Genomic DNA, 72,089 nt, shown 5'->3' with positions numbered 1-72,089 from the left:
CAAATTTTCGCCTTAGACATCCTATTAACTCCCTATCACAATGAAACATGCATTTCTTACCTTTACAAGGTGTAAATCCCACAGTAATTCAAGTTGGCTATTTTCGAAGCCATTGCAAACGGCCACCATTTCATATTTTACCTTCTCAACACTGGAGAGTTCCGATATACTACTTCATGACAATTTGTACTGTGATTGAAAATACAGAACTTACTGGTTGACAATTACTTTATACAAAGCATTTAAGCATAAAAATTAAAAGTAATGAAAAGAAAACTGTGTAATATTTAATCGATCTATTTGAAGGCGTCCTAAACTATCGGAACTCTTCAGTGTTGAGAAGGTAAAATATGAAATGGTGGCCGTTTGCAATGGCTTCGAAAATAGCCAACTTGAATTACTGTGGGATTTACACCTTGTAAAGGTAAGAAATGCATGTTTCATTGTGATAGGGAGTTAATAGGATGTCTAAGGCGAAAAGTTGAAGCGGACAAGAAATTCAATTTAACCCATTTTAATCGCAACAAGCGGCCGAAGTTCAGGCAAGATTTCCCGAATCACTTTATGTGACACTGGTCTGAGATTCGGAAGAGGCGTCAGTCCAAATATTCAGCATCGACGAATCTCGCTGAGATTAGTGCAATACGTACACAATCAAAATAAGGACAATGCACATTGCATTGCAAACTGCACGGCGTCTCCTGCATTGTGTCGCTAAGTGCAGGGCATAATGACAACACATTTTTGGGATTCTCTATATCCTAGAAAACCTTTATAACAATGCTAAACCATAGTAAACGACGCGACAAATATTGTCCTAGTCGTGTGTCATGGCGTGACGAGATCGAGACTCGGAGACGGTAGACCCTTCTTTCGCTGCCCAGTGAAGAAAACCAACGCGGTTACTCGTACTCGTAGGGGAAATTGTAATAGCCTAAAACCTAACAATATATACTTTGCGAGAAATGTGCCTTGAAATCATTTTTGAAACCAAAATAAGAAAAATTTACTTACACGTGACAACATCTTCGCAGACGCTGGATCCTTTCCGGGTGTCTCCGAAGGTTCCCGAAGTTCATTTCCGTAACATGACAGCAAAACAGAACGCAACAAAAAATCACGGTGTTGGAAAATTAAAAAATTTTAAATACCATCTTTAAAAATATTAATCTAGATAATCTGACACCTAGTGGTTCAGAATAAGGAAAAAATCAAACGAAATTTAAATATATTTCCGCTTTCGTTTGTGATGCCCATTTGAAAAATGTCTACACAAGTCGTGAAACGTATATTGCCAAAATAATACACGCTAGTTTTTAACAACTCTAGAATTTACACTTTTATGAATAAAATGAAATCTTTTTGCCCGAAATGTAAAGTTTAGATTCTAAATTTAAGGAAAGAAAACACATTTAACTCAAAAGTTAAATACATAATTTCATTTTACAAGTAGAAAATTGGGCAGACTTAAAAACGTCTGCCTAATTTATACGTCTGCCTAACGGTGGTCGATAAATATTTTGCGTCGGCTGAAGTCTTATAATAGGTATGTATATATATATATATATATATATATATATCATATTATCTCCTTATAAACACACTGTACATCATTCTCTTTCCTTATAAACACACTCTGTACATCATTCTCTTTCCTTATAAACACACTGTACATCATTCTCTTTCCTTATAAGCACACACTGTACACCATTCTCTCTACCTTTAATCACACTCTGTACTTGATTATATCTTCATAAAATAAAGTCTGTACATCATTATCTAACCCAATAAACACACTCTGTATATCATTATCTCATAAAACAGTCTGTACATCATTCTCTTTCCCTATAGGCATACACTGTACACCATTCTCTCTACCTTTAATCACACTCTGTATATTATTATATCTTCATAAAATAAAGTTTGTACATCACGATATATCCCAATAAACACAATGTACATCATTCTTTTTCGTATTAACACACTATGTACACATGCACATCATTCTCTCTTTTTATAAACACACAGTAAATCATCTAGGAAAGCAATGCGGGTTCCTCTGTAAGTTCGAATTTTTATGTGTGCAAATATATAGGAAAAATCTTTTAAAATCTTCTTCTCAAGAACCACTGAGCCAAAAAAGCTGAGATTTATATGAAAGCTTTCCGATATTGTGGATACTAAGGTTTGTTAAAATAATGGTCCCCGGGGTCGGATGGGGCCACAATAGGGGATCAAAGTTTTACATACAAATATATAGGGAATATTTTTAAAAATCTTCTACTCAAGAACCACTGAGCCAGAAAACCTTATATTTACATGAAAGCTTCCTACATAGTGCAGAGTTAAGTTTCTTAAAATCATGCCCCCCCCCCCCCCTGGGGTAGAATGGGGCCACAATAGGGGATCAAAATTTTACATACAAATATATAGGGGAAATCTTTTCAAAATCCTCTTCTCAAGAACCACTGAGCCAGAAAAGCTGATATTTACATGAAAGCTTTCTAACATAGTGCAGATTGAAGTTTGTTCAAATCATGGTCCCTGGGGATAGGATGGGGCCACAAGGGGGATCAAATTTTTACATACAAATATATAGGAAAAATCTTTAAAAATATTCTTCTCAAGAACCATTGGGTCAAAGAAGTTCCCATTTACATGAAAGCTTTCTTACATAGTGTAGATTCAAGTTTGCAAAAACCATGGACTCCAGGGGTAGGTTGGGGCCATATTAGGGACTACGGTTTTACATGCAAATATATATGGAAAGTATTCTGATATGGACCAAGGTGACCCAGGTGAGCGATGTGGTCCATGGGCCTCTTGTTTTTTATAAGCCGTACTTATTTTTTTTTTCTTGTTATTTTTGGTACCACTTTTCTTTGTAATCATTACCAAATATGGGGCAACTGTAAGAAATTGTCGTTTACCTGCACAGCCCATTTCCCGGGCTACAGCACAAAGTCCCTTCCGTACGGAAAACATCTGGACCTTGACTATAACGACATGAACAGTATTCAGTCTGTAAACAATTCCTTACTGCACTTGTCGTTAAGAATATTTCTTATATAAGTATAACAAAGTATCCAGAAGACGTTTGGGCGAGTCTGAACACCTTGTTAAGAGAGGTTTTTGATTTCAGCATTTAAAACGTCCCGCATTCTTTGAAACAAAGAGTCGTCCAGGAAACTAACAACGATTCTTTTGTTCTGTAGTATTATTTTCCAAACTTGTCGTGGACTTCGATTGATTGTATATTGTTAAACGTCCCTCAAGAATATTTCACTCATATGGATACATCACCACTTCCGGTGAAGGGCTGCAAACTTTATCCCTATGCTCGGCGCCTACAGCCTTGGGGGGGGGGGGTGGGGGGGTGGGGGGTGCCACACCTGCTCTGACACGGGGTCTAGCTTTTTGCGATCTCATCTGAAGGACCGCCCCATTTAGTCGCCCCTTACGACAAGCAAGGAGTACTGACGACCTATTCTAACCCAGATCCCCACGGGATTTCGAGAAGAATTTCAATGCTGAATAGGGGCTGTAAGCTCGCAAACGAGATAACGCGAGATTTGAGTACTTCTGGTGACAAACCATTACGGTCTGCATGAAATCATACTAGTTGGAAATATCCTGCAGTTTTTATCGGATTTTTTGGTCGATGCAAAGAATTGGACGTTATGGGTAAAGTTGTGCAGGTTAGTATAAATGCATTCTAATACTGGTAGTAAATTTGATTTCCATTAAATAATAAATATCTTGGTTTTGTTTGTCACCACATCTGTAAGGCCTTCATACCGATCACCAGTCTTTAGTTACATATACGCTCAAGTAGATCTAAATAGATTTACATTTATTTATTCACAATTCAAGATGTACACAGTTATACATCACATGCAGTCACGCTTGAAATTGTATAAATCAAATGTTTATAGAGGGAGGAGTATGATTTTACGATCTATAGAGAACATTTTTACGAAAAATATTCCTAGACACGGCAGCTGTAGTACTACTAAACAGTACCCTTTCCATATACAACAAAACTACATCACTGATTTCTTATCGGCGTCGCGCATGCATGACCTTCTTTAGCTGCAATAATGTAACCTTCTCCTTTAAAAAAATGGGGGGGGGGGGGGGGGGGGGGAGAACGTCAGAGTAAAAAAAAAAACTCGGAGAGGGCTACATTATCGCAGCTAAACCTTGATAAATGTAATACTTACACAATTTTAAAAAAGAAGTGATAGTATTTAATATTATAAAACAATAGATGTTTCAAAAAGTGGATTCATTGAGATTCGGTTGACACTTGGTGGAGGGGGGGTATAATTTGATAACATGATACAACAGTATTGGTGGTTTACTGGGATTATTATTATTACACAAACCTTCTCCAACCGCATCGAATTTTTCTATCCTCTCTCCCTAAACCAGTTTCCGATTGTACAGTGTATAAATACAGTTTGTGTATAGAAAATTATTAGTTTATACAAAATTCAAGAATATAGCTTTTACAATAACTTCCTTGAGATAAAGAGAAATGTATTGCATGAAAATGATTTTTCTTCCAATTTTTCATTTAGGTTAGATGGATCGATGTCATTGAGACTAATCTCTTGATATATTCCCGGACACCTTAATATCCAGGCCATGACATACAGTTCCTGTAAGTGCTGACATACGGTCAAAGCAGTGACTTGTGTAACACAGAATGGTGCAATCACCTATTTTTCAACTTTGAATATAGGGATCAACATGTACTCCACAGAAAAGTTCCTGCAAAACCCACGACTGGAAAACAATTTAGGTGTTCACCATCTGTGATCAATTAAAACATTGTATGTCTTTGAACATTCAGGCTTTTTATCCTTGAGAGGACAGTTGGCTTATAAAAGAGTTGAACTGTGTTACATATTAGCCAGGGAAGTATTTACGTCGAGAGGGCTAAGGAAAGGATAAAATCCACATACCAACAGTCTACGAGCCAATATTAACCAAGATAAATATGTACATTGGGTGCATTAAACAGTATATTTAGGGGCCTCCGAGGCCGAGTGGTTAGAGCATCGCGCTTAATATCACACGACCTCTCACCTCTGTTGGCGCGGGTTCGAATCCCGCTCGCGCCGTTAAGTGAGAACGTTTCCCAGTTTACTTTCGGAAGGTCGGCGGTCTCTTCCCAGGTACATTGTATCTGAACTCTCTCTTCCACCAATAAAAACTAGGCCCCACCAGATAACTGAAAAATTGTTGAATTTGGCGAAAAACAACAACAACAAACAAAAATAGTATATTCAACTGTAATATTTTTTAAAGTTTTTCTGGAGTGAATGTTAAGTACAATGTTGTATATGTTCACAGTTATAAAATTTAGAAATTCATTTCAAAATTAAGGATTATCTCCCTCATGCATAGCTCTTATCCTTGGACGAATTTGGCTCCACTTGTTTGGCACGCTGTTTTTGGCTATATTTAGATCTAAAACTTCATAGTTATTTCGGATTTCAAACATTTCGGTTGAGCATCACTGAAGAGACATTATTTGTCGAAATGCGCATCTGGTGCATCAAAATTGGTACCGTATAAGTTTTACATCTTCATGAATTAAGCACTCGTTTTGGGTTGGGTTTTTTTATATATAGTTTTCTTCATTTATTATTATTTTTTGCAAATCCTGTATGAATAAAATAAAACTCGTGTGTCAAATAGTTTAGTATAAATAAAAATGCACTATTGATTGTTATTGTTTTACTAAGTATATTAAAAGAATAATTCTGTTAATGTTATGTGTCCATTCAGAGTCCTTTATGATCCGGGATAATTCTGCAGTCAGCTGTTGTCCAAATAATCAAGTTGCAGCAATAAAATTCTATCACTTTGCAATATTCTTTGTCCACTAAGAGTCCTTGATGATCCAGATAATTTTACATGCGGTCGGCTGTAGTCCAAACAATCGAGACGGAATAATTCATATTGCACAAAAGCTGGCCCTGTATCTGATGATAGCAAGGATGGCTGGACTTGAGGAAGTAAATACTCTTCCTGTATTCTAAATGTAAGAAAAAGTTTATATATAATGTACAGTGAAGCGTACATGAGAAATAATATTACAAAGAAAATATTGGTGACCTCAGAAATTAATTCAAGAATTTTCTGGTGCTTAACTTTTTTTTCTTTCTGTCTGTAAACAGGTGTTAATTATACTGTACTGAAGATACACATTTTACAAATTATCTACCACATTATTGGAAGCAACCACTGAAATTACTCTCTCCGGCGTTTGCCGCCTGATATCTTTAAACAAGAACTCCCCCCCCCCCCGCAATTTCTTGCTAAATATATACAAACTTAATCAAGCCATAGATAATAAAGTTATCTTAATAATACCAATTTCTCCAAATTGTTTAAATGATAATGAAAAAAAAACAACCCAGTGAAGTAATAGGCCATAATATAATCATACCCCCCCCCCCTCAATTTTAGTCACATCACAAAATTATCTACCCGAGTTACACTGCACATTTGCATGTCAATCATTAACAATAATAGGCCTAGTAAAAGAGAAGTAAGTTGAATTAAAAGTATAAATGAATTGTGTATTTATCGAATAATCATTCATGAAGTTGAAGACGAACGTATCCTCACAGTTACCTGGTTACTGTATACAACTTGTTCTCCATCGACACTTGAACCACTGCATTGACAATACACGCCAACTTGTTAAACAGGGACATAACAAATGGTGGTGGTAAACAGCGTTCTCTGATTTACTCTTAAGCGTTGGTTTTTCGGACGTGTAGTTTGCCCAATTCTATACTCGTAATACTGAATCGAATTTGTTTGTCACCGGAAACGCTTCAGCGGAAGTGACGATAAACGAGACTTACAGCCCCTATTCAAATTTTCATTTGATATAGTAAGTAGTTCGCCTTCCCAGCCCCGACCATTTTCCAAGGAATTAAAGACACTCTGCCCAGCCCGTCATGTTAATGGTGTTAGGGTAGGGTGGTCTAATTTCGACCACCTGGGTAATTTCGACCGATGGTGTTTTACTTCAGTTAAATATGTCATTGTATGTATTACGCCATTTTCCGGAAATAAAATACTTTCTCATACAATTTTTGAATTTTGTTTTCCGAGTTCTTACAAAACATTTGTTTGACTTTGATGGTTACCACGGAAATACTTGACAGACTAGACACCCCGGGAATTTACGAACGACAATTTTCGATCGTACAGAGAGTGACACAACACCATAAAAGGTATCTTAAAAATTCATCAAACTATCCATTGCTGTTATTGTTAAAAAAAAAGATGAAATCGAATTCAGAAAATAATGAAATATATATGTAAACTGTATGATTACATCCATTTAACAACAGAAATATTTCAGAGTAATCGGTCGAAGTTACCCATACACAATTTCATTGCATGTGGGTTATTTCGACCGATATGTAAATATAGTGTTAAGTTTACTATGGCAGTGCAAAAAATCGCACAACTTAAAGAGTGTGTGAAAAAATTTAAATACTTTGAAACGAATTATCTGACATCCTAGAATTAAAAAAAAAAGAAATAAAATATATGAGCATTCCTGAAAGCCACCGCCTCTTCAGATAAAAAAAATAAATCACACGATGTGTATTAAAAAAAAAAATTGCATCCCCTTACCGGACGCGAAATTTAGCTGAACAACCGAACTGAATAGCATAACAATACAACATTCGTATTCAATTATTTTCAGCATGTATCAAAACTTGACAAAGATGATTCACCAACGAGAGATTGGAGTACACGGAAGTGACGGTTCTATCTTACAAACTTTAGTTAGGAAGGAAGTAATTTATTTTCTTGAGAACGAAGTACTTTTTGACCACGAATGCTTGATGGATCTTGACTCCCTTTTAATAAAGTTGTCATCGAATTTCCGTATTGGCATATGTTTATACGAAATTCTGAGTCAAGAAAAACCAAAACTTGACGAGGGAGAAACGAGTATCATGTTTGTCGCCGGTTCTCTTTGTAAGACATATACCTTACTAGACGAGAATATCCGCACTGCCATAGAAGATTACAGAGAAGAAATTAAAATGTTTTCATTGTAAACGTTTTAAATAAAAAATAAAATAAAAACTCGCACGGTAATATTTTTTTTTATTAAAGCACAAAATAAATTTCCTATTTTAGATGTCGAGGAAAGGACAGAATATTTATGTCAAATACAAAGAATCAGATCTGGAAAATGCGGTGGATGCTGTAAAGTTGAAAGGGATGAGCTACGGAAAAGCATCCAAAATGTTCAAAGTCCCCAAAACAACAATAGTGGATCATGTGACCGGAAAAAATAAAAAAGGTGCAAAACCGGGACGGAAAACGGTATTTCCAATAGAAATAGAAAATCCTATAGTGGAGAGGGTTTTGGTTGCCGCAGAAAGGGGCTTTGGGGTCACCAAAAAGCAACTCGTAATTAAAGTTGCTCGCCTTGCCAAATTAAAAGGTTTCACATTTCAGAATGGGGTTCCCGGAGATGACTGGTGGAGAAGATTCAAGTCTAGGCATCCAGAAATTGTCATACGCAAACCAGAGCAGCTGTGCACTTCGCGTTCTCGAATGCTAAACAAGACGGTGGTTAACAAATATTTTGACGATCTTCATAAAATCATCAGAGAGAATAATTTAGCGGCGTGTGATGTATGGAATGCGGATGAAACTGGAAAACAATTCTGTCACAGTCCCTCTGCCGTTCTTGCTCGGCGAGGGGTTAAGTCTCTGCCTGGAAGAACCTCAACCTCTCGCCAGAATATTACAATACTGGCATGCGTCAATGCTGCTGGTAACAAGATGCCTCCGATGTGTGTTGTCAAAGGTAAAACTCCGAGATGTTTGGAGTCATTTGCAACTATAGATGCACCCCAAGATACAGTTTGGACTTATCAAGAAAAGGCTTGGATGTGCGACTTGCTTGGCGAGCTGTGGTTCAAAAATGTCTTCCTTCAACACTGTGGAACTCAAAGGCCACAACTTCTCATTTTAGATTCACACAGTTCTCATGAGGTGTTAGGTCTTTTGGAGGCAGCTATTTCTCATAACATCATGATAATGGCATTGCCTCCTCACACTTCCCATCATCTGCAGCCACTTGACAAGTCAGTGTTCGGGCCCTTCAGTAAGGCTTATGACAGAGCATGCTCAGAATTTATGGTTGATCACCCTGATCACCAAGTCAATAAGGCCACTTGGCCAATATTGTTTAAATCAGCATGGGAGAAATCAGTTACGGCTGACAACATTAAGAGTGGGTTTCGTGCCACTGGTATCTGGCCTATGGATGCCAACGCTTTGCCAGATTATGTTTATTTGCCATCGGAAGCTTTTGACATTCCCTTGAGCACCCAGCTCTCTACCTCCTCTGCACCCCGTGACTCCCAGCCATCTACCTCCTCTGCACCACGTGACTCCCAGCCATCTACCTCCTCTGTACCGCTTGACTTGTCTTTAACTCTCCTTGCCGAGACAGCCGTCTCATTAACTGAACATGTCAATGAATTAAGCAGCTCAACTGACCCAGGGTGGATACCAGACGACATGGCTACCCTGGATGCTCAGATACCCCCAGCAGACGTTGGGACGCTTTTGAATGCATTAGGAAACGGTGCTCTTGAACTGACTGCCGCCGGCGATGTGGACAGCAGTACATATAGTGCACATAACTGGAATACTGAAATTGATGACATCTTCTCCATTCCGCAGCCTACTCCAAAGATTCTTAAATCGTCATCTTCTGGCAGCATTACCAGTCATCGCCTTCTCACTAGCGACGAGGTTGTCAACGGAAAGCGGGAAAGACAAGCTGCAAAGGAAAATAAAGAAAAGAAAAAAACAACCAAGAAAGAAAATCAATAAATCTTGATGACTTTATAGCTGTATAACAGAATTTCCTTATATACAAGATTTATTATTTACCTACAATCACATTTCAAGTTTTAGCAACTTAAATATTGATAAAGTTTCTTTAATCACATTCTGTTTTCTTCAGTAATTTACTGAATTTACAAATCTTGTGGTCCCATGACACTATAGTACATATAGAATCTTATATCGTAAGATCCAGTCACACCCCCCACCTATATTTGCCTCTTGTTGAAAGATTCAACAAGCGCAAATTATGGGTCCAGGCAGCCTGATCATTTTCTTTTTATGTGGACACGTACTCAACACATTAAATTTAAAACATGTTTCATTACAAATGAATCCATTGGATAATAATTTATTTCAAATACAACTTATTGTTAAAATAACACATCTATACTTACTAGTTCATTGAGGCACACAGTGGTGGATCCCGGATTTTTAAATGGGGCATCGTTTGTTTTTAATTGAGAAGAGGGACAACGCCGGAGGAAAGTTGGTGGCATAATAGTAGCCTAAAACTTCTTGACAAACAAGGGGAAGACTCTCTTTCTTTGTCCAACTCTGTATAGCGCGACAAAATAAAATCTTATGTAACACGTGCTGTAGCAATGGACTCGTCCAAATCATCGATATATCGACGTTGTAGAATGAAAAGGTCGTATGTGTTAGATACGACCATTTAAACTTTTCTGTGAATTTGCAAAATAGACAATTATTTCTATCTAACCTATAAAAATCAACATTCTATCTTAAATATTGCCATGGTAACGAAAGAAAATTATTTGGTCGTATCTAAAGTGCTGGGATATGAAAGGTCGTAAGTATCACATGCGACATTTTAGTGCATTTGAATAATTCTAAACAAAAGCAAGTTTACATGGATGTTGCTGCTAGTGAAAAAAAAAATTGAAAAGTGATGAATGGTGAGTGAAATTTATACGGAGAAGTATAAATTGATGTAAAATATTGGTGTATCCGACAATTTGTTATTCTAAATCGGTTTATTTTATTCTTTTAGAAGAAATACGATTATTTATCATTTAATATGTAATCGGTAAAGTAATGAGATCAAGTTGTTCAATAAAAACATATAATAATTATATCATCGTAAATTAAATGTACACATTTCGGATAATGAAATGTTTATTCAGATCACACAAAATTTAAACTAAAATACAGCACATCATTTAATATAAAAATAGTTCTAAAATCAACAAAAACAAATCATATCCGATTAAAAAATCACTTACAACCTTTCATATTTCAAATACATGTATTTCAGATAATGCTTGTGAATTCTGCTCCCTCAGTAAAGAAAAGCTAATTAATATCGAGAAAGAGTTGCTGTTACTACAAGATAACTGTAACAGATCATACACAGCTTTGAATGAAAGAGATGTACACCCTTACATATACAATCTTTGGATTTATCACTTACTGAACGATATCAATCGCATAGATATTTTGAACAAAGACATCAAGGATCATCTCATTCAATATCACGGTGCAAAATGTCAAACTTAACACAAAATGAATCCGATGATGAGGAAATTCCACTCCGTCAATTGAAAGAAAAAATACAATCAAATAAACAAAATGATGATGATATTCCACTTAATATCCTAGCAAAGTCTATCAAAAATTCCATCAAGGTGAGACAACCAAACGACCTGGAGCAAACAGCAGAACCACAAGTGAAAGCGGACAATTACAGAAATGTACAACAGTCACTAAACACTCTTCATAAGGTTGATCACCTAGATTATTTTAGAACGGTAGGAGACAGCTGTGACGATGAAGGGCATGTCGAAAATGCGACAGAAGAAGTAACTTCTGTAGAATCTCTATAGTCTATTATCTCTGATGATAATGAAAACGATCTTTGGATGGAGTGTGATGGTTGCTTTGATCTGAATGAAACTTTTGTTGTCGATAGTCAGAATGATTTGTTAGATTTTGAAAATTTGAATGTTTTAATGCCATTGTTTAAAGATTTTGCCCCAACAGATGCAGAATCTGTACATGTCATTATCGAAAGCCAAACCAGTGAAAAAGAACCCACAGAATTTGATTCCATGCACTTAGAAAACGGAACAGAACATGAAACAGCATCGGAAGACAGTACCATCGATACAGAACCCAGTACCGAACGTGAAACTGACAATACATCAGAATCAGAAAGTGAGCCACACAAAATCAGTAGGTCTAGGCGTCCGTTCAAAAACCCTGAAATATGGAAACAAAATATCAGAAAGCGGAAGAGAAATACAGGAGAGGAATATACTTCCTGCCGGGGGCAAAAAGTCAAACGACGGAGTTTAAATCGAAAAAAAATGCAGATGCAATTTTAAATGTTTTCAAAATATCAAAGAAGATGATCAACAAAAAATATTTAGGCAATATTGGGCTTTAAGCTATGGCGGACAACGAGATTACATCAAACAAAACGTTAAAAAGGAGACAAAGGCTAAGCGAACAACAACATCATTATCAAGAAGAAAATATTCTTATCAGTACTATCTTGATAATGAACATGGGAAACAAAGAGTTTGTAAGACATTCTTCTTGGATATCCTCAATATAGGAGAAAAAACGGTATCTTACACCCTTACTAGAAATGATGGAGTACGGTGTCAGGACCAAAGAGGCAAACAACCTGGAAGTCGATCGCGAGTAATATCACAGGAAGACAGGAATACTGTGAGAGAGCATATTGAATCTTTCCCTACAGTTCATTCGCACTATTGTAGGAAAACGACAACCAGAAAATATCTTGAAAAACATCTATCAATAAGGAAGATGTATGAATTATATAGAGAAAAATGCAAATCAGATGATAGAGAGCCTGTAAAGTATTGGCTGTATGACCATGTTTTTTTGCACTGAATACAACATTGGATTTCATCGTCCTAAGAAAGACATTTGTACATTTTGCGATGCTTATGAGAAAATGACACAAGAGGAAAAAGTTAGGAAAAATGAACATCACAAGCATTTGGAGAGAAAGCAGCAAGCCCGGGACCAAAAGAGGAAAGACAAAGACAGGGCACTAAAAGAAGAAAATATCCTGGTTGTTAACTTTGACCTCCAGAAAGTCCTCATAACTCCTAAAATGTTAGTCAGTGATGCATATTATAGTAGAAAATTATCTACCTACAATTTCACCACATGTGATCTTTCATCGAGAAATGTCCAGTGCTTTGTTTGGAACGATACCGAAGCTAAACGTGGAAGTTGTGAGATTTCTACTTGCTGAAGATGAGATAATATATTATTCTGATAGCTGTACAGGGCAGCAAAGAAATCTGCATCATGTGCTTACTCAGTGTAAGTAATTTCCCAATAAAAGTTATTACACATAACTACTTTGAGAGAGGACACTCTCAAATGGAAGGTGATTCAGTACACGCCACAATTGAAAATTCAACGAAGAGATTGGAGATGTATAGTCCAAATGATTGGCTTTTAGCAATCAAAAATGCCAAACAGACGTCCCCAAAATATGCTGTACGTGAAATACATCACACCATGATTTTAGATTTTAAAGAGTGTGCATCGTCTGTGGTTGCGAACAGAAAAGACACCAACGGAGATATTGTTCATTGGAACAAAATTCATTCTTTTCAATATAGAAAAGATTCTCCAAATATCATTTTTTTTCAAGTACGACTTCAGCGAGGATTACAGGAGCTTGAACATCAACCATGGCAGGCGGAGAATGAAGTCCCTGGAAGATTATTGTCTAAAACCACTCTACAGACAACGGCTGCCGATTTCAGATGCAAAACGTGCTGATTTGATGGGGTTATGTGACAAGGGACTTATTCCGTCAAAATATCACAATTTCTACAACAGTCTACCCTATGACAGCAAAGAGGGTGACATTCTTCCAGAACCAAACAGTTCGGACGAATCGGAGGTTGACGAGTGAATTTCTAAACAAAATGTGTCACATTAACAGTATTTCTGAAGAAGAACAATAATTCCAAATTAATTGTTTCTGTTTATTGTAAACTGTTCAATGTTTGAAATTTTCCACGTTGATATTACTTGTTTTTCTTAATAAAGAACTAAAACCAATCAAGTTCTATTCATGTACAAATTCATATCACAAATACATTAGGCTTATTTAATTATGTTACATGAGTTCTACAATAATATTAATTAAATACATGTATTATTTTTTGTCATTCAAAACTGATTTGAATACAATAACAAATTATGGCTTACATTTACACAAATTTAAGATTTTTTTTTACATGTTGGGTGCACATGTATAAAAAAAATCAGTTTTACTCTTGCATAATCATTTAGCATTGTGTCATTTAAATACGGTGAATTTTCTACCATTGCCATATTTCCGACAAAATGATTTAATGATTAAATTTTCTTAAAAAATAAAAGGTTGTAAGTGATACTTACGACCATGATTGTCTTGTGTCTCGCCATTAAAAACGTCGTAAGTGTTACTTACAACTATTCATATCGCTGGAATAAAGTAATGAAACGTCGTATCTTATATATTTAACGTTTTATTTCATTGTTTAACAGCTATATAAGTAAAACAACAAAGTATTGACAATTATAAAAATATATAGATCACATAATTTCATCTCTATAGAATACTGTTAAAGATAATTTGCATAAAACAGTTTTTCTTCGCTACTGAAAAATATGAAAATTCTAGTTACGACCTTTTCATTCTACAACGTCAATATGGGGGGTAACAGGTTATCACCATGGTTAAATCCTTCCCTACCTGTTATGGATAGTTCAATTTCTTTGGACAAAATTGTATCATAGTTTGGTTGAATGATTATTTCTTAACAGTTATATTCTTTAATATTTGGTAAATTCTTGCTGTGCATGTCACAGCCCCCCCCCCCCCTTTCATTCCATACAAAATATGTTCACAATATTCATTCACCCGGTAGGTACCACAGATACCCAGCGTTTTAATCATATCTATTATTTGGAAACAAATTCAGATCATTCTCTTAGATTTTTAGTCTTTTTAATGTCATACAGTGATCATCAAACACGACTAGTGAACAATAAACGTATGTATCGAAACGCATCAAAGTTTTTTATTTAGAACCATAGATTAATTTCTGGATCCACAATGTTCATACAATAAGGACGAAACTGAAAAAAAAAGTCTGCTCCGCTTGTACCCCCCTTCACTGACACACCCAAGTCAATAAAACGGTATAACATAGATATGTGGTCGAATTTACCCCATACATGGTCGAAGTTACCCTGATGTTGACAATGCTACTAAAAACGTTGTATTTCCTTATTTTTTTCTCTAAAGATATTTAACACTGCAAAATGATGACAAGATGAGAGCAATCAGGATATCTAAAAACCAGTTTAACATTAACTCTGTCATGTATCGATATATTCGTTTCTAATTCACGTGGTAAACATAATCGGTCGAAATTAGACCACCCTACCCTAATTGGTTTGGAGTTCAAAACAAGTATTGCCACTAACAACTGTGCATATCCTTTCAGTAATTTCAAACAGAGCAAGCGTTTTTTCATAATTTTGATGCACCAGATGCGCATTTCGACAAATTATGTCTCTTCAGTGATGCTCAACCGAAATGTTTGAAATCCGAAATAACAATGAAGTTTTAAAGCTATTATAGGCAAAAAAAGTGTGCCAAAAAATGGAGTCAAATTCGTTTAAGGATGATCTAATTTCTCAACAAAGTTTTGGCTGTCCACTATGGAGAGTGGAAGTAGATCTCCTGCGATAAATAACATGAATGCATCTGTTGTCGACTTCTGTTTCTGATCATTAATGTTGTATTTGGCAACATTAGATGCTGGAAAATATTTAGTCACTAGATTTTCATTCAACTGTGGTTGAGTGTCTGAAATCAGTGCCTCTCTATGTTTTCTCGAAAATGAAAATTAAATATTTGATATTTTATGTTTGACTTGAATGATATACTTTTATAAAAAAAAAACAACTGATTATATTATCACTGTAAACAGAAATATGTGATGAAATGCAAATATATTAGCACCTGTAATTAGTCAACATTATCAATGAAGCTATATAAATTTAACATAAGGACATACTTACCTTGATACGGGTTTTAAAGTTCGAGGTGATTTTTAATGATGCCGAAATGAATGCTGGGCAGTGTTTACAGTTTGCCCTAAAGTTTCCATTTTTGTCTTCTGGTAAATCTTGTTTACAGAGTCCATTTCAGTCAAAAAAGTTTGTGAAATGATAATGAATACTTATAGTGCTTTTTTTATGATGAAAAGTGGTCAGAACTGAGTAAAGTGAACAGATAACACTAGCTTGGGGCTGCCGTCAGAATAAAAACAAATCATTATTGCAGTTAGGATTCATTGTATGTGTAGCTATATGGGTCATTGCTTGGCATATTTTTCTGAAGGAGTATTCAAAGTAGACTAGCAGAGATGGGTGCTTCTGTGGATACTGACACTGTATTGAGAGGCATGCTATCAAATTGCTCCTACAGGGAGATTGGGTGGTTAGAATAAGTTTACCTCTGTAACTGCTATTTATTATACCCCCCGCAACAAGTTGTGGGGGGTGGGGGTGTATACTGGAATCGGGTTGTCCGTCTGTCTGTCCGTCCGTCTGTAGACGCAATGGTTTCCGGGCTCTAAAGCATTATCCTTTTCACCTACCGTCACCATATCATATATATGGACTATCCATGGGATGAGGATGTTCCCTATCGATTTTGGGGTCAAAAGGTCAAGCGCACTGGATATCGAAGTAGCAATATGGTTTCCGCGCTCTAAAGCGTTATCCTTTCCACCTACCGTCACCATTTCATACATATGGACTACCCATGGGATGAAGATGTTCCCTATCGATTTTGGGGTCAAAAGGTCAAGCGCACTGGACATCGAAGTAGCAATATGGTTTCCGGGCTTTAAAGCGTTATCCTTTCCACCTACCGTCACCATATCATACATATGGACTACCCATGGGATGAAGATGTTCCCTATCGATTTTGGGGTCAAAAGGTCAAAGGTCACGCGCACTGGACATCAAAGTAGCAATACGGTTTCCATTTAAATTCTTTAACGGCTTTTTTCATCGCATGGAGATGCTGTGTTCCAAGATTCCTTTTGGATCATAATACTGAAGTTTTACCTATTACCAACACCCTTTGGGAGATTGTGGTAAGCGGGGGGTATTTTTAGTGAGCATTGCTCACAGTACCTTTTGTTTTAATTACAGGCCTAAAGATATTACTGGAATTGAAGACTGCCCTGGTGTGGAGTCTGTGTTTCCAACTGTGGAGGAAGAGGAGGAGAAAGCTGGTCCCTCTATATGTAGAGTCCTAACAGAAGAGAACTCTGTCCACCTGATAGAGAACAAGACTGTCCTTATGTACTTGATGCAATTGAAAATGTAACATTGGCCAACAAAAAGATGGACTATGTGTGTAAAGTCAAAGGATGTGGTGAAGACATAGAAATGTCCATAAAACATGTTGGGTCAGCAATATATCTGAAATGGGTATGAATATTGATAAATTCTATGGAAAAATATTTCAAGAAGCAATACATGAAAATAAAAGCAAACAATTAATAATTTTAGATTTGTCGAAACTCATGTATTGGACAGGTGGTGCAGTCAGCCTGTCTTGAATAAGGGCCTTCATGGTGGATACCACATGATTGCGTCATCAATTCTATTTTCGGGAAATAATTTCAATGAAATGGAATTATTGGCCAAGTTCTTGCAAATGGTATTTCCCAGCCAATCATCTTTTACTAGACTGCAGAGAACATAGCTCGTTCATATGATTGCTGATTAGACTTTATTAGATACATTCAATGAGAGTTATCTTATATTGATAATAGAACACCGTAGTTGATTTATATCAAGTTATCTAAAAGTTGAACAGTTCTGCCAGTTATTTTCATACATTTCCTACAGCAGTAAAATGGATAATGATTCATTGAGAGTTTAGCATTCTGAGATTAGTGCTTTCCGTACATGGCCATGTGTACATTATCTCCCTTTATTGTGTAGGATTTCAAAACCTTTAAGTCAGATTTATGATTACTAAGAGTAATATTAGTAGAGGTCTCTACGTGTGAGAAGTGCATTGAGATTGCACAATAGTAATTATAGATATGTGTGCCGTCCCGGCAAGAGTTATCTTTTGACTTCTCTTATATTGAGTTATCTCTCTTTGGATATTGTTTAGTTATGAACCGCCATATTTTCTGGTTACACGTTTTTCTGACGTCGTGTTCAATATCGCAAATTGTGGCCCATCACAGTGTAAGTAGTTGAATATTCTGTTTTATCTAGTCATAGTATTAACTGGAAAGTTTGTATTGTACATTTTGTATGTAGTAGCTTATCTAGGTGGACTATTAAGTGACCGTGCTGAATGTACGATGTACCACGTGTTTCACACATTGAACATTTGCTATCATTTTGTAAAATGAGTAGTTATGTGATGCAAGAATTATTTTCTATGTGTTTGGTATTGTGTTCTGCACTGTAATCAAAGACAATAGTATAAATTTAGGAATTGTTAGTAAATTAGAACGTGGCCTTGTTCAAAATTTAAAACTATGGAAAACAGTTTGTGCCATAACTCATTCTTTAATTATGTTGTGTCTATTTATGGAACGCATGTTTGGACATCAATTGTAATTGAACTTTTTGTATCTTTTACAGCTTTTTACCATCAACATCATTGTGTTATCATAATAAATTCAACTGAAACATTTTGATCTGGTTAACTTACTGACGTTGGGGCAATACAGTAAAAAGACTACGTCAGGCCTTTTGTGAAAGTCGTCACTACAGACACGGACATCCTCGGTCACCGTCTAATGTGATCTGAACATCGAAATGAGTAAAGAGAAACCTACCGACATGCTTCACGACACTGTGGACGAAGAAGAGACATCACTACGCAAAGTCGTTCTTACTGAAAAAGGTCTCGAACAGTTTGAACAAGCTGTTGAAAAATATACACAGCGGATAGAGAAAGTATGGACTGTTGTTGATATTAACCTCAAAGGTGTAGATAAGACACCTAATGATTTGAATGCACTTCTATCCCTGAAGCAGGACATTTCAAAATATGTGGAACAGTTGGAGAACGAGTGCCATTCTTATATGGAATTCCTAAACCGTCACACTTCCAATGTTTGTGAAGAAAAGAGAAATCACTTCAATGTGACTTTACGAGATTACAGATTTTTTTAGGGCCACCCACATCTTTTGAAAAGATGCTGTTTATCAGAATGATTGAGAAACGTACACAAATTAACACCAGCTGCACTTTATTTCCCCCCAAACACAATTATGTTTTAATGACAATATATACGTGTTAATCATACCTAGAAGGAAAATCATGAATAAATTGTAATGAGTCCAATTTCCTCCCGCTAAGCCACAACCAATCTTATAAGGGAAGGCTAAATTTCCCAATTCACGTAAACATTGTTGAAACCATATTTCTCGCTGTTCGGGTGTATCTCGATAGCGGGGAATACGCTGAGTTCCTTTTCCATAATCCCACTGGGCTAAGAAACAAATCACATCAGGATCGGTAGCATTTGATAAGATGCGTAACATGCCAGGAATTCCTGGATCGGGTTCTATGGCTAGATTTCTATGGCCTAAGGGTTGTCGAGTAGCACAGAGATTCGCCCATGGAAATTTGTCCGCAATACTTTGACTTAACCCAATAGGTTTTACCGTTAAACAATTACATTGCTGTACAAGCGCATCCACTGTTATACCCAGTAAATCGCACTACACATAAATCACACTCATGTTTATGAACTGTTGCTTGAATAAGACACTATACATATCATTTTGGAATGACAATTAACACTTGTTTGTCGTATCTCCGAGCAAAGTCTTGAATGAATTGTCTGTAATGAGTGGAATTTCTCACTAAACCACAGGCAATCTTAGAAGGAAGGGCTAAAGTCTTGTACGATAATCTGCCCAAATTTCGCAAGTACTGTTGAAACCATAGTTCTCGTTGTTCACGGGGGTCTCGATACCGCGGAATACACCCTTTCCCGTAATCCCATTGTCCTAAGAAACAAATGACATCGGGCTGTGTAGAACGATGTAAATGTATAAACTTCCAGGAACTCCCCGATCGAGGGTTGATCTAGGAATTGCCAGTCTTTGCGTCAGGGCCAAATTATTCCGGCGAGCAATATTTCCATTTGCCAATAAATTATATTGTTGCACAGTAGCATTCACCAACATAGAATATAAAAGATTATATCTTCTTCCACATAAGTCACGCTCATGATGTGTTTTTGTTGAGTGTCGATGCTACAGCTTTCGTTTTCATAAGTCACACTCACGAGGTGTGTTTGTTGAGTGTCAATCACGAAGGTTTCTTTGATAAGGGTTCGGGGGCCTATCACAAGTGAATTAAAATATGATAAAATCGGTTTTTCTCTATCGATCTAACTATCATAGGGGTTTCTACTACCTCACAGACGTGAGAAATTAAAGGGGTCGAGAAGAAACATCGAGCCTCGACTCGAGCTCTTTGATCCCTGTTTCGTTGAAGACTATGCGCTGTAGCAAAATAGAATTAAGCTTAACGAATTCAGCGTCTCAGAATCGATCGGATGAAATCCTCAATTCAAAGAAAATGAATGTGTAGAAAAAGAAAATGAGAAAAAACTCTCTTCTTTAAAGCACAGATTCGCCATTTTGACGGCCGCCATCTTGGCTTCGTCTCCGAAGCGAGGGATGTTTTCGAGGAGGTCCGCGCTCTCTCGTTATATACCGGCGGTCTCGCCAGTTCGCTTCACTGGTTATCCAGCAAGCCTCTAGAAGATTTTGAGAAGAAGATAGAAGATGGCGTATTTGCTCCTAGCCAGGATAATGGCGAGGGTCAATCCGGTGGAGAGGACCGCCATGCCCCCCCCCCCCCCCCCATTACCAACCATAACGTGGTCCCGGGATTGGGAGGCAGAACTCCGGTTAGTCGAGCGGCCCCCGCGACGCATTGTGTTCCGACCGGACGGGTAGTGCGAGTGGCACTTCTATGAAGGCGTGCCAGATGCGCCCAAGCAACCCCTGAAGAAGAGGCGCCGCCGCCCCCACCGAAAGAACAAGGCCGCCAGGCAGTAAGGGGGTAACAATCCCCAGCCAGACAGTGTGGGAGCTTTAATAGACCCCGGCCCTTTTAAGGGCCACCCACATCTTTTGAAAAGATGCTGTTTATCACAATGATTGAGAAACGTACAAAAACTAACACCAGTTGCACTTTTATTTTCCCCCAAACACTTTTTGATGGTCGATAAAGTTGCACAGTTTTGATGGTTAATAACTTTCCGTGTTCTTCATAATCACCCGTCATGTAACGTAGTCTTTCGGATGCGAGACTATTCTCACTTGCTTTCCAGCATCGCAGAGGATGAACGAAATACATCATGTTACACCTCGTTCTTCAGTGTTTCATTTGAATCAATCCTCTTAACGTTTGTTGATCTCGGGTCATGATCAAATACTGGTATTCACTCTGAAGGATTTTAGCAATATCCTCCGGTCCTGCATTGTCTAAGATAAAAGTCCATGTTCTACTTTTAGGAGTTTATCTCACTCTTATAACTCTACTATAAACTGGGACGTATTCCATCTTTTTGCAGACTGATTTCGTTATTAGGGCAAACCTATCTTATATAGGTACACATACAACACAAATTTTATTTTCTCCATTTTTATTAACTAGAACATATTTACAATGATACATAGACAAGTTTGTCCTTTATGCGTTCTAGGTTTACCAAACCGCTCTTTAAACCAATGTGCTACATAAAGATCTCGTTGTAACGCCGTGCCTTTCCAAGGAAGTAAACAATATTGAACCATTTTTCTTATACGATGGCGTTGATGTAAATGATACACACAATATCGTCCACAGAGATCCGTGTTCAAAGCTTGATAACAATTCGTGTTATGAAGCCATCTGTCTCCGTGGCGTCGAATAAACTCTTTGATTTCTTTATGCGCCGGGGGTAATCCGTAAGAATCAAAATATTCTATGACGGGGCTGCTCAAATACAAACAAACCCAATGGGCTCCGGTGCGATGCTGGGGGTCCGTATTGACCACATCGCTTTTTGATACGGCAAGACCTCCGGGTAATACGTCTCTAGGATACACGCCTCCAAACGAAGACTCTAAATCTCGATATAAGACGTCTCTCAATTGACACGTGTCCATCTTCAGTGATCGATGCTGACTTCTCGCTGTTTGTTGATTTCTAGCAAATTGTCAAAGACACCACACAGTTCAAGGTCTCCGATACCTTGGCCGTGAATTGTACTTCCACTCTCAGGTTCCCCGTCTCTATGAGATGAAATTTATTATTGGAACCATAGAGACGAGCTGACCAAGATAGATGGCATTATAGTCAAGGGCCGCAAGATAGTTATACCAAGAGACTTAAGACGCCAGATGATGAAAGCTGTTCATATTGGGTCACATGGGTGTGTGGAAATGCTTAAAGAGGGCTAGAGACATTATATTTTGGCCCAAGATGTCAGCAGACATAAAATACATGGGTCTGGAATGTAGAGTTTGCTTAGAGAGAATGAAGTCAAGGAGCCATTGATCAGTCATGGTATTCCAGACTACCCATGGGATACCATAGCTACAGATTTGTTCACATGAATTTTCATTAACTCATTCTAATTATCTCATCTATTTCAGCGTTTTTATATATATTTTGTCAGTGAAACATGTATACAACATATGTCAGATTCTGTTTGTAGAACTGTGTGGTACAGTGGGGATCTCACAAAAGGTGGCAATGCGGAGAGATAAGATATACATTAAGGAGATGGTGATGGATAAAGTAATAACAAGTAACCAGAACAGGAGGATGTGTAGTGCTGTAGAGCTGCAGCAAGGTGTCTACATGCCCCATCTGACCTGCAAAATATATGTTCAATACCACAGATAGAATTTATTGAATGTATATTCTTATAATAATTTCAATTGGTAATATGATTTATGGGTAATGCATAATTATGAGAATTCCAAATACATGTACATACCCTCCCAAACACTCGCAGTGCCCTGTGATGACATCTCCATCTTCTTTATCCAAGGAAAACCACAATGAATAATAATCTTTATTGAGGTAAGTTTTTATCTCTCTGTGTTGGTTTCACTTGAGCTTTGAAAAGGCTAACTTTATCATTGTCCTGAAGTGGGTTAAACAACAAACTCTCCACATGTCCGTCATGAAATAGTCGGTAGTCCTCAAAGGATTTGTAGCCTTTCAGTTTTCTCCCATCGTAGTCAGATTTGTTAAATATCAAATAATTAAAAATATCTATGAGTCCGAAATCAGGAATGTGTGAGAAATCTGATGTATACCCATGAATATTCAAAGGGAAGTTTACATTGTCATGAAAGCTTCACGACATAGTGCATATTCAAGTTTGTAAAAATCATGGCCCCCGGGGGTATTTTGGGGGCCACAATAGAGACAAATGGACCCACTCATAATGCCAGATTTGCCTCAGAAACCCTGGTCTGACCTCAGTGCTGATTTCTGCGGACCACTACCATAGGGCGATTACCTCTTCGTCATTATTGATGCTACAGGGGACAGTTTCGCACTATAGGCCCGGTCAACTTTTTCAAGAAATGGAGATATTTGAAGCGATATTACATGTGTAAAAATGTATACAATACTTTTAGGATGCATGTCAAATGTAGCCGAGTGCTTAATAAAAATGTTGATATATACACCTATATATATATATATATAGGTGTCACCATGATTCCAAGCATATAGATAGGTGCAAATACGAAACTAAGACACGTGGTCAGTTAATGATTTTTCCTTTCTTATTATCTAATAATGAACTGAAAGTGCTAAATGTGGCAAAACAAACACCAATAAGAATGGTGACATGTATTCATCCACTGTAAAAAATGTCTAGTGTCTGAACAACAGCTTTAGTGAGCTTTTTTTGTGACTTTCTGTCCTATGACTTTTTATCTTATCTAATAAAAAATCATCATTATGACTTTTTGTCCTGTGACTTTGTCCTACGGATTTTGTGACTTTTTGTCCTGTGAATTTTTGTCTGTATACCTTATAGAAATTGTTAAATTTGTGTCAGACCAAAGCGTTATATATTAGTGATTGAGATTTTAATTTCCTATATTTAAAGAGTCATGCAATGAGTGTTGTATTGTAATTGGTAAAATAGAATATACTCCACTCCTATTAATAAATCCAACCAATATATTTTTTAATCCTCAATCGATCGACAATATTATGTACGAACTATCATTTTACAGCACTTGATGGGCTAATTAAATCGATCATATAATATTTCGTACACATGCGGGACAAGCTTGCGGATATGGTAACAGCTCTTCCATCAACCCTTCCAGGCTAAACAAGATGTAATGCAAAGTGAAGACAAGACACAAGTAAAATTTTACATATTAATTATATTAATATGGTGATTTTATATGACCTTACTCGCAGGGGCAAAGCCCGTTTTGGGCCCGAACTCTGTGATAATATAAATACAGAAAGGGGTCTTAATTCGGACACAGATAAAAACAAAACAAACAAGCCACTCGCTTCAAATGTCTAAAAAATCTTAAACTAGGTAAGCTATGCGTAATTTGTGTACGTAGATTAATGTTTTAACTACTTGCATGCCAAATTTCAAGTCACAGGTTCTTAAAATAACAAAGATATACGTCATCGTTCTCTCGATTTCACTTGTTTATTTTTACTACGACAATTACCGGTCCAGGTCACGGAGTCTTCAAAATACGACGTCGAGTCGTGTGAGGGAGGATTGTTCGCTCAATATGTGAACATGTTCTTAAAAATCAAACAGCAGGCTTCGAGATTTCCGACCGAGTGCGATACGGAAGAGGCCAAAATGAAATACATAGGGAATGCAAAGAAAAAGAAGGCATCCAATTAGAGTATGATAGAATTAAAAAAAAAAATCCCGGTTTGCGATGTTTAGCAAAACTCTGTTTGAATAGCTTTTGGGGGGAATTTGGTCAGAGGTTGAATATGCAACAGTCTGTGTTTATTCACGAGTCAGAAGCCGACAGATTTTTTCAAATGCTCTCGGATCCCACTAAAGTTCCTCACAACTTTCACATCGTTTCGAGAGATATATTTCACTTAGAATGGAGTAAAGATCCTTTATTTGCACCTTTTGACAACAAAACCAATATATATTTTTGGCCTCTTTTACCACCATGTGGGCTCGACTAAAATTGTATAGCGTTCTCGACAAATTAAACAAGCCCAAGATCTCACAGTTTCATCACTAGATAGATCATATATTGACATACCGTTTGCCATCGAGTGTAATTATAAATTAAGGAGATCCGTGATGAAATACCTACACCAGAGATTGCAAGATCATATGCTCATTTCCATGACATTGCGAGACATACCCGAGGTCGATGAAGATTCTACTCTTAATTGGTCGTGACATTCCAGAAGTTCATCATGTGTTAAAGAAGCGAACAGGCGCAAGAAATTCACCGTTTGGACAGAGACTTACCTTAGGTTGTGTGATAGTTGGTGAATCTTGTCTGAACTAGGTCCATCGTCCTAACTCAGTGGTAGTGAACAAGACTTACCTTCTACCTAATGGAAGGTCATCCAAATTCCAACCTTGTGCGAATGATATACACATATAGGTTCGTAAAGACACTGGATACTCACTTCGAGATCTGGACGCATCTGTATTCATGAAACAAAGGGACGACGATACAATTGGTCTCTCAGTGGATGACAAGAACTTCATCAGAACCATGGACAAAGATATTCACCTATTGAAGGGAATTGGGAAGCTTCGTTGCCATTTAGCGAGAAACGACCGCGACTTCCAAACAACCGAATGTATGCACTAAAGCGAGCTCAAAATCTAGATACCAGCCTCCGTCGAGATCAAACCAAACGAGACCATTTCATTCATGAAAAGGTATTGGATAACAACCATGCAGAGATAGCACCACCTTTGGAAGTGGACGAGGGATGTTGGTATATACCCGTGTTCGGGGTGTACCACCCTAAGAAGCTGTCTCAAATTAGGGCCGTTTTTGGTTCTTCTGCTAAATTTCAAAACATTTGTTTGAATGACATTCTTCTCTCTGGTCCGGATTTGAACAACAAACTTTTGGGTGTACGATTTCGTTTCCGAAAGGAATCTGTAGCCATGACAGCAGATATAGAATATGTTTCACTGTTTTCTCGTTGATGAGAAACACGGGAACTTTGTTCGTTTTTTCTGGTACGAAGACAACGACATCAGCAAGAAATTGATCCGAGTATATGTATGTATTCGTCCCCCCCCCACCACATACTACATCCACATGTAGTTTGCAGTTCATATAATCTGTAGTTAATGTTGTAAACTTTTTTTATTTCCTTCTTTGGGATAAACTTATCTATATGGAATATCACACTCCAATGTTGATCTCGGACCTGGTGATTGCACGGTTTATTATTTATCTTTGCCAAATGTAAATTTAAGCACCCCTGTGGCCCTAGGGGCGGGGCAAAAACTGCCCAAAATTGACCAATTTTCAAAAATCTTCAACAACCACACAAGCAACTAAAACTAAATGCATGGTGTATATCAGGAAAGCCTCTACCAAAATTGTAAATTTCATGATCCCAGGGTAGGAGTTCTGACTCCAGGGCGGGGCCAAAATTGGTATATAGTGTTTATACATGTGTAAAACACTAAGTGACTTAAATAACATCTTTAGTGCTGATGATACTATATTGAAACTAAAATTTAGAAAGAGCAGATAGTCCTTTACTAAAATTGTAAATTTGATGATCCCAGGCGTAAGGGCGTTTTGTTTGAGGGTGGGGCCAAAATGCTCAGTTATTGAATGTGTGAACAAAAGTTTTTGAACTTTTTGATCACTATCATTCCAATTCTTTTCACATTTAGTATGAGGTATCTTTGGAACAAGGGGGACATCTATTGTAAATTTCAGGATTCCAATCCCTGACCCTTGAGGCCTTAAGGATGGGGCAAAAACTGCCCCAAAATGACCAATTTTCAAACATCTCAAGAACTGCACACATTTAAGAAAAACTAGATGGTGATGGAAAGCTGGTAGGCCTTTGTCAAAATAGTAAATGTCATGATCCTCGTGGTTAAGGTTCTGACCCAAACGTGGGACAACTTGTTATATAGTGTTTATGTGTAAATCGCTTAAATAACATCTTTAGTGCTATATACTGTATAAAATCTAAATGCACACTTAGGAATATCAGAAAAAGATGTACCAAAATGGTGACTTTCAATCAAAACCCAGGGATATAACTTAAGGATGAGTCCAAATTAGTCATGTCTTTAAATGTTTTAATGTTATAATACAGCTTTATTTAAAGCTTTTCATCATTGTATGCACTGAAGGTAGTAAAGTTTTAAGAACACATCTTGTTTTATACTGTTGCTTGACATTAGAATTTAGCTTACATATTCAGAACAGGAATTTTATTCTAGATTTGATGGCCCATGGAAGTAGTGATACCTTTTCACTAGTATCCAGGTGACGAATAAGGCCTGTGGGCCTCTTGTCTGGCACAAGGTTTGCGGGCATCTTACCTCTCGAAAGAGACATACTCAACTGTAGAATTAAATGGAGTTTGCTCTTCTTCATCAGACACGGTCTGTAACGGAATTTTAATTTACAAATTACTAAATTTCTTTGAAATGATACCTTACACATTTGACAAACTCTTCAATTTCAGATATTGAATAACTTACCACTATTTCTGTTGATGGCGTGGAGCGGTATGCCCTCTGCTCATTAAAATCATTATTAGGGCATACCGCCACAGCATGAATAGTTGCTCCTAATGTGGGGGGACCTTTCCGCCACCTACCTCATAACGTGATCTGCGCAGTTCTCCCATTTGATTCTACGTTGAGAACTCTGCGTATTGTCCTTCCTTTTTTCAGATCCCCAACCTGTAATTTTAATTTTTAAGTATTTCCGTCCTCTTGTGGTGCAATTATATTTTGCAAAATTAATGATCATAGATTTCTGCATGGTAGGAACAAGTGTTAGTTAATGTCAAAAATCTTGTTAATTAACAAAACATTTCAGAAGGTTAAATCTAAGGGCAATAACTGTTTTCATCAGGTGTACGCCTGTCCGAATACGTGAGTTATCTCTTTGTATTCTAACATTTAGTGTGAATATGATAACTTCCGGGTATTAACACAGACTTCCCAATATTTAGAGACTGGTTCAGAATTTTTTGAAAAAAATGTTTTTCATTTTTGATGTTTAGCATTAAAAATATAACTCATTTAATGTTTACAGCGAAACTTTTAACCTTCTGAAGAGAGAATAAAAGATATATTTTAACATCAACGTTGTGTTATGTAAACAATTAATACTCAGGTCTTTTTATGTAAACAAATAAACCAGTTAAATATTAATTGTTTGAAATACAATAGATATAATAAACTTAGATTGATTTAAACACATTTGACAGTAGATTTTGATCATTAAAAGTGAAAAAGAAGATTTTGGGGAAAACCGTGAACCAGTCCCTTTAAAGTGTTTTGCTGAGTATGAATGCTGTTTAAAATACAAATAAATTTCTACGAAAGGGTAAGAAAATGTTATGGAAACAAAGAATTTCCTGATCAAGTCAGGGGGGTGGGGGTGGGTTAAAAATCGAATTGGAAAACATTCACTTGTTACAAATGTCTCCAATAATGAGTGGCATAATTATTTTGTACAAAATCAGAACAGAACTACTGATTCTCAAAAGATTATGGCAACTCATCAGCTCAGGTTTTTACGAGGATCAACAGGTGTATGGATCTTGCATATTATGGTAATGTATGTGGATCTTTCATTTGGTATCCCCTCCAACCTCCTCAATTTTTAGCTCTTTGAGCCTTCTATGGCCATTTGTGCGGTGTGCGTAAACTTTTTAGAAAAAGGGCTTTAACTCAAGAACCCCTTGGCCAATTTTTTTTCAAATTTGTTACAGGGTATCATTGGCCCAAGGGCTTTCATACATACTAAATAGAGGGATGTGACCCTTTAACAAGGGGAGATAATCAGGAAAATACAAACAAAAGTAGTGGTTGCTAAAAAATCTTCTTCTCAAGAACCACTGGGCTGATTATCACCAAACTTTCACATAAGGATGAGGATATGTTGTAGATTAAAAATTGTTCAAGGCATTACCCTGGGGCAAAGGGCGTGGTCTCAAGGTCACTTCAAAGTTGACTTAAATTAAAAAAAAATTTAAATTCCTTAAATCTTAGATATTTTAGTCATTATAAGGACTAGGATCATCAAATTTTGACAGTTGATGCATCTTAGGACCTTGTGTCAAGTTGTCTCAAAAGTAGGTCACGGTGACCTACTTTTTGAATTTTGCAGGTATTTATTTTAAAATTAATTTTGATGCATATCTTGGACACTTTGAAGCCTATGATCATCAAAACTTGTGAGTTGGTGGATAATGGGACCTTGAAATGCGTCAACTGAAAAATAGGTCACCGTGACCTACTTTCTGAATTTTATGGCTTATCATTTATATATATATATATTAAGTTGTTATTTCAAATACCGAGAGGTTTAGAATCATCAAATCTTGTAAGTTGATGCATCTTGAGGCCTTGAAACATATTTATAAAAAAAAGTAGGTCACAGTGACCTACTGTTTGAATTTTGCAGATATTCAAATTTCACATTTTCAATTCTAGATGCATATTTTGGGCACTGTAAAACCTAGGATCATCAAACTTTGTCAGTTGATGCGTCTTCAGTCTTCGGTTTGTGTCGACCAAAAAGTAGGTCACCGTGACCTACTTTTGGTATTTGACAGCTAAATTTCTATATTTCAGACACTATTTGACCTACAATCATCAAACTTTGTCAGTTGATGCATCTTAAGTCTTCGGAGTGTATCGACCAAAAAGTAGGTCACTGTGACCTACTTTTGGAATTGGACGGCTATATTTATATATTTCAGATACTATTTGACCTTCAGTCATCAAACTTTGTCAGTTGATGGGTCTTGCATGTTCGGAGTTCGCTGACCAAAAAGTAGGTCACCATGACCTACGATTGGAATTTGACAGGTATATTTCAATATTCAGATACTAATTGGCTTAAAATCATCAAACTTTGTCAGTTGATATTTCTTGGGTTCTCAAAATGTGTAAACCAAAAAGTAGGTCACATTGACCTACTTTTTTTGAATTCTTAGGATTTAACTAAAGATTTAGAATACTAAGAGGCTAAGAATAGAAATGGTGGGGTTGTACAATTTATCAGAAGAGCGATTCTAGGCCCTTGGGCCTCTTGTTGAATATCCCAAACCCTGGAATTGACCAGGTACGATCCCAGAATTGAATGTAAATACGTTACAAAAGTATGTAACTGTCATGACGGCTCCCTGATGTAAAACTTATACGGTACCAATTTTGATGCACCAGATGCGCATTTCGACAAATAATGTCTCTTCAGTGATGCTCAACCGAAATGTTTGAAATCCGAAATAACTATGAAGTCTTAGATCTAAATATAGCCAAAAACAGCGTGCCAAACAAATGGAGCCAAATTCGTCCAAGGATAAGAGCTATATATAACACTATTGCGTAGAACATTAAAGGGATATACAATATAATGATAAAATACTATATGACTATGGCCAGAATATTAGAAGGTTGATTGATTGGCCCTCGAGAAAATTTCATTATTATGTAGACGTCACACTGCCGTGGAAGGGCTGAAAAAATGTAGGCCTATGCTTATCGCCATTGAGCAGGGAGTGATCTTTAACGTGTGACACGGGACATCGGTTTTTGCGGTCTCATCCGAAGGACCGCCCCATTTAGTCGCCTTTTACGACAAGCAACGGGATCCGGTGTTCGATTAATTATTGTTTAACGTCCCCCTCGAGAATATTTCACTCATATGTAGACATCACCATTGCCGGTGACATTGTGGTGAAGTTACATTTAGATGACAAATTTCAAAAGGCGATACCAGTGGCGTACTCGTTAAATCTGAAAGTGTAAGGAGTTTCAACGATAGGAAAATTTGGGCATCACCTGTAGTTCCAGTCGTAAAGAAATATAGACAAGTTCGTCTGTGTTGGGACTGCAAGGTGTTGATCAACCCAGTTGTTATGAGTAGATCAATATCCGGTACCGAGAATACAGGGCATATTCGCTACAGCGTCTGGAAGAAAACGGTTTTACAGAATAGATTTGACACAAGTATACCATCAGATGGAAGTAGTTGAGTCATACAGGAAACTACTTACAATAAATACACAGAAAGGTCTCTACCAGTACAACAGGTCACAGGTTTGGAGTAGCTAGTGCCCCCGCCATAGAACAGGTATTACAAGGAATATCGTTCACATCATGCATACTGGAAGACGTGATCATCAGTGGACAATCGGATGAGGAACACTTAGCAAACCTAGAAGCAGTATTGGAACGTTTAGAGAGATTCAGTCTACGGGCAAATCTTGACAAATGTGAATATTTCAAGGAGCGAGTCACCTAATCTCACATGGTCTCAGAGCAGGGACTTCAGAAGTTACCAGACAAAGTGAATGCTGTGTCGAATGCGCCAAAACCTGAGAACCTACAGCAGCTTCGCTCATTTCTTGGGTTGGTTAACTACTACAGGTCCGTCCTACCCAATTTGTCTACTGTGCTTGGACCATTGAATGAACTACTACAAGGGGAGAAGGCTTGGGGAAAGACGTCACTGTGTTTCGAAATCTGTGTTTGAGACATGATGTGCTGGAGCTTTCCAACATTTTGAATTGGAGCTACCACACCAACCAGGACTCAAGTTTCAGCTGCTCCACATTTAGAAACCAAGCCTACAGAAACTTTAGTTTGTGGTAGCATGATCGTTTAGGTGCTGGAAAACGAATCCCTGTACCACCCTATGTATGTAAAAACATATTCTATAGATTTCTATTTCTAAAAAAGTAGAACACTTTTATCAAATGACAATGTGTTTGAAAACGCAGAGCCCCCCGATGAATGGATGAGTGTGTGTCAAACAGAAGTAATTTAAATTGCATCAGTCTCTCATAAATATGCTTCATGATTCCTTATCCACAGATTTGCATTCCAACGTATCTTTGAATATTATTAATTCTAACATATATACCAGCCCCAAACATTGCTATATCAAATACAGATGTCACTTTCATCTAATAACCCTCAGCGGGACCCTTGCTGACCGTGTCAGTTTTCTAGTTTGTATTTGTTATAACAACAAGCCATTCTAATAACGTACATTGATAATTCAAAGACATCACACTTCTCTCTCATTCATGAACTTTTATTTTTTAGAGGAAGGAAAAAAACACTATTTCCTTGATAAATTAATCCTAATGCAAGGTAATATAACAGTGATTAATCTCATAACTCCAACAAGCAATACAAAATAGATAGTTGGACAAACACGGACCCCTGGACACACCAGAGGTGTGATCAGGTGCCTAGGAGGAGTAAACATCCCCTGTTGACCGGTCACACCCGCCGTGAGCCCTATATCCTGATCAGGTAAATGGAGTTATCTGCAGTCAGAATCAGTGTGCCAAGAGCGGCTTGCAGTACCCGGAACGTTATTCTTGACATGATAACGATAGAACATGATACACGCACGATACGATAGGATACACGCACGATACGATAGGATACACGGTAAACCTGATAAACGCAAAACCTGATAAACGATCTTCACGATAGACCTGATAAACGCAAAAGCTGATAGAAATGTTGTAAATTTAGAAAGAACGAAAGTTTGATACGTACAAAATAATTACATTATGTTGATAATAAAGTTGAAGGATTTCATACCTAAAGCATATAATTTATTTATCCACGGTTGTACGTTTATTTTTGTTGTGTTTTGTTTTAATTTCATTACAGCTAAATTCCGGAAGCTAAACTGTATACGGTCTTGAATTCATTATTGAATATCTATATGAATTTTCTCGGCCAATGATTCTAAAACGTATATATAGGGCGCACGATATTTATGTAGCAATATTCCATTATCACCTGCATATGGTGTTTATATATCTCAACTGATTTGATATGCAAGAGTTTGTTCTGCGTATAGTCAGTTTTTAAATCAAGGTAAGCTACTAACAAACAAGTTGATGGTACAGGTATTTCAACAGTCTCGATTGAAGTCAGCATTTCGCAAATTCTATGGTCGTTATAACGATCTACTTCGTCAGTACAACCTCGCACTGGGTCAAATGTTGTCTGACGTGTTTCATACCGATTGCTAAGCCGTTATTCGCACACTGATTTTGACTGCGGATAACTCCGTTTACCTGATCAGGCTATAGGGCTCACGGCGGGTGTGACCGGTCAACAGGGGATGCTTACTCCTCCTAGGCACTTGATCCCACCTTTGGTGTGTCCAGGGGTCCTTGTTTGCCCAACTATATATTTTGTATTGCTTATACGAGTTATGAGATTGATCAACTATTCGTTATCTTCACCTTACATCATATGAGAAAATTAGTTGGCTTTGGTTGTGATGGTGCGTCCAACATGATGGGCTGTAAATCTGAATTAATTACCAGACTGAAAGAAATTTACCCAGAGATTGTAGGAATGCACTGTCTTGCTCACCGGTTAGAGCTCTCATTTAGGGATGCTTTTAAAAGCAACAAATTGTACGAAAAACTGTCAAACCTGTTGTCTTTATTTTATTTCTACAAGAGAAGTCCAAAGATGAGAAAATGTTTAAAAGAGACAATAAAGGTAAAAACTCATGATCATCTCTGATAATTTTAATAACAACATTGAATTACTTGTTTACTTTCTCATCATTTGAATTAATTTACTTGAAACTGGAATAGTTACTGTATATTTATTTGCTTGTACTGTAGATCATGAACATAAAGGGGACACTACCACATCGAGTTGGTGGGAGCAGATGGATGGCTCATATCAAGAAAGCATTGGAAACATTCTTCAACACCTATCCTGCCTTCATTTCCCATCTCCAAACTGCTTTCCACAGCAATGCAAAGGCAGAGTGAATAGCACGGCTCATGGAAAACTATCATAGTGTAGCCTTTGCTGTTCTACTTCAGGTAAATTAAGTGATTTTTATATTTGCATGAATTTATTGTAAACTTTTCATCACAAACTTCAAATTAATATGTCAGGCCTATTCATCTCATTTTATGTTATGTTGCAGGATCTCATTGGTCCATTATCCCGACTGCCATTATCACTCCAAGGTACAGATGTCACCTTAGGTGATGCCTATGACATGATCAATTGCACGGTGGAAGTTCTGCAGCAGTACAAGACTAGGTACAGCAAAAATTTCTCAGAGAATTTCATACTTATTTTTGTAACACTAAACACTAATTAGTTCCCTTACATTACAGTCAGAGTTTGACAATGAGAGCAGTTATTATTACATCAAGGACTGTAGCTGGGTATCCCCTTAAAAAAGGGGGAGTGCAAGCTGCATTTTCAAATTCAACAACAGGAACATTTGTTGATGGTCTGGTATTGTATCCCCCTAACTACCACCCACCCCCGACTCTGTATTGGGTACCCACTATATTGAATATCACTAGACATTTGAATACCTATATATACGCTGCCATACTGTAGCAACCCCACAGAAAACTTTCACCTTCATGAATATTGTAGAGTGAAGGTACAATTTATTACTGGTATATTATAATCTGAAAATCACTCCATAAAACCATGCTACCCTTGTCACTCCCCGCTCCCTTCCTTAACAATTGATTTCAATTCCATGGTATCTTGCAAATGTGCAGAAGAAAAATACTGAATGAACTACAGAAAGTATAATTATCTAGTCACACTGATTTTGACTACGGATAACATCCGTTTACCTGATCAGGATATAGGGCTCGCGGCTGGTGTGACCTGTCGACGGGATACTTACTCATCCTCGGCACCTGATCCCACCTCTGGTGTGTCCAGGGGTCCGTGTTTACCCAACTATATTGTATTGCTTATAGGAGTTATGAGATTGATGACTGTTCTTTATCTTCACTTTTCACATGACTACAATAATATAATAATGTGACACTAAAATGCGAGATTATGTCAGTGGTAAAATCAATTGTGCATCATAATTATTAAATCACTGAAGATGACAGCGAAATATTTGAACAGTTTACATACAATGAAATGGCTAAACGAAATGTCATCAGAATACCCTCCTTTGTGGTGGGAAATCTTCCCCGAATTTATCAGATGTATTATATTGTTATTTTAGGCAACTCTACGGTGTTTGCTGGAAGCCTATTAAAATTTTGTGGACCATTATGGCATGCTCCATGAACTTTGCTAATATGTCTTGATTGCCTTCTGACAATCCCGAAATCTGCGTCATTGTGGCTAAATGCTCCCTTTATGTAAGAAATTCTAGTAATTTTGCACCACAACCTCTTACAAATATTCTCAAACAATCACTTCCTCTCACAGGATTTGGGGTTTCATGAATATGAAGATGGAGTTTATTCAAAGTATGTTACGCAACTTTACAATTCGATTAATTTCATTAAAATACATGCAAATTTCCTTCCCCTTTTCCCTTTATTTATATTCTTGTATGTAGATGAAAGGTGACGATAACGAACAGTGATCAATCTCATAACTCCTATAAGCAATACAAAATAGATAGTTGGGCCGGTATCTGATTCCCGGCAAGGTGGCAAAGATCACTCCGCTCTCCGACATTGTTCTTAAAAATCTTCAAATGTTGTTACTGGGTCATCAGTGAAGCAAACTGCTAAGAACGTCGTTATATAACGAGAGCGCGGACCTCCTCGAAAACATCCCTCGCTTCGGAGACGACGCCAAGATGGCGACCGACAAAATGCCATATTTGTGCTTTCGAGAGGAGAGTTTTTTCTTATTTTCTTTTTCTATACATCCAATTTCTTTGAATTGGAGATTATATCTGATCGATTCTGAGACGCTGAATTCGTTAAGCTTAGTTTTATTTTGCTACGACGCATAGTCTTCAAAGAAACAGATTAAAGAGCTCGATTCGGGGTGAAATCTACTAACACAAACACTTAAACTATTTATTTCTCGGACATGTACAGCTATAAAAATGGCCAATAACCTGTAATACAATAGAAAACACCCTATTCTACCTGATTGTCAATCCACTTTTAGGATTTTTCTCCCGAGTAATAAAATAAATCCTTCCTCTGAGAGACTCGACAAACACAATCTATGTTTTTAAACAATATTTTATTCATGTCACATATAAAGAAATGAAACGTTTTTCTAAGATAGGTTTTAAAATGTTCTCCACACTCTGAATTCTTCTTTGGAATCGATATCGATCGGCGGCTACATTCATCCAGGTGCTTTTTCGATCTTCTTCGGGTAACAGATACACTTCATTGTTGTCCACATTAAAGATTACGCATTTTCTCGTATTTTGATGTAGATGTCGTGAAGATACTGCACTCGGAGGGTCTCGATCTCGGGTGTTTCGTCTGGCATCGTTCTCTTTAATTCCTCTGCTATTAAATGAATCAACACCAAGGCCGAGGTGCCGATACGGTTCTCCATTAGATGTTTGCATATTTATTGGCATGGAATATGCAAAACACATACTTCCAGGATTCCCACTGGCCCTATTGATATTCTCTTGTAATTTTCTATGGCTGCTGCATCATTTAGTGAAAGTAATGGAGGAGTATAAAACTCCTCCATTACTTTTTTCTCCAATTCAGTTAAATTGAATTTCGTTTCCATGATCTGAATCAAAAGTACATTGAGATGTATAAATTTGTAAATTCTGATTATTTTCAGAAACATTGAAATTATGACAGATTTACATAGATTTTTAATTTAAGATCCATAGAACTATATTGTCAAAATATGCCTTCTGAGGCTTCTCTGTTACAAAGGCAGACATTTTTATATTTTCTCTCCATCTGTCACCAAATCTTCTGAATGTAGAGCTGCATGTTCATCAATGTATGTAATTTTAAAGGGACTGATTCACAATTTCCACCCTAACTTTGTTTTCCACTTTAAATGATCACAATCTATAGTCTCATATATTGAGAAATTAAAGGTTAATTAATCATGACAGAAGCTCATTATAGAGAGTTTAGTATTTGTTTTGAAAACAATGATTAATGTGTGTTATTGTTTACGAAGTTTTCAAAATAAATGGATATTTATCCAAGTTTATTAGATATATTACATTTCAATTATACTTTAGGTAAAATGTGTCATTTCAAAGTTAGAATTTATGCTTTGAATTACAAAAATCAGGTTTGTTTATTTACATAAAAAGATTCTGTGTTTTCATAACACAAAATCAAAGCTTAAAGATACTGCTCTTATCCTTACATTTAAAAAGTCCAAATTTTAGTTGCCAACATTTAATGAGCTATATTTTTAATTTTTAACATCAAAAACGAAAAATATTTTTGGAAAAACGTGAACCAATCCCTTTAAGGGCATTACAGATTTAAGAACACATCCTGTTTCATACTGTTGGTGAACAATAGAATATATCTTGATGCTTACTCCTCCTAGGCACCTGATCCCACCTCTGGTGTGTCCAGGGGTCCGTGTTTGCCCAACAGTAATCAAGCGACTGATATGACCTGTGGATCTCTTGTTTTTAGATTCAGGATGCGTGTGAATTAACTTGTGAACACTTATTAAATACAAATTATATATTGAATTTAACATTGCTACAGATTTAATGAAATATATGATTTTTTTAAAAATGCATATTATCAAGTCATGGAAAGTATAGGAATATATATGTAATAAGTTTTTATCTATACATGTATATATATATATATATATATATATATATATATATAATAGCAATTTTCACTTTATTGGATACTCACTTCCGCCCCTGCCCGGGGTGTGTATCCAAATAATGTGAAATTCGCTGTGTAGTTATGTTAATTTAAGAGTTCATTCCTATTTCCATGCTTATATATATATATGTGTGTTTGTGTGTGTAGGGGGGTGTTTTAGCTACTATATGTCAAATGTTTGTTAAGTTATTTAAATATGTTCAATTAACAGTAAGGTGAAGATAACGAACAGTGATCAATCTCATAACTCCTACAAGCAATACAAATTAGATAGTTGGGCAAACACGGACCCCTGGACACACCAGAGGTGGGATCAGGTGCCTAGGAGGAGTAAGCATCCCCTGTTGACCGGTCACACCCGCCGTGAGCCCCATATCCTGATATTTGTCTGAAAAACCGAATGCTTACCACACTATCCTTCTTTATCTCAAAACCATAGACATCATGGTATTGAATGCGGAATATTTTATATTGTTTCCCCTTTTGAAGTTTCATTGCAAATTCCTCTTTGAATGTACCAACATTTTGTATTTCCGTCTTCAACTAGTGCAGCTAGCAGGAATTTGTTGGTTTTACCAGTTACACTGTATGGACTGTTTATGGATCTAATTTCCATATCCTCCAGTACTGTGATTTTTATGTTCTAAAAGTATATAAACCCAATTAATAACATTTTACAAACATATTTCTTAAAGTAATTCCACCCTCCTGTGATGTCATCATATTTTGCAAAATCAATGATTTATTTAGATTTATGCGTGATAGGAACATAAATTTTGTTGGAGTCTATTCCGATAGTTATTGTAAAAAATCTTGTTAAAACTAAACTATTTTAAAAGTTTAAGTTATAGATGAATAATTAATGATACGTTTCAAGATATTGACCATGCCACCCCCGAGGTATCTCCGCCATCATATATTGGGTGGTAACAAACCTAGGGGGTGGCCTAGGGAACTCCTCCCCCTCCCACCAGCTGGAGGGCCCCCTATCTCCCTGTCCAAGGGGCTCTGCCCGTACTCGAGCATGGGGGACGAATCCCCTTCACCCCAATGCTGATCGGTGGCACCCCCCTCGACCATATCTGGTCCAAGGGGGTACCACTCGACCGGCTCCTCCTCGTCGGAGTCGAACTCCCACCCCTCGGGCTGAATTGGTTCAAGGGGGGAGGCCCGCCATCCGAAGAGGGGGAGGCATCTCTGGACTCCTTGCGGACGAACGGGGCCTCCTCAGGAGCTGCCTGCGGCACCGAGGGAGCAGCTGTCCCCGGAGCCGGAGGCCCCGAGGAGGGCCTCGTTCTGGCGCGTGAGGGACCCCCGACGAGTTAGGCTTCATGGAGAAGTCCCTCAAACGCCGGCGACCGATCCTCTCGCTGGCGGCCAACCTCTTGTAGGCCGCCCTCGAGCAGGAGTCGACCTTTGCCAACAGGACAGACTGTTCCCTCCAATGGAGGAGGAGCGCGGGGTGGACATCCCCGCGCAACTCGTAGACTGGGAGAGGGGCTTCCCCCACACTGCGGCACAGGCTATCCATGGCTTCCACCAGATCTGGCGCGAGACCACCGTGGGGGTTCGGGAACACCTCCTCGGCCCGTAAGGAGGCTACCAACTCTGACAGAGTGGCACCTGGGCCGAGGAGGGTCCTAACCAACCACTTCAAAACCCTCTCCCGGATGGACGAGACCTCCCGGGAGGGGGGACGCCACGCCGAAAGACCGGCGGCAAGTGAGTTAGGGTCACATGCTGCCGGAGCTTCCGGGTAGCCACCCCACATAGCAAGGGGCACTCTGATTCCCGACTGCGGTGGGGACTAGGGGGATTGGGGACACCCGCATACCTAGGGTCGGCGAAGTTCTCCCTAATTTTCACCGGACTGATTTTAATGTAACTATTGGACGTTACCTATGATGCGTATAAATATTTGATCATAATGATAAGTTGGAATTGAAAGAAAGGAGCGGGAAGGATAAAATCATTCCTAAAAATATTATTCGTTAAAATAGAAATCAATAAGCCATCGAATTCAATCAGTACCTCCCACTTGATTTTCATTACTAGTATTTCTTTCTATTGAGTCACAATTGACTAGCAATAATGGGGATTTGTTTTTCTTTACATCTTTGCGTGACTTGTGAAAATTTATCTCCATCTCCAATTATCAAAAGTTTTTTTTGTAAACCTTGAAATATCTAATTAAGTTTATCAATCATATCGTATATCAGGCATATTTTCGAGAAAAAATTGGTGGCCCAGAAAACGGCCGTTGGAAAAAAAAAATAGACCCGAGTCTATTATTTTCTTTTCTGTCTCTTTCAATTTCTTCTCTTTCATTATCTTCTCGTATACATGGTCATGTATGAATACACATTATCCATTAAACCACCTCACCCTTCCAGAGGGCCATGAGTTTTCTTTTATTTCTTGGTCACAGTCTTCTATCTGTGGAATATCGTCATGGTCTTTAACGGGAGGAATATGATTGCCATTTTCTCGATTCGTGTAGTGAAAATATTCCCAACATCAGAATTCTTGATACCGTTGAAAGAAGTTTTTTTTTCTGAACTGCACATCTTAAAATTATCGTTGTGTTATGATGTTGGTTTTCTTCTGAACTGCGCATGTTAAGAATTTCAGTTGTATTCTAATGATATTTGTTTTCTGACCTGCGCGTGTTAAAAACTTCAACTGTATTCTAATGATGTTTGTTTTCTGAACTGCGCATGTTAAACGTTCCATTGCATTCCGATGTTTAATTTTTGTTTGGTTCTGAACTACGTCCAACGAGATGATTGTTGTATTTCTCCCTCTAAAGATAACTAAAAAAAAAAAATATGAGCATTTCTGCAGGATGAAATTGTTCACACATTCTGTTCCCTCATGAATCAATTTCTAATTCCTCATATGAATATGAGATTGATAAAAAAAATTATCAAACAGAAATGCTGATTTTCTTTCATCTCCAAAGGAATAAAACATAATTGATAAATAACAATGTAACACCTAGTGGGATGAAGAATGTTTAAATCAAAGTTTGTCGTTGTTGACAAGATTTACAGTGACACCCAATGTTGTGCTGGGGAGAGTGGTCCGATGGTGGCACGGAGTCGTCATATGACGGTAACTTCCTTCTGTCTCATCAGGGTCCTCATGGGGTGGGGAAGAGCGTCAGTCCGCATATCTGTGGGGAGAAGGTCTCCGAATGACATGGAAGCACTTCCTCCATCTCTGGAGAAGGCGGACAGCAAACGAGATTTAAAAAAAAAAACACCGACAAAATAATGGCGGCCAGGGCCATCTCAAAGGGGGTTCACTGAAATAGACAAAGGAAAAAAATTAGATCACTAAGATCATACTGCATAATGAACAATGTTTTGTTTTCAATATTTATTGCACGAAATTTATCTCGAATATTAAAATATGATTGTTCAACGATTTGGAAAAAATAGTTTTAAAAAAGTGTTTACTTACTTGTTCGATCTACATGGATGTCTCAATTTGATCAGTAGACCTATACATACATACCTCATGCAGACCCCCCTGAAAAAAATAAGAAAAAGTGACATGCAGTTAAAAAAAAGTTTTATAAACGAAATAACTCTTTCATTTCAAATAATACATTTTCATCGTTGTCATCATTGTTTTCGTTACTGATTAGTTTAGGTATATATACATGCATTTGCTGATGATTAAGTTTTCTTTCAATAATGATATGTATGAATAAGCATCATATTAATAGTATAGGTACAATCAGTGAAATATAAATCAGTTGACCATGCCTCGTACCGAGAGAGTTGATGTTTCCCGTTTCGTTTACGGTGATCGTGGATGTCGTCAGGTCCGTCATTTTAGTCGTCTCTCGTGTTATTGATTTTGTGAGTCATGGAAACAAAACTATTAAAGTCATGCGGGGAGGTGGTACTTTCAGAGGATTGATTGATTAAATATTGTTTAACGTCCCTTTCGAGAATATTTCACTCATATGGAGAAAACACCACTGCAGGTGAAGGGCTGCAAAATTTAGGCCTATGCTCTGTGCTTATGGCCTTTGAGCAGGGGGAATCTTTATCGTGCCACACCTGCTGTGACACGGCACCTGGGTTTTGCGGTCTCCTCCGAAGGACCACCCCATTTAGTCGCCTTCTACGACAAGCAAGGGATACTGAGGACCCATTATAACCCGGATCCCCACGGAACTACTTTCTTCACGTGTAATATTTACAGTAGTAGATAACAAAGTCGGGGTTTCAGTTTTTGATAGAGTCATGTGAGATATCAGAAGTACTGGGTTTTGTAACAAGTAAAGATTGAGTGTATGTTGATTGGTTTGTTGTGTTAGTGATGTCGGATTTCGATGTGTAGTCTGTCGTATATGTCACTGAAAAAATTGTTTGAGGTATTTCCGATGTAATATCTGAAGTTGAAAGGAAATCATTTTGAAAAAATTAATACAGTGAGTAATTCTAACATGATGTTATTTTAGAAAAAATAGAATTATGGACTTCACACTGTATAAGTAACAAATATGAGTTTTATGTGCATAACAAAAATAGAGAAGAAGTTCCTTATAATTCTTAACCTATTTGAACAAAAGGAAAGTATATGATACATGTTTTTATTCCATCTCTTTGTCTTACTCTGTCTCTCTCAGAAAAATAAAATAACCATAATTTTTTTCACAAACACCATGTTAGTTAAGAAGACATTAATAAAAGAGCATTAGATCTAAAAATGGAAGAAATAAAAATCCTTTTCATAATTGATTTGTATGCAAATCCCTTTTCATGATCATTCTTATCTTGCATCTGTCGTCAGAAACGGCCATCAAATCCACAATTAATACCAGTTGAAAAATTGCTGAGGGTAAAATTACGAACAGTGGGTCGTATCTATCCAAACAAATCCCATAATGCTGTATAGAAAATCTGTTCCGCGTCCATATAACATTTCACAGATATTATTAAAAATAATTTTTTTAAATACTAAAAAATTACTCACGCTTGTCCATGAAACTGTTTGTGATTGTTGGCGACATTGTCGATGATTCTAAAGTAATAATAATTATGTTTACACATAAAATACGATATAATGTTTGTTTTTTAATGAAATCAAATGAATTTTGAATTAAAGATTTTTTTTTAAAAGTACAATTAGGTTTCATTTAACAAAATTTCTAAACCTCTACAAATCACCTGCCCGTCAATGAGCGTGTACGGCATGACTGATAAGACTGTGCAACGATTAGCAAATTTCTTATCAGTATCACGTGCCATGCAGATGGTCGGGTGGAAGTTGCGACACTAATAAATGTTAGTTCGTGCACAGAACAGACATAATTGAGGTCATGTGAAACAAAACTCTGCATGAACTCTCTCTATCAATTCGCAAGTGATCTATCTCAATCAGCTCACAAATTAAACATAATGTTAAAATCCTTTCACATTTTGTTTTCTTAAAACAAATTAATAGCTTCTTAATTATTTTTTTTTTAATTCCTGAACAAAGGAAATGTTCACCGACACGTAAAACAATCAATCTATTCGTTACAGGAGTTATGAGATTGATCACAGTTCGTTGTTGTCCCCTTTTCTTAAAGTATCCATTTGAGTGAAAAAAATTCTGGAGAGGTTAAATAAGATGCAATCGATTAATATTTCAACCTTTTCCTACATTGCCAACTTTAGAAGCTTCAGATTTTCTACTGTTAAGGTATTGACCAAAATCTTGGAATTCCAAAATCGCCGTCTTGTCTTTGAAAACTCTAGTACATTCTGATAACCCCTTTAATGGCAAATAATTTGTCTAAACTATGGTTTGCAGGGGCACACTTCCTCGATTTTAGTAATACCCGATACGAACGACCCGAGGACTTGTTACTGCGACATTCACTGAAAATAATCCTCTTAAAACTGAATTCGGTATTTTGAACTTAAGGAAGTACGTTCGTCACAAGGTGATTCTGATATCGTATTGTTCCATTGTGTTAAAACTTTCCAGCTTTAAATGATTCTAACAATCAGCAGATGCACATAAACGAACAGAAAATTTACTTCAATGATTCTGAGGACAAAGATCGATGTGAAGAAAAGGATTAGCCTCTTTGGAAAAATAAGTAATCAGTCAGAGATGGTTCATGAAAACGACGTGAAGATCATACTAGGAACATGGAAAACCACATTTACTGAATCAGCAAAAAACCCATTGGAAAAAAAGCCTATTGAAGATATGACTCAAAGATTGAAGTAAAAACTCAATCAAGTCATGTTCATAACTTATCTTCCTAAAAAGAATCAAAATGGAAAACACGACGTTTTTGGTTGTTGTTTTTTCCATTTCTTAGCGTCATCATATCTATTATAGAAAACGATTGCACAATATTTGAGAGCTGTGTTCAGTATTGCCACATGTCATCCGTAACAATAATACTTATGTACAATATTTGTTAAATTATTTCATAACATTTTGAAAGATACACGGTGTTTGTATTATTCGTCTCTTGTATTGAAACACTAAGGAACATATGTGAGGTTTCCAATGACAAACATCACCTTTTCACCGAGACGTATTTCTCCTTACTTACGCCTGTAGATTTCTAAACAAATGAACACGACGAGTAACTTAGTTATGTAGGGATATTGCAAACTCACCAAAATCTATTTTCTAACTTCCGTGATTGTGAGGTAGAGGAAAATGGTTTATTTTAGTTGATATACTTATTTCACGGAAGTAGAAACAGCTTTGCTGTGAAGCTGAGATAAGCATATGATTTATATGTGGTAGAATTTCTTCCTTTTCCTAAACTAATTCAGTTTAATTCTATTTTGGGAGTATTGTATATCGTATTTCTTTATAAGCATTGCCCGTGCGACTAGTGAATACGTTTATTGGTAAGTACATGCATTATATTAGATTCATATTGTAAGATCTATATAGATAGATATTGTTTACTAAATGTTACCTACATACCTAATATGATGTCAGTAGGAACGATAAAGTGTGTACATCAGTGGCGGATCTAGGATGGGTATGGGTGTTGGAATATCCCCTTAGGTAGAACATTTTTAACAAAAATATGTCATATTTCGATATTTTGGGGTCTTCAGCTCCCTTTTCCTATACGGAAAGTAGTACAAAATTGTGGTGTAGCCCACCTTTGAAATTTTGGGGAATCCGCCCTGCAAATAAACCAGATAAATCAGTCAATAAAATGTTTTGCGGTAGAGAGTGTGCACTTCTAAAAAATATATACTGTAGGTGTATACTCCTCCTAGGCACCTAATTCCACCTCTGTGTCCTGGGGTACGTGTTTGCCCAACTCTCTATTTTCTATTGCTTGTAGGAGTTATGGGATTGATCACTGTTCGTTATCTTCACCTTCCGCCTTAAAATGAACTAAATTACTTTCATCATGTAACTACACCTTAAAATGAAATCGCATGCAATTGAAAGGTGATTATAACAAACAGTAAGCAATACAAATTCTTTTAAAAGAATGTCTTATTTGAGTTCTTCTTTTTTCCCGTTCACCCTGTTCATAAAATCTTATTTGATATTTCTTTCTTTTTTATTCATTTCTGCTTTAACAATTCACACGTCATTTGATATTTCTTTCTTTTTATTTATTTCTGGTTTAACAATTAACATCTTATTTGATATTTCTCTGTTTTTTATTAGCTCACCTGAACCGAAGGTTCAAGTGAGCTTTTCTGATCAGATTTTGTCCGTCGTCCGTCTGTAAACTTTTCACATTTTTGACTTCTTCTCCAGAACCACTGTGTCAATTTCAACCAAACTTGGCCAAAAGCATCCTTGTTTGTTCAAATGAAGGGCCATGTCCCTTTCAAAAGGAAGATAATCACAAAAATGCACAAATAGGGTGGGGTCATTTAAAAATCTTCTTACCAGAACCACTGGGCCACAAGAGCTGAAAGAACCTGATTCACAAACCCCAAAATATGGCCCTTAAAATATATAAAAATGAAAGTAAATGTTGAATAGGAGCATTGGCGTTATAAATATGTATCAGAATCCGGGGTTAAAAAAACATGTTATATTTTTAAAATAGCACTACTACAGCTGTATTCATACTAGAACCGGATATGGTACCGTATTTTCGTCATTTTTCACCAAAAACTGGTTATTTTGTAAAGGTTTTGCCATACTGGTTTCATCTCGCCCAAAATATTTAAAGAATTTTTATAACATACACCTTTTCAATTGACCATAAATGCGAAAATATTTTAGGGCGAGCTAGGAGCACCATTTTTATTTTTCAAAAAAAAAAAGAAAAACACGATATTCTGGATTGCTGAAAAATATTACGGTTATAATGCGCTGGTGGTAGTAAACTTGAATTTTACAGATAATATGGCTGATTTAAGTATCTTGTGGAGAAAGAAACTACGCTTTACATGAAAGATTCCTGGTATAATGCAGATTCTAGTTTATTCAAATCATGGGGCCCCAGGGGATCAAAGTTTTACATACAAATATAGAGGAAAAATCTTCTTCTCAAGAACCACTAAGCCAGAAAAGCTGAGATTTACAGGAAAACTTTCTGACATAGTGCAGATTCAAGTTTGTTCAAATCATGGCTCCAGGGGGTAGGATGGGGCCACAAGGGGAGATCAAAGTTTTTACATATAAAGATATAGGGGAAACTTTTAAATCTTCTTAAAAACCACTAAGCCAGAAAAGCAGAGATTTACATGAAAGCTTCCTGACATAATGCAGATTCAAGTTTGTTCAAATCGTGGGCCCCGGGGGTTGGATGGGGCCACAATAGGGAATCAAAGTTTTCCATACAAATATATAGGAAAAATCTTCTTTTCAAGAACCACTGAGCCAGAAAAGCCCATTTTTGCATGAAAACTTCCTGACATAATGCAGATTCAAGTTTGTTCAAACCATGGGCCCTGGGGGTTGGATGGGGCCACAATAGGGGATCAAAGATTTACATATAAATATATAGGAACAATCTTCTTCTCAAGAACCACTGAACGAGAAAAACTGATTTTTACATGAAAACTTTCTGACATAGTGCATATTCAAGTTTGTTCAAATCATTGCCCCCGGGGGTAGGATGGGGCCACAATAGGGGGTCAAATTTTACATACAAATATATAGGGAAACATTTTAAAAATCTTCTCAAGAACCACTAAGCCAGAAAAGCTGAGATTTACATGAAAGCTTCCTGACATAATGCAGATTCAAGTTTGTTCAAATCATGGGTCCCAGGGGTTGGATGGGGCCACAATAGGGGATCAAAGTTTTACATACAAATATAGAGGAAAAATCTTCTCAAGAACCACTAAGCCAGAAAAGCTGAGATTTACATCAAAGCTTCCTGACATAATGCAGATTCAAGTTTGTTCAAATCATGGGCCTCGGGGTTAGATGAGGCCACAATAGGGGATCAAAGTTTTACATACAAATAAAGAGGAAAAATCTTCTTCTCAAGAACCACTAAGCTAGAAAAGCTGATTTTTAAATGAAAACTTTCTGACATAATGCAGATTCGAGTTTGTTCAAATTATGGCCCCCGGGGGTAGGATGGGGCCACAAGGGGATCAAAGTTTTACATACAAATATAGGGAAAATCTTCTTCTCAAGAACCATTGGGCCAAAGAAGTTGATATTTACATGAAAGCTTTCTGACGTAGTGTAGATTCAAGTTTGCAAAAATCGTGGCCTCCAGGGGTAGTTGGGGCCATATTAAGGACTAAGGTTTTACATGCAAATATATATGGAAAGTCTTCAGATATGGGCCAAGGTGAGCGATGTGGCCCATGGGCCTCTTGTTTGTTTATGCTTTAACAATTAACACTTCATTTGATATTTATTTGGTTTTATTTATTTCTGCTTTAACAATTAACACTTCATTTGATATTTCTTTGTTTTTTATTTATGTCTGATTTAACAATTAACGCTTCATTTGATATTTCTTTGGTTTTTTTTATATTTATTTCTGCTTTAACAATGAACACTTTATTTGATATTTCTTTGTTTCTCTATTTATTTCTGCTTTAACAATTTACTCTTCATTTGATATTTCTTTTGGTTTATCATTCATTCTTGTTTATATAATTAATTTCTGAAATTATATTTCTTTTGTGTTTTTATCTATCCTTGTTTATAAAATTCATGTGAAAAGCGAAGACAACGAACAGTGATCAATCTATGTCTCAGTTGATATTTATTTTGTTTTCATGTGTTCTTGTTTATAAGATTAATGCTTCATTTAATATTTATTGTGTTTTTGTTTTATTTATCCTTGTTTTGGTTTTTTTATTTGATCACGAAACCAGTCCTTTGTCGACGACAATGAACTTAAAACAGATATATACAGACAGATAATATACAGACAAATGTTATATAAAAAGAAATGTACACACAGAAATATAAAGCATGTGATAAACAAACTGAAATATACAAACATATATTAAGATATATACAAACATGATATACAGACAAGTGATACAGAAAGGATTGATTGATTGAATATCATTTAAACGTCCCTCTCGAGAATATTTCACTCATATGGAGACATCACCACTGCCGGTGAAGGGCTGCGAAATTTAAGTCTTATACTTGGCGCTTACGGCCATTGAGCATGGGGGATCTTTATCGAGCCACATCAACTGAGGATTTTGCGATCTCATCCGAATGACCGCCTTATTTAGTCGCCTCGTACGACAAGCAAGGAATACTAAGGATTTATTCTAACCCGGATCCCCACGGGATTATAGAAAGAGAAGTATATAAAATTATAAAAACAGATAATATACAGGGGATGCTTACTCCTCCTAGGCATCTGATCGCACCTCTGGTGTGTCCAGGGGTCTGTGTTTGCCCAACTATCTATTTTGTATTGCTAATGCGAGTTATGAGATTGATCACTGTTCGTTATCTTCACCTTGTATACAAACATTTTTTTTGTTTCGATGTTTTCTGCCACACTCAACAATTTTTCAGTTATATGGTGGCGCCCAGTTTTTATTGGTGGAAGAGAACCCAGATACAATGTACCTGGGAAGAGACCACCGACCTTCCGAAAGTAAACTGGGAAACTTACATATACAAATAGAAATATATAAACAGATAATATACAGACAAATATTATAGAAATATATAAACAGAAATAAACAAACATACAATATACAAGCAGAAATTTACAAACATACAATATACAAACAGTTAATACACCAACGGGTACTATACAGGCAGATAAAATCCAAGCTTCTAAAGAAAGAGAAATATACAAATAATTGCAAATATATAATATACAAACAGAAATATACGAATAGATATACACAAACACATAATATACGAACAGAAATACACAAACACATAATATAAAAACATAACAGAAACAAATACATAAATAGCAATACAAAAACAGATAATATACAAATAGATAATTACACACAAAAAATATTCAAACAGATAATATAGAGTTAGAAATACATAAACATGAGTACAAAATCACATAATATGCAATCAGAAATACACAAAAAGATAATATACAGAAATACACAAACAAATATACAAACACATACTATACAAACAGAAAATATACAAACAGAAAATACACAAACATAGATACACAGATAATATACAAACAGATAATACACAAATATATAATATACAAACAGATAATATACAAACAGATAATAAACAAACAGATAATACACAAATAGATAATATACAAATAAATAATACACAAACAGATAATACACAAACAGATAATACACAAATAGATAATAAACAAACAGATAATACACAAATATATAATATACTACAAACAGATAATATACAAATAGATAATATACAAATAGATAATATACAAACAGATAATACACAAACAGAAATACACAAATAATATACAAATAGATAATATACAAACAGAAATATACAAACAGATAATATACAAACAAATAATACACAAACAGATAATACACAAGCAGATAATACACAAACAGATAATACACAAATAGATAATATACAAACAGATAATACACAAACATATAATACACAAGCAGATAATACACAAACAGATAATATACAAACAGATAATACACAAACAGATAATACACAAATAGATAATATACAAATAGATAATATACAAACATTTAATACACAAACAGGTAATACACAAGCAGATAATACACAAACAGATAATACACAAATAGATAATATACAAACAGATAATACACAAACATATAATACACAAGCAGATAATACACAAACAGATAATATACAAACAGATAATACACAAACAGATAATACACAAATAGATAATATACAAATAGATAATATACAAACATTTAATACACAAACAGGTAATACACAGATAATATTCTACAAACAGATAATATACAAACAGATAATACACAAACAGATAATATACAAACAGATAATACACAAAGATAGATACACAAACAGAGACTATTCAGATATACACAGAAATATGCAAACAGAAATATACAAACATATAATATGCAAATATAAGTATACAAAAATATCAGATACAAGATATATTATATACAAACAGAAATATACAAACAGATAATATACAAACAAAAATATACAAACATATAATATACAGACAGATAATACACAAATATATAATATGCAAACAGAAATATACAAACAGATAATTAAAAAATCAGATAAAATATAGAGAGATAATACGTCCAAAGGGTTTTTGTGTATCACAAATTTTGTGGAAATACCCTAAATCGCCGTTAGTTTTTGTTTGTTGACGTGATCCTTTGTTAGCGATTCTCCGAATCTAGTTTTAGAGTTATCTCTCTTTGCATTTGACATATTCAAGTAATGAAAAAGAATTCAAATCAGCACAAGATCTTTAACTTTATTAAAGTTTTTTTTTAACATACACATGAGTTGACAGGTTTCAATTTTACTGTTACGTAAGTTATCACTCAACAAGTTAAATTGTGCATGTAACCTGGTAATCCAGTCACTGATTCAAATTATCGCTTTCAATAAAGCCTTTTTCAATTATTTCTGGGTTGCATTTCATGCGGTCGCAAAGTTTGATAAACCATTTAGCTCCAAATTCTTTCATGCGTGTTAGGGATAAGTCCACATGGCCACCAACCTCTTCCGCAGCCTTTGACTGTATCGCTACTTCCTCAGCATAAAACTGTTGAAATTCGGATTTAAGATAATCTTTCGCATATTTGTTCACTGATAAATCCATGGGCTATAATTTATCCGTGTAATTTAGTGGATTTGTGCTGTAAAGAATATATTTTTTTTGTTTTTAGCAAATCACGGAACTTCTCCGTAATTTGTCCCCTCTAGAAGTCGAAGATAAACAGACATTTCTGTGCTAGCGGCAGGTCAAGTTCTTCTGCAACACGAGTAACATAATGACAGCTGACTTTGTTTACATAGTCCACCATAATACTTACATTTTCCCAATGATTTATCGAATGAGTCATATGAAAGGCGTTGGGAAACGTTGAATGAGGCGTTAAACGCTGTCCCGTGTCAAGGATCACAACCATCTTGGCACGCTAAAGATCTTCACCCTAGGTTTTTGAAAAAAAATAGGCTGACTGGGGGCCGCCACGGAACCTTAAACACCCACAACCAAACATATTTGAATTAGTTAACCGTCGTAAGATGGCTGAAATGTTGTCAAAACGGTGTTAAATCTTAATCTATCAATCACACATCAGTAATCCCACACATCAGTAACCCCATACAATAATCAGTAGTCTCTTACATTATCAGTAATATCACGCAGTATTAGTGATATCACACATTATCAGTAAATTCACATCAGTAACTTCACATCTCAATAATCTCGCACATCATCAGTAATCTCACACATCAATAATTACACACACCAATAATGTCATACATTATCAGTAATCTCACATCAGTAATCTCACACATCAGTAATCTCACATCAGCAATCTCACACATCATCAGTAATATCACACATCATCAGCAATCTCACACATCATCAGTAATCTTACACATCATCAGTAATTACATATCAGTAATCTTACAAATCAGTAATCTCACACACCAGTAATCTCACACATCATCAGTAATATTACACATTATCTGTAATCTTACATTAGTAATTTCACACACCATCAGTAATATCACATATCAGTAATCTCACACATCCAAAATGGCATACATTATCAGTAATCTCACTTAAAAATAATCTCACACCAGTAATCTCACATATCAATAATCTCACACCAATAATCTCACACATTATCAGAAATCTCACATATTTCACAGGGGATTTTTACTCTTCCTAGACACCTTATCCCACCCCTGGTATGTCAAGGAGCCCGTGTTTGCCCAGCTATTTATTTTGTATTGCTTTTAGGATCTATGAGATTGATCACTGTTCGTTATCTTCGCCTTTCATATTATCAGTAATTTCACAAATTACCAGAAACTTTCGGATATTATTTTCTGTACAGTAACTCTAAGACACTACCTATATTCCTTCGCTGTATTCATCCAGAAATGTAGTACATACTGTAATATTATTTTCAAAGCAGAGAAATCGAATTGTCCTGTATTTTTGCTTCCTCCTGTCCCTATGACACTCTATCCAGAATATAGTAAATCTCTCATTGAAATTTAAATATCAAACAGTTTCCTCCGTGATGAAATATTGTTTATTTACCTATCAATTAAGTCAAAATGAGAGGTCTCAGGGGGAGACAAACATCATTGACTGAATAGAGTTGTTGTGTAGATATAATTGGTACTCTGGAAACACTGAGCACGGCTTCATATCCTGTTGTTCGTTTTTTCCTTTATATTATCATCGTTTATCATTATCATGTTGCATAACTTTGATATATTCACCTCTTGTTGTATATACCATGCTTATTGTATATATCATGCGATTTTTTTGTAGAAAATGCGGAAAGAATCAAAGTTCTTCTGTGTATTTTACGTTTTCCTGACAACATTACTGGCCGCAGAATCCCTACAGTGCTCATCAAATGTCAACTGCAGATGTCATGAATTTCAAGGAAAATTATTTGCAAATTGTGAAAATCTTAACTTGAAGTCAGCTCCTTTATTCAGCGATGACGTCGTCGGAATAAATCTTGCAAACAATGTCATCTCAATTTTCCCGTCAAACCTTCCCAAACATATCGTTCACTTAGATATATCTAAAAACAAATTGCGAAAGATTGAAAATACGTCATTGGCAAATTTTAGTGCCCTACATAATTTAAGTATTGCTAACAACAATCTTCATACGGTTGAATTGTATTCACTTCGAAAACTCTCAAATCTACAGCGTCTTGACATTTCTGGTAACCAAGAACTAACGTTAGAGGTTTTGTTTAACATATCTAGAGATTTGCAAAACTCTTCGACAATCCGGTATCTGAATTTTGAGAACTTGCAGTGCACATACGGTGTCAGTTTCATCATAAAAAAATACCACATTGCTTATCTGAAACACACACACTTGGAAGAACTGAATATAGCGTCCAATCGGATTAGCAGGCTCGAATTTGGCGTCTTGACTGAGTTACCAAGATCTCTTAAACATTTAAATCTCGCCAATAACATTCTCAGCTTTGGCTTCTACATTGTAGAGTTTGGGGATTTAGAGAATGTCGTTAGCCTCAATATAAGTTTCCAAGCGTTTTTCCATCAAATATACACAAAACAATTCTTTATCCAGTGCAATGATACGCGACCAGACTTGCAAACAGAATCCCACAGTGAGCTTCCAATGCTGTCTACAGCGTCACTTTCAACTTTCCGAGGAACTCAAAATATCAGTATATTCATTCCACCGAAACTAGAGAGATTTTACTCTCATGATAATTTATACAAAGTGGTCCTCCAAGATTATGTTTTCAAAACTGTTAGTAAACCTGTATTGACACACATTTTTATGCAGAATAGTTTTGTTTATAGGCTAAATGGTCCTCTAAAGGGCATAGAGAGTGTTATATATGCAAACTTCTCCAACAATTTTTGTAGTTATATATCACCCAGATTTTTCGAAGATTTTCCAAATCTATCACAACTCGATCTTTCCCATAATGCACTAGGAGAACATTTAGAAAGTGATCATCAAGGAGAAATATTTCAAAAGCTTTTTAGATTAACTTCGCTGAACTTATCACGAAACAGGATTGTTCTACTTCCTGACAATATCTTTCGCAATTTGAATCTTTTAAAGACGCTTAATCTTCGCTACAATTCCTTAAGTGAGTTCTCATTACCTTTGAAACATATGACAAAACTTGCTCAATTGGATCTCTCCTATAACCAGTTGTTGGTCTTGGAGGAGGAAACGAGACATGCTCTGGATTCTATATCCAAACAGAGAAAGATAAACGTCAATCTGTTAGGCAACAGATTCAAATGTGACTGTGAAAACTTGAAATTCATCAAATGGATGCACAACTCGAAGGGAATTAATTTCGTGAGTTTTGGTAATTATACATGTACATTTTCAAATTCCTCTCAGCGGTCTACTCAAATTTCCTTCACAAAGATCGAGGATTTACTTCAAGGTCTGGAAAAGCAGTGCTCCTCTTACACCCTCGTTATTCTACTGATGACGTCATTAATAATCGTTGTCATGACAACAGTCCTTAGTCGCATTGTGTATCGATACAGATGGAAGCTGCGGTTCATGTATTACGTAGCAAGAGAAAAGTACAGAGATAATGTTCAAAGAATTGACGTCATAGGTGACAGTTCATACTATTTTGATGCGTTCGTGTCGTATGCTGACAAAGACAGGCGACTAGTTATTGATCTGGTGAAGCAACTGGAAGAGGAATCTAAGCTAAAACTGTGTATACATCATCGGGATTTCATTCCTGGAACAGACATAGCGGATAACATTACAAACGCAATTCATTGCAGCAGACGAACTATTTGTGTCATTACGTCACACTTCATAGACTCCTACTGGTGCATGTTTGAACTCAATATGGCACGCATGGAGGCTGTATACTCTCGCAATAGTGAAAACGTTTTATTTCTAGTTGTTTTGGAGAAAGGGGCGGTGAATAAACTTCCTCGATCATTCATGGATTTGATAAAAACAAAGTCTTATTTGGATTTTCCAGAGGGTGGAGATTCAGACGAAGTATCAGCCTTTCGTTCCAAACTTGGAGACACGCTGAATTCGCCTAACGGTGATTTCAAAGAACTTCACAGAAATATCTAAAATCGATAAAACTAAAGGATGAAAATGAATTTTACTATGTGTGTGCATTTTTAATGTATGCATGAATAAAGTGTATTTCGATTTTTTTATTTTGTATTTGCTTTAGGAAACCAATCATATATTTAATGGTGCATTTATTTGATATTTATTCCATTTGTTTGTCGAATGATCGGTATTCAAGTTCACTAAAAGGCAGCACGGTCACTCAGATATGAATTTCATGAAGTAAAACGAAAAAAGCAGGGATATAAGGAATATTATATCCATGTACCGTATACGACAATTACAAATTGATATACAGTTAATGATTAGAGGGGTAAAATACATATCTCAAATTAGTATACTTAAGAATAACTAAAGATGTATTTGTTGACGTATGGACATATTGAAAAGAAACATATATTCCTCTTTGCCTTCATCTGTCGCAGCCCGTGGGGATCCGGGTTAGAATAGGTATCCGTATGTCCGTATCCATTTCCTGTTCTAAGAGGCGACTAAATATTCCTATAAAAACATTGTAAATCATTATTTCGCACTACAAACACACTCTGTACATAATTCTTTTTCCATATCAAAACAATCTGAACATCATTCTTCCCTATATACACACTCTGTACATCATTCTCTCTTCTTATCAGCACACTCTGTACATAACACTCTCCATTTCATATCCTTTACCATTATATAAATAAAACACTCTGTACAAAACACACCATTCTCACCCCTTACAATCACTCTCGTCATATAAACACATCGTTTAAACCATACTCTTTCTCTCTATAAACACACTCTGTACACCGTTGCCTCTCCCTATAAACACACTCTGTACATCATTCTCGTTCCTTGTAAACAAACTCTGTACATCATTCTCTCTCACCATAAACACACTCTTTACATCATTATATCTCCTTATAATCACATTCTGTACATCATTCTCTCTCCCTATAAACACACTCTGTATAACATTATATCTTCCGATAAACACACTCTGTAATCATTCTCTCTCCCTATCAACACACTCTGTATAACATTCTATCTTGCGATAAACACACTCTGTAATCATTCTTTCTTCCTGAAACATACTATGTGCATCACAATGTCTACTTCATTCTCTTTACCTATAAAGAACACACTATGCACATCATTCTCCCTACACTATTCTCACTCTCTGAAACACACCTTTTCATCACTCTCTCTCCTTATAAATACACTATCGACAACATTCTCGTTTTCGATATACACACTCTATACATCATTCTCTGTCCTTATAAACAAAGTCTGTATACTATTCTATTTCGTTATAAACCCGTTCTGTATATCATTTCATCTCCCTATCAATGCACTATGTGCATCATTGCTCTCTCCCTATAAACAAACTATGTATTCTCTCTCTCTCTCTCTCTCTCTCTCTCTCTCTCTCTCTCTCTCTCTCTCTCTCCCAATTGTGTTTTTTAAAAATCACAGTGTCCGGTATAAAATATTAAAAGAAATAGAATAAACAGTACACAGAGTTAAAATTTTAATTTTTAACGTTGTGTGCTGTTTATTCTATTTATCTAGTATACTCTGTACATCATTCCCTCTCTCCAAATACGCATATCATTCTAGTTCACCAAAAACAAACCCACGCTGTACATCACTCTCCCTGCATCAATATATCTCTATAAACTCACTTTGTAAATATACTCAATACAACATTTTTCTCCTCATATAAAAACTCTTTAAATAAATCTCGTTCATTGCAAACAAGCTCATTATGTACATCATTCTCCAAATAGCAATCTCTCCCCCTAAAACACGCTGTTCATATCAATATTTCCCTATAAACACGCTATGTACATCATTCTCTCTCTGTTTAAACACACTATATGTTTCATTGTCTCACTCTATATCAGTACTCTATACATTATTATCTCTCTGTATAAACACATTGTATGTTTCATTGTGTCACCCTATATCAGTACTCTCTACATCATTATCTCTCTCTCTCTCTCTCTCTCTCTCTCTCTCTGTATAAACACACTCCATGTTTCATTGTGTCACCCTATATCAGTGCTCTCTACATCATTATCTCTCTCTGTATAAACACACTCTATGTTTCATTGTCTCACCCTATTCCAGTACTCTCTACATCATTCTCTCTCTCTGTATAAACACACTCCATGTTTCATTGTCTCACCCTATTCCAGTACTCTCTACATCATTATCTCTCTCTGTATAAACACACTCCATGTTTCATTGTCTCACCCTATTCCAGTACTCTCTACATCATTATCTCTCTCTGTATAAACTCACTCTGTTTCATTGTCTCATCCTATATCAGTACTCTCTACATCATTATCTCTCTCTCCCTATAAACACACTCCGTACATCATTCTCTCTCCCTATAAAAAAAAACTCCGTACATCATTCTCGCTCTCAATATAAACATACTCCAAACATCATTCTATCTCTCGCTATAAACACACTGCGTACATCATTTTATCTCCCCCTATAAACTCACTCCGTACATCATTCTCTCCCTCGGTATAAACGCACTCCGTACATCATTCTCTCTCGCGCTATAAACACACTCCGTACATCATTTTCTCTCTCTCGCTATGAAAACATTCCATCCCGTATTCTCTCTCCATATAAACACACCCCGTACACCATCCTCTCTCTCTCCATATAAACACACTTCGTACATCATTCTCTTTCTTGCTATAAACACGCTCCGTACATCACTCTCTCTTTCTCTATAAACACACGCTGTACATCATTCTCTCTCCCTATAAAACACTGTACATCATTGTCACTCTCAATATAAACATACTTCATGCATCATTTTCTCTCTCGCTATAAACAAACCACGTACATCATTTTCTCTCTCTCGCTATAAAACATTCCATACATCATCCTCCCTCTCCCTATCAACACACCCCGTGCATCCTCCTCTCTCTCCCTATAAACACACCCGTGCATCCTCCTCTCTCTCCCTATAAACACACCCCGTACATCATCCTCTCTCTCGTTATGAACACACTCCATACATCATTATCTCTCTTGTTATAAACACATCCGTACATCATTCTCTCTCGCGTTATCAACAAATTCCGTACATCATTCTCTCTCTACCTATAAACACACTCCGTACATCATTCTCTCTCGCTATAAACACACTCCGTACATCATTTTCTCTATCTCGCTATAAAAGCACTCCATACATCATCCACTCTCTCGCTATAAACACACTCCGTACATCATTCTCTCCCCCTTATACACACACTCCGAACACCATTCTCTCTCTCTCTCTCTTGCTATAAACACATTCCGTACATTATTCTCTCTTTCCTTATAAACACACACCGTACATCATTCTCTCTCTCGCTATAAATACACTCCTACATCATTCTATCCCCCTTATACACACACTCCGTACACCACTCTCTCTCTCTCTCGCTATAAACACACTCCGTACATCACTCTCTCTTTCCTTATAAACACACATCGTACATCATTCTCTCTCTCCCTATAAACACACTCCGTACATCATTCTCTCTCTCCCTATAAACACACTCCGTACATCATTCTCTCTCTCCCTATAAATACACTCCGTACATCATTCTCTCTCTGGCTATCAACATACACCGTACATCATTCTCTCTCTCCCTATAAACACATTCCGTATATCGTTCTCTCTTTCCCTATAAATACACTCCGTACATCATTCTCTCTCTGGCTATCAACACACTACGTACATCATTCTCTCTCGATTTAAACACACTCCGTACATCATTATCTATCTCGCTATAAAACACACTCCGTAATAAATATAATATATAGATCTCTTTATCTGGTTACACTCAAACTCTGTACATCACTCACTCCATATAAACACATTCTAGACATCAATATCTCCCCTTATAAACACACCCTGTACATCATTCTCTACCCTTATAAACACATCATTTTTATTCTCCTTATAAACAAACTCTTTACATCATTCTCCCCCCGTATAAACACATTTTCTATATCATTTTCTCTCACTATAAACACACTGTACATCAGCATCTCTCTCTATTACATCACTATCTTCCTATAACGACACTCTGTATATCATAATATCTCTTTATAAACACATTATGCACATCATTCTGTCTCTTATAAACACACTTTGTATATCATTCTCTCTCCCTATAAACACACTCCGTACATGATTCTCTCTCCCTATAAAGACACTCTGTACGTCATTCTCTCTCTTATAAACGAACTCTATACATCATTTTTCTCCACATCAACACACTCTGTACACCACTCTCTCCCAACAAAACATAAAATCCTCCATCTTTATTTACACCCTCTGTACATCATTTTTTCTTCCAATAAGCACAAACTGTACATAATTTTCTGTCCCAATAATTTTAATTTGTACATAATTCTAACTCTCTATTAACACACTCCGTATATCGTTCATTCCCGTTATAAACACACTCCGTACATCATTCTCTCCCTCTCTCGCTATCAACACACTCCGTACATCATTCTCTCTCTCTCTCTTCCTATCAACACACTCCGTACATCATTCTCTCTCTCTCTCTTCCTATCAACACACTCCGTACATCATTATCTCCCTCTCTTGCTATCAACACACTCCGTACATCATTCTCTCTCTCTCTCTTCCTATCAACACACTCCGTACATCATTATCTCCCTCTCTTGCTATCAACACACTCCGTACATCATTCTCTCTCTCTCTCTTCCTATCAACACACTCCATACATCATTCTCTATCTCGCTATCAGCACACTCCGTACATTATTTTCTTTCTCTCGCTATAAACACGCTCCGTACATCATTCTCTCTCTCTCGGTATCAACAGTCCGTTTATCACTCCTTCCCCTTATAAACACATTCCGTACATCATTCTCTTTCTCCTTCCTATCACACACTCCGTACATCATTCTCTCTCTCAATATTAACACACTCCGTACATCATTCTCTCTCTCGCTGTAAACCCACTCCGTACATCATTTTCTCTTTTGCTATAAACCCACTTTGTACATTATTCTCTATCTGCCTTATAAACACTCCGTATATCATTCTCTCTTTCCCTATAAGCACACTCCGTACATCTTTCTCTCTCCCCCCATAAACACACTCAGTTTATCATTCGCTATAGATACACTCCGTACACCATTCTGTCTCTTTCGCTATAAACACACTTCGTACATCATTCTCTCTCTCTCGCTACAAACACACTCCGTACACCATTCTCTCTCTCGCTATAAACATACTCTGTACACCATTTTCTTTTCCAATAACCACACTCTGTATACCAATTTTTGTCCTAATAAACATAATATGTACATCTCTCTCCTTATATCCAAACTCCGTACATCAATCAATTGATACAAACACAATCTGCACATCATTCTCACCCCTTATAAACACACTCCGTCCATCATTCTCTCCATATAAACACATTCTGTACATCACTCCCTCCATATAAACACATTCTGTACATCATTTTCTCCCCTTATAAACGCACTCTGTACATCATTTTCTACCCTTATAAACACATCATTTTTATTCTCCTTATACATCATTTTCTACCTAAACTCTTTACATCATTCGCCCACCGTATAAACACATTTTCTTCATCATTTTCTCTCCCTATAAACACACTATTGTACATCATGAACTCTCTATATTACATCACTATCCCCCTATAACGACACTCTGTATATCATATTATCTCCTTATAAACACATTATATACATCATTCTGTCTCTTATAAACATTATCTGTACATCATTATCTCTCATAAACACACTCCGTACATCATTATCTCTCCCTATAAAGACACTCTGTACATCATTCTCTCTCTTATAAACGAACTCTGTACATCATTTTCTCTTTCGCTATCTCTTTCGCTATCAACAAACTCCGTACATCATTTTTTCTCGCTATAAACACACTCCGTACATAATTCTCTTTCCCTATAAGCACACTCCGTACATCTTTTTCTCTCTACCTATAAACACACTCCGTTTATCATTCTTTCTTTCGCTGTGAACACACTCCGTACATCATTCTCTCTCTCGCTATAAAGACACTCCGTACATCATTATCTCTCTCTCGCAATAAACACACGCCGTACATCATTCTCTCTATCAACACACTTCGTACATCATTCTCTCTCTCTCTCTCTCTCTCTCTCGGTATAAACAGACACCGTACCAGATTGTCTTTCTCTATAAACACGCTCCACACATCATTATCTCTCTCTCTCGCTATCAACACACTCCGTACATCATTCTATCTCGCTATAAACACACTCCGTACAATATACCCTCTGTCTCTGTAAACATATTCCGTACATCATCTTCTCTCTCGCTATAAACACACTCGTACACCATACTCTCTCTCGCTATAAACACACTCCGTACATCATTCTCTCTCTCTCTCTATCAACGCACTTCTGATATCATTCTTTCTCCCTCGGTATAAACACAAACCGTATCTCATTATATCTCTACCTATAAACATGCTCCATGCATCATTCTCTATATATATATATCCCTATAAACACACTCCGTACATCATTCTCTCTCTGTAAACACACTCCGTACATCATTCTCTCTCTCGCTATAAACACACTCCGTACACCATTTTCCAATAACCACACTCTGTATATGAATTTTTGTCCTAATAAACATAATATGTAAATCTCTCTCTCCTTATTTTCAAACTCTATACATCAATCTCTTGATACAAGCATAATCTACACATCATTCTCTCCCGTAATAAACACACTCATATTTGCCATATGATGATGATAGTTCTTGAAAAATCTTTAGGTTAGTAAGAGAATATCTTTCGCACTTTTATGGTAGCCAATAAATAAAATAAACAAGATAAGTCAAAGTAACCTCCTGTCGGTGTTCAATATTAATTTTTATTACCATGACCAAACTCTAACTAGTGGAAAGAACATTTACTAGGGCATATGAAAATTCAACGGCAATTTTGAGAAATTTTTTTTTTTTTGGTCAATTAGGCTATAATGGAATTTTAAAAAAATCCCTGTCATATGAAAAGCAATTTCGAATATTTGTATTACTTCGACAAAAAATTGCTAATAACAACTCAAGAATATTTCAGATCTGAATATTCTTATAACTTACATAAAGAACAACAGTGGTACGAATTATCTACTAAAAGAAGGAAACCATCAAACCTTGATTTTATTGAGAAACATGAAATAGAGATTAAAAACTTTGTAAACTTTTCTGTACGATTACTTTCAGACCTTTCTGGGAAAATGCAGGTTTGTTCAATTGGGAGTACTGCCAAATTCGGGATCCAGATCGTCCCTAAAAATCTGAGTGACATGCTGTCATTCAAACACTTTCTAAGTTTTAACTTGGAAAGATGAAAATCCAAAATTGGAACTAATCGATAACTTTTTCTAGTATATAATGTAACAAACTTACCCAGATGTATTTTATGGTCACATTAAGGAAGTATTTTCACTTGATTTGAGTCATATTTTTTCCCAATACCTGTTATTTTGTAAATATGTTGAATGCGTATACAATCTCTAACATGACACTTAAGTAATTCTTGGATTTTGAGTAATTTTTTAGTTTCATCAAATGAAACTAAAGCGCATATTTTAAGAGTCTAAACCTATGGTAAGACTGACATTAGATCATAGAATGTTTACAATTAGGTAGTTGTACTGATATTTTCCAAACTTAATTATTTCATAATTGCTTGAAAAAAAAAATCAAAAAGATGACACTTCCAGGAATACATTTTAATGTCTGTGATAAAAAACTTTCTAATTCTTGTATTAAATAAGAAGTAAAGCAGAAAGTCAGACTTGTTAGGTTTCAAACAAATTAATTAAGTGTTTATACATGTACTCATAAAGGCTTACAAAAGGGAAACAAGCATTGCAACCACTGTCCATGTTGCGAGATAAACTAAAAAAAAAACCAAACTAATCTAATAAGTTATTTGGTGCTATCTCAAAACCTATGCTCTCAATTTTGTGTGAATCTAGTTTTGTGGTTTACAGTGACAATGTTGTTATTTCTTTGTAGAATGCCACACAAAAGCATTCTTGATCTGAAAGGGGAAAGGAACCCCAGAGCTGTGCCATATTTGGATGGCATCGCCATCAAAGTTGTGAAAAGAGGACACATTGCCAAATTTACAGACTGTAATGGGCAAGAAGGAGAACTGTTAAATTTCAGCATAGCTGATTCTCTTGGAGCCATGTTGCCAACCTTGTCTGATAAGACAAAGCACGCTCGCATCATTGAAGGCAGAACCCTCCTCATTAGGGATTTCATCCTCAAAGGAGGAAGAGTTGCCATGTCCCATAAGACAACAATAATGAGCAAACCAAGGATGGGAGTTCCTCTTTCCATAGAGGAATCTGCTGTTGAATTAATCATGCCGCCATCTCCAGTAAAGAAGGTGGCTGAAGTAAAGACTTCTCCTTTGAGAAGCATTTTCTCTATCAAGGGACAAATTATCAAAGTAAGACTTTCTTCACAGCTTCATCCTTAGCATTGCTTGTGATAGGAGACAAAACACTTAAAATTATTTGTTATTATTTTCATCTTGTATTATTATCCGTTATAATTCTATATTCTCTACTAAAATCATCTATTTCAGAATGAAGCCACAAAGTCTGTAAAAGTAACCGGTAATGAAACGCTAATCAGAAAAATAACTCTTCAGGAAGAGAATTCTACCATAGATGTTACTCTCTGGAGAGAGCTGGCAGAAGAAAGACAGATTGGGGACAACCTGAAAATAACTCACTGTCTCTTAAATGAATGACAGGGATGTAGAACCCTTAATTTTACAAGAAACACATCTGTTGAGGTTCATTTTGTTTATTGATTTTATGCATATGTATTACGAATTGATACCTAGTTAAAATCATTCCTGGTAAACTTGAAATGTGCATATCAAACATTGAGTTTCAACTAGCATTGCCAGATTTACTTACTTAGAAATCTTTTAAAATAATTTGCTTTTATGTTTGCAGAAAATTCAACCACTAGAAGTTCGAATCTCTGGACAAGTAGAGGTCCTCAGCCTAACAGAGCTGTCTGTGGAACTTGCGATTAAGGAGAGCCCATTTTCCGCAAATTACAGGGACATTACAGTTGACTTACCAGTGATGAAGCAAGCTATTACAGAAACTGATGCTGCAGACCGCAACTCAAATGAACTGGAACATTATCTCTTGGACAAAATTCCATTCCATATTGAAATAACCCAACAAGGTTCAGAAGTCCGTAACCTGAAAATAAACTTCAGAGAAAACAACAACCTTATCCCAAATGAGGAGGACATGGACCTCATCTTGTAACATTTGCCATTATTTTGCAATGAGAAAAATAAAAACTATTTGTCTCTACTGCTGATGCACTCATTTTTTCTCTATATTAATGTCAAAAATATGCTTTAGTTCAATAATTGTACACGTCCCTCCCCCCTCCTTTTTCTTCTTTTTTATAGTGCTTATTTGACTGCAGGCTCAAGTTTCTGTTAGAAAATTGCATTTTCCTCATTATTAAAATAAATAATTTTTGGCAGATTATAAATATTTGTGAAAGGATATATGAACAGTATTACATTCGCAAACTTTTTACAATAAAAGGTGCGTTACCCATTGAATAGTGAAGGTAACTTATTACTTCTAGCAACACTTTTTAGCAGAAAAAAAAGAAAAAAAACTTTCATGTATTTAGTGTTCAATGTATGCTTTCAAACATTTCCAGTCCTGTATTTGTGGTGCTCTGATATGTGTGCTCATTAAATTCTCCTATAAAAGTTTATCACATGCTATGGCTACAAAAAGTGTCTTTTTGGTACATGTTTAAATTTGTTTTGCATATGAATTTAGAGTAGTAATAGTGTTCTTTTCTGTTGTACAGTAGTATTAGTGCTGTTATGAGATACTGCAATAGTGAAACATGTGTTCTTGTGTGTAAATATTTCTCATATCCTTTTTGTATTTAGGAGAATTTGCTTTTTTTCCTGATTTGAAAAAAATCAAGTGCCTTACATAGAAAGTCGTATCTCATGTTATGACATGAGTGTTTTCTAATAAATGCATGCATTTTTTTGAGCTTGTTTTGAATTAATGGTAGTATCAGTTGTTTTATCTTATTATTCTTTATTTCTTTGGGTATTTATAATAATTTGCTTTACAATTACTGTCAGGTACTTAACCCCTTAAGGCCTCAATTTGAATTTAATGCATAACAGATGTGATGGGGTTGAATATTCAGTATGTTTAAAGCTGTATGACCCGATTATCATGTATTATTTTTGTACATTATTACTTTAAAGCAGATTAATTACTTTATAAAGTTATTAACTTTCCCTTAATTACATGCTTGAAAACATCTGCTTGTAAAAGAAAACAGTGTAAATATCATTTAGAAAGTAAATATAGTGGGTACATATATAAATCACCCAATAATAGACGTCTATAAATAGACCCAGGCGCGTCAGGGGAATCCCAACATGATGTATTAATTCATACGCAACTGTCTAGTTTTAAGGCTGAAAGAGCGTAAAACAACGAATTACCAAGAGGTATTTGATATTTTTATTTCTATTAAACTTATGGTACGCTACTGTTATAACAAAATACACAGCTTTAAACAGATAAGACCACCGATGATCTGAAAGTTTGAACTGGTCACGTGACTGTCACTTGAAATGGCAGAGTGACGCGGTTATTTGTAAACATCGATTTAAAATCAAATAATTTTGGTTAAAACAGGTGAAATAATTTATGATATGTCGTACAGCCTCATAACTACATACGTGCGATGATTTAATAGCGTTTTTACGAGATGGAAAAAAATATTGTAATTCGGACCATACAGCTTTAAACATGCTTGCAATACATTAGTATCAGTGAGTAAGGGTTGAACATATCTTAATTTATGCTCTGAACCTGCCTTTCAGGATCTATTTGGTAAAACATTGTTTTCAATTTTACCCTTTTCAACATTTATTGATATTCTTAGGACATTGTATGTAAATTATGTAAATTCTTATTTCTCCAAACTATGTTTGTCTAAGTAGACCTGATTGCCATCTTCTTTGATTTACAATACAATAATTTTTGAATATTTCTCCTCGTAAATTCTTTACTACTCTAAAATACTTAAATTTATGGAGTGTTTTTCACATGATGGATATTTAAGGTTAGAAACTCAGATATTCATATTGGTCAGATTGCTCAAAGAATCAAGTCATCTAGCTTTAATTACATGGCAACTAAACATGAATTTGACTGTTACTTTGAGCAGAGATTTTTTGCTAACACTCATATTAGGATAAACTTTGTAAAAAAAAAATTACAACTGGAGAAAGTATTGTTCTGCTTCAATCTCAATATCGCTTTTCAGTGTTGTGTAAATGAGTAAGCGATTATTTCATTTTTTTCGCAGTTCCACAACTGGTTTATTCCATCACCCATTTTACCATTTTTGCAAAGGTGCCCCCCCCCCTTTCTTCCCAATAAAAGTTTATCAGATGCAATTTTATAAATATCATTGACACCTTTTGACATTTTCAATAAGTAGTAGCATTTTTCTAAAGTTGTGAATTTTATAATGATTTGTACAGAGTAGTTTGGCAGTGTTAACTGTGTAATACAGCATGTGATTTGATTTGATTTAGTTCACTAGTATTGTGTGTGTTAACTGTGCATTGCAGCTTGATATTGGAATGTATTTAGTTTACTAGTATTGTATGTGAATTGCTTTTTGTTGTTGTTTTTCTTTGCCTTTGTCTTGCAGCACATTCTTTCTTGCTGCAGATCAAGGCATAATTATGCTGAGAACAACTTAAATCCCCATATAATTTTGGTTTGTCAGCAAACCTGAGTGAAATATATTTCATACTTCGGTGATTTTTTTCTTCTATAAAAATGTTCTCATTTGAAATTTTTGTGTCCTGTATCTTCTTGTTCAATTTCGCTTTCAGTCCTTCAATTCATCCAGGGGGAAAAAAAACATTCTTGATTGAAATATTTTTCTACAAAATTATTCATTTTTGTTTTTGCATTACTTATTTTGTTTTCACAAAAGAAAGCTTTGAAAGATGTTGTAACAAGAGGTACTGTGAGCAATGCTCACTAAGAATACCCCCCGCTTACCCCAATCTCCCAAAGGGTGTTGGTAATGGGTATAAACTACCTCTTTTCTGAGTGTAAAAAACAAATGGCATGACAAACCGAACCATATTGCTACTTCGATGTCCAGTGCGCGTGACCTTTGACCTTTTGACCCCAAAATCGATAGGGAACATCTTCATCCCATGGGTAGTCCATATGTATGATATGGTGACTGTAGGTGGAAAGGATAATGCTTTAGAGCCCGGAAACCATATTGCTACTTCGATGTCCAGTGCACGTGACCTTTGACCTTTTGACCCCAAAATCGATAGGGAACATCTTCATCCCATGGGTAGTCCATATGTATGATATGGTGACTGTAGCTGGAAAGGATAATGCTTTAGAGTCCGGAAACCATTGCGTCTACAGACGGACGGACGGACGGACAGACGGACAACCCGATTCCAGTATACCCCCCCCCCACAACTTGTTGCGGGGGGTATAATAAAACTTGCTCATTATTTGTATATGTGTTGAATTTTGTTCTGTAAATGATCTTCCTGCTCCAATTTCACTTTATTCCTAAAATTAAATATGAAGTTGAAACCAGTAATCTATTCATTAGTCCAACTAATCAGTACAAATGACAGCAGAGCAAATAAGAACCCCTGAAAACATTAGAGGTGTTTTAAAGTGCCATGCAGATGTAAGTCCCCTTGACTATTCTGTTATCTCTACAGCAGTAATATAAATTTTATGTTCCATTTGTGAAGTCAGTATTGTGTCTGTTGCTTAGTACAACTTCACATTGAAAGTGCATCATCATGACCCATAGTTATCATGAAATTGATAAGTTACCAGGTTCACTGCTATACTGCATTAAAATATTGCTCATAATTTGAGAAATCCCTGCTTCACAGCGATTTTAATGAATTTCATTGCACAGGTTAGCAATGAGTAAACCATATTTAAGTAGGTTTACTGTTGCATCTTGAAAATGTTACTTGAGGCCATTGATTTTCTTGAATGTAATCAGTGTTCATTAAGCTATTTAGCCTCCAAAACATTTAAACATTTCCAGTACCAGTATTGCTGCAGAGTAGAGCCTCAACTTCTTTCAAAAAATTAACAGTATCCAAAGGGATGATTAAAACATAAAAATGCTTAGCGCTTCTCAGTACTTTCAGTACTTTGATATTGTAGTCTGACCACACCTATAAACCAAAACGTCGTTTGGTGCAGAACAGCAAAAAGAAAGTTTGTCCTGTTCGAATTAAAATTCGGCATGTTGTGAAGTTCTTAAGCTATTCGGTTAGTATTAGTTTCCACCATAAAGTATTGAAAATTTTATCAGTAAATGTAATGTGTTAAAATGTTTAGTGTTTATGTAAAGATTGATGTATGTTTTACTGTTTGATATTAGCTATGACAAGCTACATGTATGAGAAACTAAGAAAACTAATGTAAATATCAATTGATGCATTTTTGTCAGTAGTAGTGTCAATATTTGAACTGAATAGGAGATACAATTTCATTAAAAGCTTTCAAGTGAAGAAAGACACCTCATCAGAAGAAGAAACTGGTTAGGAATCTTAAAGAAGACCTGAAAAATTCACCTGTAGAGAATATTGAACATCGTTTTTATGTACAGTTCCCTGAGGTTGAGGATCATAGAAACCACCTGAAAGCAGAGGTAAATTAAGAAAATTATCAAAAGACTCTCTGATTATATCAACAAAGTTGTCATTGAACATGGGGTGACTAGTACTCTGAAAATGAAATTGCTTTTAGAGTTTTTTTTTGGTTTTTTTTTTACGACAGTCCATTTTCATCAATGCTTCTCTTCCACCAAGACATAACAAAAGATTCTGGCCATCACTGAAAGATATCTACAATCACATGGCTGCACAGTTATAAATCTTGAAACTTTGTAAAAAAAAAAACACAAAAAAAAACCCACACACACACAATACAGACATAAAATATACTGATCTGTTTAAAGTATTATGCATAATTCATAGTGAAATATCAACTAATTAATGATATGTTAACTCATTTTGCAGAAGAAAGTAACTATAAGGTTTCTCTGTATGCTGATATTCAATTGGAAAATAAGTTATTTAATACATGAAAAGTTATTTAAACTTTATTTCAGAAGAGAAAAAGAACTTCTTTTCTGTATTCTGATATTAGGGGAAGGTACAAATTACCTTTAAAATAGCATGATGTTGCATTTATAATATTTATTTATTGCATTTTTGTAGTTGTTGATATATAATTATGAATGATTATGAATCTCATAGTATTAATGACTTGTTTTAATAACCAGAAGAAATAATTCTAAATTGGTTAGGAGTAATGACTAATAAATGTGTTTTTTAACTTTCACTTTCATTGATTTATAAGAGAGAAATAAATTGTATATGAGATACATAAATACATGAATAGTTTTTCTTGCTCAGAATCATAAAGAAATCTGGGGGTGGGGGGGGGGGGGTGGGGTGGGGGGTGAGTATGTGTACCCTGAAGAATTTGTCTGTGGGTCAATTTGTACTTCCTGATTGATGTCATTATGCCTTGGATATAAACAATTTGCCAAATGTAGCCAACCCAAAGAAGTTAAATTGTGTACATATGTAAAACCTTTTCAGATTTCCCAAAAGAAGTTAAATTGTGTACATATGTAAAACCTTTTGTAGATTTTTAGATTTTCTTTAAATTGTATTTTACATTCAATAGACTAGTTGTGTACATAGAATTAGTTGTTTGTATTAATTAATTTGTTTTATTTATATGATTTACTTGTTTTACTCGTAGATTTGTATTAAAGTATGTTCAATGTCTATTTCTCCATATTTTCATCAACTCACAACAATTAATTATTGAAACCACAATGGTTGTTGGAATTGTTAGAATGATAATTATACAATTCAGTTCAACAATATTTACTGTTCTGTTGCCTTTAATATCTAATGAAAAATAGCTGAAACTGATTTTATATTTTTCCTTTAGATATCTACCTGTCGAAGAAAAGTGTCCAAGTATGGATGATTGCAAGTAAGTGCAAATCTGTTTCTATCATACTTAATTCTTTTTAGTTTACTAAGGACAAGAATTATTCTTATCATATAAATTAGTAATGATTAAACTCTATATGACAATATGGAAATTTGCCACTCTTTGCTACTTGGAATTTAAAGTATTTCTGATGTAGGCTTACTTGTGAAACAAAGAACCAGATACCGAGTGAAAATATGTGAGTACAGATATGTATGATATTTATTCAAACTGTTGATCTTTCAAGGACGTAAATGCAATGCTCTGACATAGCACCTAATACATGGTTTGCAGATAAGATAAAAATAATTTTTGCTCCAAATCATTATTTGTAATATAAAAATATTAAATACTTTATTTGTAAAATGGTAAAATAAGAATTTAAAAAATAATTCATTTATAATTGGATATGTTAACAGTATCATTTTTTAAATGCAGATATATATAAATGTACTATAAATCTTATATAAATTTATTTTAATTATAATTTTAATTTTATAAGTAAATAAAATAATTTTGTTAACAAACTATGCAGGGGAAAGGAAGACACAGAAAATGAGGAGGGGAAGGATATTGGTGACATGACACACTCTTCTGGTGGGTACTTCATATGTACTTTACTATGTTTAGACCAATATAATATATGCGATGTTCTTTAAAAACATTGATAAGAAACTCTTTATTTTCAGTGATAGATACAGATTATATTAACAGTCATGCGAGTATAAGAAAGTTAAATACAGTTCTTTATGTTTAATCATCATAATTAGATAGCTCCCTAAGATAAACATTATTGATATTCTTTTTGCAGATGAACAGTGTAATATGTGCTCTGGCAAAGATAATGAACTGCAAAGTAAGTGAATGGTAATTTGTTTTGGTGATGTTCCATATATAAGATATATTAATTTGATGAAATTGTATACAGTTATATATATTGCTTGAAGTATTCAGATAAAGCCTCAAGTACATTCATATCTCTCATTGCATTTAACTTTTCTAGTGACGAAGCTGATCATGTCCGCCATCATATGTTTATAAGAAATCCTACAGATATCTATCTACATTTTGAAAATCACACTAAATGTTATCATATTATGACAGTAATAAAGCACAATACTTGATAAATGGTTTCAAAAATCGATTTAGTCTAGAATTTTTGGGGGAAAGGAGACATCAATAGAGATCATGTTCGACAATTTAAAGTTTTAATTTTTTAAACAAAACATGAAACTTGAAGCAGCGAAAGTTAGAGCAAAGTATGCACAGGAAAGAGGCAGAGTTAAGGTATTCCATGTATAATGAACAATTCTGAAGGATTTAGATCAACATAAAAGTGTATTGTTAAATAATGATGAAAGTGAAGCAGATGAAAACTGGTAAATGATTAGAAGCTGACCTTTTTGCACTTAAGACTTTTTGGAAGAGTTGTCTGCCCTTTGTGAAAATAAGAAAAATCTAATTTTCTAAAAATGTGTGTGGTCAATGAGGAATTTTATTTCATATTTTCATGAAAAGACAGTGTATGTAACTTTTTACCAAGAGATAATTATGAAAACATAATTTGTTTGTAAAATATTGTAATAAAACATGCTTTTCCCATATACTTCAATGTTAAATTCTAGGTGAAATAAATCAGGCAGTAAACAAAATTTTGAAAATTTCTATGGTGGATTATTTTTATTTGATGAACCCTTCAAAATGATACCATGATTACAAATATTCCGCCATCCATTTATCAGATATGAAATATGGTCATTATACATTGAATACCTTAATTAAAGAACAAGCTTCAATTCAAGCTAATCTAAAGTTCCTGAACGTGAAATGGA

At 35.8% G+C, this 72,089-nt stretch overlaps 1 protein-coding gene, 1 long non-coding RNA gene and 1 pseudogene across 4 annotated transcripts in view; 2 read left to right on the top strand and 1 right to left on the bottom strand.

Annotated features, from left to right (window-relative positions):
* LOC125661816 (uncharacterized) overlaps positions 1 to 1,511 on the bottom strand; it is an 18,332-nt gene extending 16,821 nt beyond the window's left edge. The window contains exon 1 of one of the 3 annotated variants that reach the window (XR_008798053.1): positions 651 to 1,511. This is a non-coding gene — a long non-coding RNA (uncharacterized LOC125661816). Of the gene's footprint in view, positions 1 to 60; positions 413 to 650 lie in introns of those variants that run through there. The other 2 variants (XR_008798052.1, XR_008798054.1) reach the window with 2 other exon arrangements.
* Positions 1,512 to 44,657: 43,146 nt separating this feature from the next.
* On the top strand, positions 44,658 to 55,132 carry LOC125661277 (toll-like receptor 4). Its single transcript, XM_056147282.1, has 2 exons — positions 44,658 to 44,721; positions 52,758 to 55,132. Exon 2 carries the CDS (start codon positions 52,761 to 52,763, stop codon positions 55,050 to 55,052), a length of 2,292 nt encoding a protein of 763 aa, XP_056003257.1. The 5' UTR covers positions 44,658 to 44,721; positions 52,758 to 52,760; the 3' UTR covers positions 55,053 to 55,132.
* Positions 55,133 to 62,826: 7,694 nt separating this feature from the next.
* On the top strand, positions 62,827 to 64,431 carry LOC125663023 (uncharacterized; annotated as a pseudogene).
* Positions 64,432 to 72,089: the final 7,658 nt, after the last annotated feature.

This window comes from Ostrea edulis, chromosome 8, assembly GCF_947568905.1.
Source record: "Ostrea edulis chromosome 8, xbOstEdul1.1, whole genome shotgun sequence".
NCBI classification, from domain to species: domain Eukaryota; kingdom Metazoa; phylum Mollusca; class Bivalvia; order Ostreida; family Ostreidae; genus Ostrea; species Ostrea edulis.
Note: the sequence above shows the minus strand (reverse complement) of the source record. Positions and strands in the feature narration are given on the sequence as shown.

Coding starts and splice junctions, on each gene's coding strand:
- LOC125661277 (XM_056147282.1), top strand. CDS start 52,761: ATGCGGAAAGAATCAAAGTTCTTCTGTGTATTTTACGTTTTCCTGACA.